Here is a 60948-nt window from a genome sequence, read left to right on the forward strand (position 1 = left end):
ATAGGGTTTAGGGTTTGGAAAGCCATAGGACAGCAATAATGGCTGTAAATGGGCTGAGTGGAGCTATTATTAGGGATAGGTCCGGTCCAAATATAGGGTTTAGGGTTTGGAAAGCCATAGGACAGCAATAATGGTTGTAAATGGGCTGAGTGGAGCTATTATTAGGGATAGGTCCTTATTAATGAAACCCTCATCATAGGCTAAGCTCCACCTTGAGTCCCAAAAGGAGCCTTAGGTTAACACATTCTTAGTAAAACCTACTTAAACCCAAGAATGGAGAAGGAAGAGAGTGTAGTAGGATGAAAGCTTACCTAGATGAGTGGAGCCCAAACCCCAGCTCCATCAGCCTTGAAGATCCACCTTCCACTCTCTTCTCCCTCCCTTTTTCTTCTTTTCTTCTATCCTTGCCCGGACAGCAAGAGGGGAGGAGGTAGGACAGCAAGGCCTCCTCTCTTACTTCCCCTTCCTTCTTCTTCCTTCCCCCTTCCTTCTTCCTTCCCCTCCCATTTCCTTTCCTTTCTTCTTCTTTTCTTCTTCCCTTCTTCCTTCCTCCACAGTTTGGCTTGGATGGGGAAGAAATGGGAATCCTTGAGCCAAACCCTCTTTTTATAAAATGAAAAGGGCCTTAGGGCTTGTTTGCCTAGGTCCTCTAAAGTTAGGAATCCTTTTAATTCAAGTTGGGCCTTAGGGTCAGTTTGGCTAAGGTTCCAAGCCCTTAAGTCCTACTAGTTAGGATATGTTTGGCTTAGCCTAAGGTCCTAAAATGTATTTTATTCTAAGGTTCATTTGGCAAAGTCCAAATAAAAGAGAACCATAATGTGTTTTAATCAAACCTTGGGGGCCCACTTTCATGGCTCAACAAACCAAGAGAAGGTAAGGGTGGGGGTCTATCATGTCTGAGGACTTAGCCACTGTGTCCGAAACATGGGGACGTGGGCCCCGCATAGGACAACAACTAAAAGGAAAGAAACAGCACGGACGGATCCATGAACGAAACCAGTCTTGTGAGTCCGTTCGTGACTCCGTTGTTGCTGTAAGGGCTAAAATACGAAGAAAGCTACTGGGCTTTGACCCACACTTCTAGGACTTCGAAGGGGATATGATACCAAAATTTAGGGTTCAAGGTTTACCCACAGTGTGGTCCAATCACCCATAAAATAAGGTGTGAATTCAATCCTTGTGTTCGAGCTTTCCCCCTTGACTATTACAGTCCAAGGTCACAGGTGTGGACGATTGGCAAGACCTGTTAGTAAAAGTTCAATTTGACCCGGGATATTAGGGTGTATTTTGGGTGCAGGTGTAACATTTCTCCAACCTTATAAGAAATTTTGTCCTCAAAATTTGATGTGTCTGGGGACTCCAACAAATGAAGACACTATAAATACCAACACTCCCTACTCAACCACTACTCGGACTATGTTAGGTGGGGGGGTCCAGTTAAAAGTGGGGCAGTGCCAACACAGTACACCACTGGTCAGGGACTCACAGTTTTTTTTTCTTCCTTACAGAATTGCATCACCACAGGGGGTGTGGCTTGAGGCGATCCTGGGCGCAATTGGGTCAAAGGATCTTCTAGATCTAGCCAGTGTTAAACTCTCATCACTTTGAGCAGCAAGGTCAAGCTTATACTATCCTTCACACAAGGTTCTTGTCCTGAATGCTTTCACTTCAGATCCTTCCATTAACTAACCCAACTTCAGAATGAATAGGAATATTGATGGAATCCCCTATTGTTCACTCCCTATACGGAGGGAACGCATTTGGTGACCCATTACTCCACTCATGCCTATCGTTGGAAAAGGTCCTGTCACATCTTTCAGATCCAGTTTTCAAAACCACATAAGCCTACAAACTAATCACCCGATAGAGGATAAGTTTATATCAACCTCCTTTCGAGAGCTAACATTCACTTCTTGGTCTCGGTCTAAGTTAACTCTCCTAAGCGATGGTCAAGGTCAGGCAAGCTTTGCTAATTAGCTCACCCAGGACCAACATCAAATTTACTAACTATTAACCAACAAATAGCCTGACCAAGGTCAAGGCTCAAGTAAACTAATGTAGTAAGATCAAGGCTAAGGTCATACCAGTAGTGAAGGGAACCCATCTAGTCAAGCTTTTAAGGATTAACAAAGGTACCTACTCGGTTTCAATTTCATTTATACATTAAGGCATAAATAAATCCAAAAGAATATAATCACATCCCTAAAGGATGCACCCGCCAAACAAGGCCAACCCATGAAGAAAGGTCAACATCAAGGTACATATTTAAAGGATCCCACCAAAAGATATTAAACATAGATGGGTTGGGTATGAGTACTGGTCATAACTCGGGTGTGGGTCCGATAAATTTCACAAAAATAGAGAAACCCGTGATTAGTTCTCCACTCATGTTTCGAGGATTTTGTTTAACATTAAGAGCCTTATTACTTTCGTGATGAAGGTTATTTGGAAGTTCTAAACACAATTTGGCATTCCATTCATGGATCTAGATAAGGATTTAAATGAATCGGGTCCAAAAATCAAGATAGGACTGCTACTGATTTGGGGAATTATATTAATCGGCTTTCACTTGCACAGTGTTACCACTAGTTACTTAACTCAGTTATTGAGTTATTTGGACCCTATACATTCTATTAAAGGTTTCTATACTGTATATGTTCTATCTTCTTTTACTCATGGACTAGGTGGGCTGCATAACACTCACTCTGTACTTGATTTGTTACTCTGCATCTCATACTCGAATTTGGGGAGAGATTCCCACCTTATTTTAAGTCTTTATTAATCCCATTTGGTTCAAGTGTAGGAATGGTATTCACAATTCTTGATTAATTTAAGTTCCTCTGTCTTCAAAGCTTACTATCTTTCAAGTAAAGCTCATGCTACCTACCTCATTACGTGCTCTAATTCCCTTTTTGCTTAAGATAGTTAGTTTAATATTATTTATCAAACCCCTCTTCATTTCGTCTAGAAGGCATGATATATCTCACTCCTATGTTTTATTCCATTCACATTGTCTTTTAAGGGAGAGGGACTCATCGGGGCTTAAGGATTTTCATTCTCAAGGTAAATTACTCCACTTTCTTATTAAATAGAAGTCACTATTTGGACTAATGACTATTATTCCCCACAAACTTGTTTTGTCCATGCAGGCTTTAAACATTATCACCTCCAGGTTAAATAAAGATCAAACGAAAGTGCATGAGCAGAGTACTACAACATGGGTGTAGACATGAAGATACAATCATACAATTATCGTACAAAGGTATGGCCATAAGGTCCCAAAAGATTGGGTTCAAATGCCCAAAAGAACATGGACATACTCACGGACAGAATCAATGTTGTGAGTCCGTTCGTGATTCCGTTGCAAAAATGGGCAGGACGGATTAACAGACGGATTATGTAACGTAAATCCGTTAGTGCGTCCATCCTCAGAGGGTTTAATTTGATAAAAATACCGAATCAAATGGAACTACGAATGGATCCTTAGTTGTGGTTCCGTTCGATGTTTCGTGCAGTTCTAGAAACAAAAATTTATAATTTTATGCTGGACGGATTTACGAACGGAATCACAATAGTGGATCCGTTCATGCGTCCGTTTGCCAAATTTTTATAAAAACACAGCCGCGAGTTTTTCAAACTCATTTTGGCTCTTTAGGGTGGACGGAACCACAGAGCAGGGGAGCTCCAAACATCATCCGTTCGTGCCTCCTTCACCTTCCCTTGGTGATCTTGAGACCTAAATCGCCAAGATTCGACCCCATTGCCACAAGGTAAAGGTTCTTCCTTCTCCTCTTCCTTCTAGATTTTCTCCATTAGACTCCTAGGGTTTTTGGTTGTTTCTTCCCTTCGTTCGAAAGACATTCATGGTGGTTTTAAATTTATTCTTGCTCTCACTAGCACTCTCTTAACCATATATATACCGAAATCATGCCACAATTCCGATTGATGCTAGGGTTTGGTTGAATCAATCCCCAACCGAATGATGCTACTATTTTCGGTTAACTATTGTGTGCTTATTTTTGTTTTGGATGTGTTAAAATTTCTTTCTAGGAAACATTTAAGATTCTTAGTCAAGTACACTAAGCCTAGTTGAATCATTCCAAAGGTATCTAGGCAATGGTTGGGATAAAACTCCTAAATTCTTACTGTTCTGGGAAAAATCTGAAAGCATGACTAATTTCATTGTATTCCCTGTCATTTCCATGAGTTAACTCATTAAAACTTCACTCAAGCACATTTGGTTGTTTATGTGACTTCTAGGGTAGGAAATTGAAGTACTCTTACCCCTGTATTGATTCTCCCCAGTTCAAATTTTGTTGATGGTTAAAATTTTCACTGCACTACACATGAGTGTGGTACTTTGCTTGGAAACATTTGATAACCAAGGGCATAGGCTTGTTTCTATAAAATCACCCCCTTTTAACCCATGCTCTAGGGAATTCATTTCCCCTAAAGACATTTGTACATCCTATTTGTTGGTTATGGCTTATTTAATTGCTGTGTTGTTTCTCTTGTTAAAAAATTCCTACATATATACATGTTTGCCTCAATACTGCTATATGTGTTTTGTCTAATTTATTTGAGCTTGGCTTAATCGTTGTTACACCTTTTATTGGCTTTTTGTGTGTAGGGATCAAGCAATGGCCCCACGAAGAAGGAATTCTCCAGCCGCTTTACCACCTCCACCCCCGACCTTTAATACCGAAAGGTTTATACCAGCGGAGGCCGAGGGCCTATACCATGAGCATTTCCATGACAGGAAAATCCTAGTGGAGCGGGATGCAGTAGTTGAAGAGTTGGTGGCCTTTAAGGTGGATATCAAGTTCAACCGCTTAAGGTGGACTAGCATGCTAAACAATCCCAAGTTCTACTACCCCACCATTGTCAGAGAATTTTACTCCAACCTGGTACTTATCCAAGAGGATGCGGACAGCCTCAAGTTAACTTCCTTTGTGAAGGGAGTGCCAATTGCTTTCAATGAGGTGGACTTGGGGATTCTCTTGAACATATCTTCAGAAGGGAACAGGGTGTACTATCCTCTAGGGAGTGATCCCAACAGGTGCCTGTCTCCAACTGATCGCCAGCTCCTGTATCAGACGCTCATAGATTATGTGTTTGATGACAACGATGACCTCTCCAGATTTGGTCCTTCTCAGCGAGTCCTAACATACATCGCCAAGATGAACTTGGCCCCAGCTAGAGGACACAACACTGAGCCCCCACTTATGGCAACATCACTAGCATACTCTCTCTACATATGTCATCATCCAACATATGGCACATGCAGTCTCCAATCCCCGCCGTAAGAACACTTTGCCCTACGAAAGGCTGCTCACCTGGGTTTTTCTCCACTATGGAATAGATCTCAACAATGAGACCCATGCTGCGAGCTTAGAGAGACCATTTGGGTTTAATGCATTGCAGAAGATGGGAATACCATATGATTCCTATAGTTTTGGGGAGCTTGTCGACTATGGAGGGGGTGGAAGAGCCCAAGGGAGCGAGGAGGATGATGTAGAGGTGGTGGGATCCAGGCAGCACACCACAAGTGCCACCAGTGAGAGGACGCAGGTGCGAATGCTATTCTTGTTGCCATTAGGCGACTAAATTTGAGGATGACAGAGGGATTCACTGACATCAAGGGGCAGTTCTCATATTGTAATCAACGCCTCAAGAGGATAGAAAAAGAGCTTAATGACATCAACACTTTCCTCTACTACGGCGGGGGCAAGAAGACATATGACCGAGATGGCATGGAGAGCTAGCCCAGTTACTTGTCTTGAAATCAAAAGTTGTTTAGTTTAGGATTCTCTGAACTTGGTGGAACTCTTTTATTTCTCTTTTCTCTATTTTTTTTTTTTTTATTCCAGATGAACTTTAATATGCTTTTGTGGTGGCTTTTATGTTTACATTTTGCTTAGAAAAGGTGTACCAACCTCCGAGGGAGGGCTTGAATGTATGAACAGTCGGGGATTAAACTCATTATATATATATATATATATATATATATATATATATATATCCTTTTATATGTATATATATATATATATATATATATGGATATTTCCTTTTAATGTGGATTCCCTTTGAATTGTTATGGTTATCATCCTTTGCGAAGTCCCTGCAATATTTCTCTAGGGATAAAACACTATAACCCGACAGCTGGCACCCGGACATGCATGTACTTCAAGTCCTAAATTTCATATTTGTCTGTTATTTTCTAGAGTTCTCAATTTGCACCCTAGCTAGTCTTCTCCCTGTGTCTACATACATTCATTTATGATCTTGAGACTTTTAATTAGAGCCTAATTGTGGGGAGTAAATTGTGAGTCTACGCCAGACTGTGGTTGGTGCAGAGCATCACACTCTGATATCATATTGTCACCCCCCCACCCCAATAAAAGATAAAGTACAAGAAAAGGGGTGACTAGGATGACAAGTGTCATCCCAAATCTACCAAGATCACAGATACAGTTTCCCAAATCACAGTCTATGACCAATATTAAAAACATAATGATATCAGAGTGCGCAACCAAACGGAATAATTCATTCCAAGATAGATCGAAGTCAGCGGAAGCATAAATCAATTTAAAAATCAAATAGTTACAAGGTGTTTGTTAACTAAAGATTATATATATTGTAGCTACAATTTTTCGTAACCATCAAGTGAATTCTTCAAGTTATGCACAGAGTTTGTACATAACTAAAGATAATTACAAAAGTAAAGGTTTAGATCATGCCCCAAGGGCACCGTCCTTGAATGTACATCAACATCCAAGTCCAAGCCACTAGCTCCACCCGATTCGCATCAAAAGGAGCACATCAAAAGATTTCCTGCATATTAACTAAAAGAGGTTGTGCAACGGGGTTAGCTCCACAAGCTAGTGAGAGAGCAAAGGGGAATGCACATACACACAATTTTAAACAGTTCATGATGCATGCACATGTTAGATTCATTTTTTCACCTAGCACACAAATCTAAGTCAAGTATATGCTACTATGACAACTCGAAAGACACAGTGGGTCACTTAACTTATCGTCACAATGAAACCTCAATTATCACAAGGGAGCCTACGTGGGTTGAAGCCACCAACACCACCCCGTGGCAGACCCTGATAGCCATTGCTACCCTTGACCTGACCTCTCTCCCCCACAGGCAACAGGTGCTCTAACTACCTAACACATAAACCCCTGTTGGTAAGAGTCATAGCATACGGGAACATAAATCCTAACCACAGATATACTACATGTGGGTCCTATTGTCCCGAGAGGTAATCCGGGTGCATCAACGTCACATTCCATCTAGTACCCAGGTACCAGCACGGCACGGCACATACAAAGGAGGATGACAGTCAATGAATTTCATATACATTTCTAGGGTTCCAGTACCGGTACACCCGACACCGTAACCCGACACAAAGATGAAACAATTTACATATACACCTTCAAATCAGTTCACAATTTAGATAAACAATGCAATTATGTGAAATGCTTATTAATCATATAATAACATGATAATGAATAATAATTAGCAAACCCAAACAATCACCCTGAACCCACTCACCATAATTTGGATATCGCCCGATGTGTTTGGCATGGATTACCTTGATATATACTCTCTTGTACGAGTTAGATGGCCTAAAGATGGGAGAGCAAGTGTTAGAAGATGTGCAGAGGGGTCCTATGCTGTGTCCCCAAGGTTAAAGTTGGATTTCACAAAAGATAGCACGGACGGACTCAAGGACGAAAGCAATAGGGTGAGTCCATTCCTGGCTCCGTCTAGGCCAAATGGTCAAAATAAGAGGGACGAATTCATAGATGAAACCTCTCTATGAATCAGTTTGTGAATCCGTTCGATCCCTAAGACATTCCCGAGAGGGAACGGAACCTCAGATGGAAGCAGCAGATGAATTCGTTCCTGGTTTCGCTCGTGCCAATCACCAAAATGCATTGGACGGATTTATGGATGGAACCACGACACTAGATCCGTTCGTGCATCCGTTAAGGTTCTTTCTAAGATTTTTAAGGATTTTCCTGTCCTTCTTGGAACCTGGAGGTCACATGGTTCCCAAGGTCAGAGAGGGAGTCACAGGCCTTCCTAGGGTCACTAGAACCTAGTCCCACCTCATGGGTCCAAGGTCACACAAGGATCCAACCCCTTTGATCCAAATATAGGGTTTAGGGTTTGGAAAGCCATAGGACAGCAACAATGGCTATAAATGGGCTGAGTGGAGCTATTATTAGGGATATGTCCTTATTAATCGAACCCCCATCATAGGCTAAGCTCCAACTTGAGTCCCAAAAGGAGCCTTAGGTTAACCAATTCTTAGTAAAACCTACTTAAACCCAAGAATGGAGAAGAAGGAGAGTGTAGTAGGATGAAAGCTTACCTAGATGAGTAGAGCCCAAACCCTAGCTCCATCCAGCTTTGAAGATCCATCTTCCACTCTCTTCTCCCTCCCTTTTCCTCTTTTTTTCTATCCTTGCCTGGACAGCAAGAAGGGAGGAAGTAGGGCAGTAAGGCCTCCTCTCTTGCTTCCCCTTTCCTTTTTCTTCCTCCCCCTCCCATTCCCTTTCCTTTCTTCTTCTTTTCTTCTTTTCTTCTTCCCTTCTTCCCTTCTCCGAGGTTTGGCTTGGATGGGGAAGAAATGGGAATCCTTAAGCCAAACCCTCTTTTTATAAAATGAAAAGAGCCTTAGGGCCTGTTTGCTTAAGTACTCTAAAGTTAGGAATCCTTTTTAATTCAAGATGGGCTTTAGGGCCAGTTTGACTAAGGTTCCAAGCCTTTAGGTCCAGCTAGTTAGGATATGTTTGGCTTAGCCTAAGGTCCTAAAATGTATTTTAGTGTAGGGCTCATTTGGCTAAGTTCAAATAAAAGAGAACCATTATGTGTTCTAATCAAACCTTGGGGGCCTACTTTCATGGCTCAACAAACCAAGAGAAGGTAAGGGTGGGGGTCTATCATGTCCGAGGACTTAGCCACTATGTTTGGAACATGGGGACGTGGGCCCCACACAGGATAACAACTAAAAGATAAGAAACAGCATGGACGGATCCACGAACGGAGCCAGTCTTATGAGTCCGTTCGTGACTCCATTGCTGTTGTAAGGGCTAAAAACACGAAGAAAGTTGTTGGGCTTTGACCCACACTTCCAGGACTTCGAAGGGGATATGTATACCAAAATTTAGGGTTCAAGGTTTACACATAGTGTAGTCCAATCACCTATAAAATAAGGTGTGAATATAATCCTTGTGTTCGAGCTTCCCCCCTTAACAGTTATAGTCCAAGGTCAAAGGTGTGGACCATTGGCATCGTGGCAACACCTGTCAATAAAAGTTCAATTTTACCTGGGATATTAGGGTGTATTTTGGGTGCGGGTGTAACAATAGACATTCAAATGGTTCTGTTCAACAATCAAGGAAGAGGGGTCAATGTTGATGAAAGGTAAGGTCAATGTCGACTTGAGGTCTTTCAGTGTCGGCTCCAGGTATGGATGTCAACAGGGCTTTTTAGGTTGATTTTGTATTGGGATGTTTGGGATGGGGCTTGCCTTTCCAGGGGTTATTTGGAATGTCCAAGGGCTCTGGTTTTGGCTCTATTGGGATTTGCGAGGTTTTTCCTCTGAGAGGTATAGGGGTGAATGATTTGTGTACGAAGTCAGGGAAGTGCACACTTGCGCTACATCTACAGATACATCGACTCTACATCTTGGAAGATGCTCATCGTCGACATAGGAAACCTCCTGAGAAAATGACAAAATGAGGTGTCTACAGTTCTCCAAGAATTGATGGCTTAAACAGCTATGGTTTCACTATCCTTGGGATCTCAAATAGCCTTTAGGGAGTGGACATGTACCCTTGTGACACGAGAGCCCCAAGACGATGTCTCGAAGATAAATCGACTAGAGCAAAAAGAACCTTTCACCTTGCAAGCCCCAGGCAATGGTTTACTTCCCAGGTACACATGTCCCAATCGTAGGGATGTGATACCGTACAACTTTACGGGTCTAAGGGCTTGGGATTCACTTGTTCTGATAAGAACCCTGAGAATCGTGTTTGTTGGCCATGTCCAACCAATTGAGAAGTTGCTTGAGGCCCAAGGCAAGGAGGCCTCCGCCAAACATCTTCTGTATAGACCACAAGCCACACCCGAACAACCGAAGGTCAAGTCACAAACAGAACTTGAACTGCCCTGAGCAGCCAAAGTCAGGGTGGAACCCATGTAGTAAAACTCAGCACCCAAAGCAATGTATCCTACTCCCCTGATCTCATTTGACACCGAGGGAGTGGGGGGCACCTGATACGGGTAAAATCTGGTTCCCAATAAAAGATCTTCACGTGTCCATGCCATGTGGACATGTCAGTTAAGTATCCAACAAGGCATGCACAAACCCATTACGCCCTGTGTTATGTAAGGACTCTACCTTATTTAAGTGGGTTCCACGATTCAACCGGACTTCCCTTGGCGGACTCTCTAATCTGATCCCTTACCATGATAGTCTCCTACTAGGATTCATCTTCCTTGCAGGGAGAGCCTACCATCAGAAGGCATAGGGCACCGACTCTCAACTGCCTACCTATAAATATACAGAGGAACATCAGGTAAAGGATTAAATACTCATCAACTCAATTTTACCATTACTATGTATCCCTTATCGTTGCTCTGTCTAACTTAAGCATTAGTGAGTCCCCCCCCCCAGGAGTCTCCTCCAGTGCTCTCTTATGCTTTTGTGTTTTGTGATTTGGCAGGAAATCGGGTCCATCTCATCCCGATTAGGATTTGGCTGCAACATCAAAAATTATTTCTCATCACCAATACACACCAGTCATCAGAACTCACATGTTCATACACCTCATTGTGCATCTATCATCCACTAATGACTCTTCCTTAGCAACATCGGTGATCACTTTGTGAATGTGTTGACAACAATGACAACAACAAAAATCATAGTCTCAATATCTAGGGTTTTTTTCAGATGCCTATTTGTCCAAATGCATCCCTCCAACTTTACAAATTGTAAACTCCCCCTACTTTCAAAACACTGTAACACTTTGGTCCAATCCATTAGTCTGGGATGTTAGAGGTTAGTTTTAGGGAATCTAATGATCAAAATACCCTTATGATAAAAACCAACCAAAATTAAAGAGTAAAGTGACCAAATTGCCCTCATCTTCCGTAAATAGTTTAGGTTTGAAACTGAAAATCGAAAAAAACCCTAAACGATTTCCAGACCTCTCTAAAATCCAATCTTCTTCAAAAATTAGATCTGTTGTTCAGGTACTGGTTTTGATAAAGATTTGGTACATTGCTTGTGTTAGTTTATCCTTCCCTACACCACACATCTTTTCTTTGCTTTGTTTCAAAGTTGTTTGTTCATCATCGAAATGTCTTCTTCGTCGCTGCAATTTCTGGCACATACAGTTCTTTATCTATCTCTCTCTTTCTCTCGCCCTGACCCTGGATGGCATCCCTCGAACCTCAATGGATTGAAAATGCGGTTTGCTTTTCATGAAAGGGCATTGCTTCCAAGGCAAGCTAAGAAAATCTAAAACCCTAAAAAGCTATGACTTCTCTCACTCCCACTGTCATGTTTTTGTTCTTTCCTTCTTGTAAATCCGAAGAGAATATCGTTACTTGCATCGATTTCCCAACCAACCAATATAGAAGTATCTTATCTTCTTGATCATGTCTTGCTGACTGTCTTATTCCAGGTATTACTTTGATTTTACTGCTTGGTTTGAGCTTTACTGGCATCTCAACCTGTGAATTACTTGAAGAAATTCTCTTTAATTGGGGATTTAAGACTAGTGCTTCAAGAATTTCTCAAACCTCATTCCAATTAATTGATGAATTGGAGCTCTAATGGCGTCAAGACAAGGGTTTAGATCAAAGAAATCGATTTCAAAACTACACAAAGCTCTTAATTCTCCTTCGTCTTCTACTACTTCATCTTTACTCTTTAATTTTGGTTTTACTGAGAAGGTTATGATTCTGGTATTGTTCAATTTTGTGCTTTTATTTTGATTGCTTTTTATGGATTTCAGAGTGGTCTGGAATTTTTTGATTTTCAGTTTCAAACCTAAGCTCCTTTGCTGAAGATGAGGGCAATTTGGTCACTTTACTCTTTAATTTTGGATGGTTTTTATCATAAGGGCATTTTGGTCATTAGATTCCCTGAAACTAACCTCTGACATCCCAGACTAACGGATTGGACCAAAGTGTTACAGTGTTTTGAAAATAGGGGGAGTTTACAATTTGTAAAGTTGTACTGTTGTAGGGGTGTATTTGGACAAATGGGCATTTGCAAAAAAAACCGCAATAGCTAAGAATACTCTTAAAATGTCTATGGAGATTCTTATTTATAAAGTTGTACTGTTGTAGGGGTGTATTTGGACAAATGGGCATTTGAAAAAAAACCCCAATATCTAAGAATACTCTTAAAATGTCTATGGAGATTCTTATTTATAAGATGTTTTTATTTTTTAGTAGAAAGCAAGGCTATTCATTCATATGCGATGATGCCAAACAAAGGAAAACAGAATGCAAAACACAGATAGTGAACATGATAAATGCGAGGTATGGATATACGGTATCCAAAACCAAGGAGTGGAAATTGACCCGGTCTCACATGCCATTGACAGGGTCATCCAGGCTAGGGGTTGGTTCACAACCACTTCCCTAGTAAACAGGCTGTAAACACAACTAAGTTTAAGCGCATGCACATACGTGCCGAGTAGAACAATGCCACACTTCCCACGGGTGTCGACATGCTGCCACAGCCTACTGAAACAGACTTGTCTGCTGGGCATAAGTCTGATGAATCGACGAGTGGAGCATCCACCAGAATCTCTGTCACAACCTACTTTCGAACAGATCTTCAAAGATCTGCTGGATCGGCGAGTGGAGCTTCGTCCAGCGACAAGGGAGGGTTGGTGTAGAATGAACGGCGCCTGGGGCTTCGGGGCCGACAATAACCTCGGTGCCGCTACCATCTCAGTTGGCATCACCTGCAAACACACACACACACACAAAGAAGCAAGAAAAACCCCCTGGTTTGGGAGCCCCTCGGGAGACCCAGCCGCTGCAGTCGCTAAGTGTATGCCGTATCCGTCATGGTCCCAAGGTGATTGACCAATGCCAGATTCCCACTGTCGACGCCATCTAGAAGGGGCATGGGGCATTCCCAACACAAGAAAACTTTTTGACTCGAGCCAACCGTCGGTAACAAGGGCATCGATGATGACATCTTACAAGGCTGCGGTGCAATGGTCGGCCCATATAACCAAGTTGGAGATGAGATCGAGGAGCTTAGAGGTACTGATGGTGAGGAGGTTGTAAACCGAGTCCTCATATACACCCAACACAGAGTTGGATCGACAGTGGAACTCGGCACCACCCATCATCCACAACACCTTCTGCACACTGCTTGAACACATTTGGTGTTGGAGAAAGCCGGGAAAGCAAGGCGAGATCTGAGATCAGAGATTAGAGATCAAAGGAGTGAGAGGTGAAAGGAAAGAAGAGGAAAGGGGCAAGTGAGAGGTGAGACCTGGCGAGTGAGAGAAGAAAGGAAAAAGAAAAAAAAGAAAAAGAAAGAAGCAAGTTCAAAGATCTGGGGATTGAGAGGAGAAAGGAAAGAGGAGGAAAGGGAGGAAATCATGCCACAAGGGCAGAGGAGGTCACGCCACTGCGGCAGAGAGTGTTCATGCCACAGGGGCGAAGGATAAGCTACATCTGGAGATGAGAAACATGCACCGTCCAACTAATAACCTGGTGCTAAGCCTCACTGGAGAAGAAGCTACGATTTTGGTACGTGGCAACTGAAGAAAACCCTAAGAGAAAGCGATAATTCTTGCTGGAAATGTTACTGGGTCAAAATCAGTGCCTTTCTCTCCTTATTTATAAGATGTTACCCACGCCCAAAGCAAACATGCCTCAATATTGGTAAGTATAGGTTATCATTATCTCGTGCAATCAATTTACACCCAGTTTTATACCAGAAAAAAAAAACGGCTTTTTAACAAATACTCCCCTGAAAATGCCTATTTGTCCAAATGTTCCCCTACAACTCTTCTAATTGTAAATACCCCCTTAATTTCAAAACATTGTAGCACTTTGGTCTAGTCTGTTAATTTGGGATGTTAGATGTTAGTTTTAAGGAATATAATGACCAAAATGCCCTTCTAATAAAAACCCACCAAAATTAAAGAATAAAATGACCAAATTGCCTCATCTTCCCCAAATGGCTTAGGGTTTGAAACTGAAAATCAAACCCTAAACCATTTGGGGAAGATGAACCCTAAAATCAAACCTCCAAAACTTCTTAGCACATAGCAGGCTACGGTTTAATGAGAGGAGTGGGGAATTCTACTAATAGAGAAGCAGCTCCTGTAACGAGCAGGTTGAAGAATTACATAAATGGGTCACCTTCTTCCTCAGGGCTAATGTCTCAAATCTCTGAAATTGGAAACGAAAGCATCGGAGCAAATAGCCCGGATGATGGGAGCTTGGGAAACAGCTGATGTTACATTCCGAGCTTCCCAATGGGTTATTGGGATGATTCTGCACTTGTTTCTATTGGGACTCGTTTCATACTCAATAATGGGTCAAACACGTCATCAGGTGAGGGTAGCGTAGGCTGACTTGGTCAAAGGGAAACGGTTGAGAGAAAACCGTTCAAGAGGGGGGTAATGCTCCCTATTTCCCAGCTGAGGGATAAGGCCCACCATGTCCACAACAGTATAGATGATGGGACATAATCAGGAAAACACCTTATCAGGAGGCTACATGGCAAGCAGAGGAGGTAGGGTACGAAGGCCACTAGAGGGAACGGCGGCTGCAACCGCCAAGCAGAATCCTTGTTGGGCCCATCTATAAAAGCCAAGGGAGCTGTCACACATAGGACACACACAACAACTCAACCCATTACTTTTTAGCATTTATCTTTCAACATTTACTTGTTAGTTCTTCATTTTGTTTTCTTTTGGAAGGTGTACGTTACAATCATCAGATTATTTATTGGGAGGAATCAAGAGTTCATCCACCTCGATAGAATGGTATGATCTGGTATCAGCTTATTTATTTCCCATTATTCAATCAGTTATTTAATTTCTTTGCTTGTCTTTTGCACAAATTTATGTTGATAATCTTGCACTTTGTTGTTCAAAATCCCATTGAGAGCAATACCTTTAAAGTCTAACCCAAAGGTCCTTAGAGTTACTCAGGCACGAGGGAACCCTAGATTCCCTAGTTGAAAGTTAAATAGGCAATCCCAGCCCGTTTGAGCCCACATCAAAGGTTTTGGCACACCTTACACCTATTCCATCCCTGCGCCATTTTGTGAGAGTGTTGGACATTTCTTCCACCAACACATTATGGCACGCCCGGTGGGACCCTTATATACTTAGGTATTATAATGGGACCGAAGAAAAAAGTAACAAAGACCCACAACAGGAAGGAAGTGGTCATCGAAGACGACATGGTGAATCCCTTGGCCGACATAGACGACCAGGAGACCGAGGGTTCTGATTCTCAGGACACCGGTAGTAGCAAGGAGTTATCGCATCAGTTCGTGGTTGCTATGCATAATGCTCTCAAACCTATGTTTGCAAACATGAGACACCTAGTGACTACTATTAGATCGGTCGCGGAGGATATTTGCCACCTGATCCACACGCGGAACCAGGCCGCTGAGAACCAGCAGGCTCGCTTCAACCGCTTCATTAGCAGTTAGGATACTCGTCTCGACCAACTCATCATGGTCCTGATGACCCAGAGATAGGTAGCCCTACCAGGGCCAGTCTAGCCTTTAGGATTTCTCCTCCCTGAGGCAGCGACTTCCCAAATTGTTGGACCCAATTTAGACACAGGTCAGACAGGCCGCGGTCAGTAAACTACGTTTGCCGGGAGCTCGAGCTAGGCTCTGGTGCCAGGTGACCAACAGACGACATATGGGAACCCACTGTACCAGACGGGAACTGGGACCCTCGCAAACACCATGTTCTTCTCTACCAATCCCGCAGCTATGGACAGGACACTGGCCGTACCAACCTACACAGCCCTGCTAGGGGCAAATCCAGCCTATCGGCCAACGGCCAATACGGTCCCTCTGGGAGCCATGGATCCCTTTGGGTCTATAAGGGCACCACAGGGCCCAGTATCAATAATGGTTTACCAGGGGAAAGCACCCGTCCGAACCCCATAGCAACAGGGGCAAACGCTACCCCTTTAGGTGGATACCGCAATCAGAACCTGGCCAGGACGCCTTTTCCTAACCCAGGCCAAAGGGGAGCAGGATATAGCTTCAGGCCGAAGGATGCTCCCAATCAGGCACTAGCTACATGGCGTACAACAGGCCCATAGGGGCCAGGATAAAGCTCAACCACCCCAAGGGAACAGGCTGATAGTTGACTATGAAGAGTTAACCCGGTTGATACAGAATAGCATAGACCCCGCTTACAGGGCGGTCGCATGGCCTGTTTACAGGAAAACCTACCTAGATTACCTGGACAACATCGTTCTCGGGAGAAACTGGAAGATACCAGAGTTTACTAAGTTTTCCAATAAAGACAATATGTCCACCATTGAACACATTGCCTGCTTTACTATTCAGTGTGGAAACCTAGGAGCAAATGATGCTATCAAACTTAGACTCTTCCCCAATTCACTCACTGGCTCAGCCTTCACGTGGTATTTCCACTTACTAGCCAACTCAGTCCAAAGTTGGTAGGAGATGGAGGAATTGTTTCACACATAATTCTATAGGACTGAACCGGAGACTACCATTGGGGATCTGACTTGAATGCGCCAGGAACCAAGAGAGGTGGTGGACAAATACGTCAACCGCTTTAAGTTAGCCAAGTATAAATGCTCGACCATCTTACATGAAAGTGAGTATGCAAAAATGGCGCTTGGAGGGTTACACTTGGAACTCAGGAAAAGGTTTGCTAGCTAGAACTTCACAGATCTCGGCCAATTGGTGGTCCAAATAGCACCTTACGAGGCGCTGCTGAGAGAGGACGATCAACGAAAAGCAGCCTCCATGGGAACTTATTGATGAGCACATTTATGTGTGAAATCTTAGGGCATAAAGCATACATTTTACCACATTGAACAGAGTTACTCGGTGCTTTCTTGTGCTTTTCAGGTTTTTGGGCTATTTATTGCTATTCTGGACTATCGGGAGTTGCATGTCCAAATTTATACGTAAAGCTGCCCAATGTTTTTGCATGGCTGTGTTCAGAGCTAAATTTTGAGCAAGATGAACGTGATGAAATTCAATTATGCATTCGTTTAGGCCTCCATGCAGTCGATTATTCTTTTCATCCCAAGAAAGGATAATGGGTCAGAAATGAGCTGTAATGCAAGCCCATAGCCATTCTGCCACTTCCCAAGGATATTTTTGGCATCAAAGGTAGTATTTCTAATCAATGGTGGAGATCTATTGCAAGTACAGGACCGTTTCGACAATTTTCCAGTCTTGAAGAGAGAAAAGAACTGCTACCCACATGGGGGGACCCACATATGTCAAACTTCCACAATTTTTGGGGTGCACCAGGGTTCCACAATTTTTAAAGGGTGCACCCTCCAAGTTTTTTCTAGAGGACAGCTTTGGTATTTAATTAATTGATTGAGTGGAAATCCTAGTCATCATCATCACTCTCTCTCTCCTCCAACTTTCGAAGGGCACTTTTGGAATTGTACTATGGATGGATTTCTTTTGAAAAAGATGCTCTCATCCATGGAAGGTTGAAAAGTCAAAGATGCCTTTATCTCATTGCTTGGAGAAGACACCTACAAAGAAAAGGAAGCACAAGTTTAGAATTAGAATGTTACTTTTTGAAAAATAGAAGGTTTATGTAGCTAGGATTCTTATCTCTCTTAGTTTCTATTTTTTCTAATTTTCTTGGGGATCAAGTCTTATTGTAAAGGAAGGAGAAGGGGATATTCTCCTATTTTTGAATTTCCTCTCCCTCTCTCTCTCCCCTCCACGTTTTTTTGAAGGAAAGAGGCCCCAAAACCGTGGAGCCCCTCTCCCTCTTCCCTTTTCTCTCTTCTCCTCTCCCCTTCTCCTTATAAATACCCATAGCCTTGGGCTTGTAAAATTGTTCAATTCATTAGTGAAATTTCTTCTTCTCTTCTTCTAGTTTTTGACTTTTTAAGTTCTAGTTTGATTTTATGATTTCAATTCCATGGTTGCAATGCTTTTGATTCATGCTTTAATTTTATGTCTTCAATATGATTGTAATAATTTAATTCTAGTTTAGTTTTAATGCTTTCTAGTCTAGGCTTCTAATTCGAGTGAGAAGATTTAGAAGACTTGGAAGAGAAAGCCATGCAAGGATTAATCAAGTGTTCAAGCTTCATCAAATTACATTCATGCAAGGCCTAGTTAATTCATGTACTTTCAACTTTGGTAGAAGGGAGTATCAATTTCTTATTTTTAGTTTTATGTTCTTCTTCTCAACCTCTTAATTCTTCTAGTTTCTAATTTCTTCTTCTTACTCTCTACATCTTTCTTCTTCTATTAGTTTTATTTGATTAGTCTTCTCCTCTCCATTAATCCTTCCATTCTATTAGGAATTTTCATTCTCATTCTCTATCTCTCTAATCTCTTCATGCTTTTAGGGTTTTATTTTTTTTAGTTACTATTATCATTATGTATTATGGTAGGGTTTTAATTTAATTATTTTTGTTTTAATTTCAGATTTGGTAGCGCAATTTCAAGTGTGAGAAGCAAGCAATTTCAATCCGGTTCAAGCCCCTTTGGATTTTACATCTCTAATCTCTTAGTCTCATTCGCCCTCTCTAATCTCTTTCTTTTGTTTTTTTATGTGGTTGTGGTGTGTGGCTGGGATTTATTCCTTCCAATCCGCGTTAGTATTGATAGGTTAGATGCTTATGTGTTAGGATGCCAATTCAATTCCTTAGATGTAATTTCGATAGATGCTTATGAGCTAGGACGTGTTAATTTAATTATCATTAGTTTAGTCCACCACTTTAATTAATTTGGTTCACTTTGCATTACCTTTTAAGTGAGTAAAATAGAGTGGTGTACATCTCCTTGAGTTCGACCCGTAGCTACGAATGATCCGTACGCTTGTGGTTATTATTTTGTGCAAACACTTATTACAAGGATGTCGCCGCCGGCAGTTACCCGCTTCTAGGAGTCGACGAACATAAACCAGTCGGCTTTGTGGATTGCGAGGTAGACGTAGTGAAAATAGCTGAAGGAAAACCCTACGTTTGCAAGGCTTTGACCAAACAGGCCGCGACTGATAGGCAACCCGAACAGGTAAGGGCGACCCCTCAATGGACTTTTGATGCCGGGGTTAAATATTCCTTCGATATATCGAAGGCCGAGCTTATTTTTGATCAATTTTTGCAATCTTGTTGGACTTAATGCAAGCGAGGTAGCGACAGATTCAAAAGAGGAGAAAGGCAACAAATTCGGCCTCAGTAACTGGGCCCTTCGTCTGACAGACAATGGATAGATACATACCATAGCTAGCCTTTTTCATAAAATCCAGGTCGTGATGCACCTCAAACCCTTTTGAATCTTAGGTCCCAGTGGATGCACCGTGAAACTCTGGGCTAATGGCTTTGAGGCCAGCCAGGGCACCCACGTCCAGGAGGGTGGGGCTCATAGGGCCACAGGAGAAAAGGAAGGTGTTGGTAGAATAGGACCAGAAGCGGAGAGCAGCTTGCAGCAAGGAATGGTCAGGAGGGACAGAGATGCTAGACATCTCCATAGCATCAAGAATCCCTAAAGCAGCCAGGCGGTCGCACTGGTCATCCACAACCCGGTTTACCCATGTCTCCTAATCAGGAAGATATGATGGCCAGAGACGGCTAAAGGGTTTTGTCTTGGCTTGGGAAAACAGAGAAGAACGACATCCCCATTGTGTTGAGGGAAGTTGGGAATGGGGACTGGTGTGAAAATCTGAGCCGGACTCAGTGCAAATAAAGGAGGATCAGGGTTAGGGATGAGTACCTCAAATTGAGAAGAGATTGGAAGCAGGGCTTGTTTTGCTTTCAGAATCCTCTCCAGCTCTTCTTCTTTCTAAGAAATGGCAGGAAAAGGGGGAAGATCCTCCATAGCGCAAACGGAAACAGAGATGGAGGAGTTGAAGAAGATGATGAATAGTAAAGGACGCTGGAGTCCTAGGTTTTGAACATTTAAAGGGAAACCCAAAGTGGAGGAAAGATGACGCCGGTTTGAATTTCAAAATTCAAATGAGAGAAATGATTGCTTCGCCAATTGAGAAGAAGGCCGATGGTTGAGGCAGCGGCCAGGGCGGAGCAAGGTGGAAACCCCAAGGTTGACACACTGGAGAAGGACGAGGGGGAGTTAACCAACGATCGCGTTGATCTGACATGGCTGAGAGGTTTTGGACTTTGTAGTCAGTGAGGTCTTGGGAAACTAAAGGCTGGCGTCAGGAGTTGCACAACCTCCTAAGGCAATTAGGCCACGTGGCCTCGCCTCAAGAGGTTGTGAGGGGCATTGTTGGGACTCGTTTCACGCTCAATAATGGGTCAGACACGTCATCAGTGAGGGTAGCGTAGGCTGACCAGGTCAAAGGGGAACGGTTGAGAGAAAATCGATCAGGAGGGGGGTAATGCTCCCTATTTCCCAGCTGAGGGATAAGGCCCACCACGTCCACAACAGTATAGATGATGGGACATGATCAGGAAAACACCTTAGCAGGAGGCTACGTGGTGAGCACAGGAGGTTGGGTACGAAGGCCACTAGAGGGAACGACGGCTGCAACTGCCAGGCAGAATCCTTGTTGGGCCCATCCATAAAAGCCAAGGGAGCTGTCGCTCATAGGACACACACAACAACTCAACACATTACTTTTTAGCATTTATGTTTCAGCATTTAATTGTTAGTTCTTCATTTTGTTTTCTTTTGGGAGGTTTACGTTACAGTCATCAGATTATCTATTGGGAGGAATCAGGAGTTCATCCACCTCGATAGAATGGTATGACCTGGTATCGGCTTGTTTATTTCCCACTATTCAATCAGTTATTTAATTTCTTTGCTTGTTTGTGCACAAATTTCTGTTGATAATCTTGCACTTTGATGTTCAAAATCTCATTGAGACTGATACCTTTAAAGTCTAACCCAAAGGTCCTTAGAGTTACTCAAGCATGAGGGAACCCTAGATTTCCTGTTGAAAGTCAGATAGGCAATCCCAGCCCGTTTGAGCTTGCGTCAAAGGTTCTGGCATACCCTGCACCTATTCCATCCCTGCGCCATTTTGTGAGAGTGTTGGACATTTCTTCCACCAACAGTTTCAGAGAATTTCTCTGGCCTGAAAAGATTTAGAGATAATAATGGAAAGATGCTTTCTAGTTTAAACCCATCGGAAACTCAGGTAGAACTATTAATGCTTTTTGTTTAATTAATCATGGATTGAGTCCTTTTTCATTTTTCTTTAACGTTTCCCTGATGCCATGTATTATTTCTCAGACTGGAGAAGCAGGGAACCGCCCTCCTGGTTTGACCCATCATTTTAGTTTGCCAAAGACTTCCACCGAGATTGTTGCCATGGAAAAGTTTTCTCAAGACTCTGTTCCTTGTAAGATTCTAGCCAAGCGGGGTTGTGCCACTCACCCACGGAGCATCGTAGAGAGGGTAAATTTTTAAAAGCTTTTAGTATATTTAATCTTGGTTTCAAATTCAATATATCAATGAGGATATTATATTGCTTGGTGGGTTTATTATCCACCATTGCAGGTGAGAAGAACTCGGACTAGTGAAAGAATGAGGAAATTGCAGGAGCTTGTCCCAACATGGAGAAGGTAAAACTTTTTTCAGACATCACCGCCCTCTAAAACAAATTATGCTTTTTATGTTGTTGAAGCTCAAAGCCTCAAAGACACATTTTCTTCTTGTTGAATACTGTATATCTACCTTTACTTTAGTAATATATGTTTTGTTTTTCCATAAAAAAAAACACAGCAGACATGTTAGACTTGGCTGTGGATTACATAAAAGAACTCCAAAAACAGGTCAAGGTAATGGGTGCAGTTGGTACCGACAAAACTCATCTTTGGCTACCATAGAATCGGGAATGAAAGCTTGTCGCCGAATTTCAGGTAAAGAAGAAACAGCAATAGACATAAGATCCAAGAGGGGATAAGCTTTTCTCTCCCTGCATAGAGCTTTCTTACCTTCGTGTGACTTACTCAGTCAAATGAACTCGAATATTTTTCTTCACTGATTCATCTTCCCTAAATGGTCTAGGGTTTGATTTTCAATTTTAAATCCTAAACCATTTGGGGAAGGTAAGGGCAATTTGATCATTTTATTTTTTAATTTTGGTTGATTTTTATTGAAAGGGTATTTTAGTCCTTAGATTCTCTAAAACTAACATCTAATATCCCAAATTAACGGACTAGGCCAAAGTACTGCAAGGTTTTGAAATTAAGGGAACATTTACAATTAAAAAAAGTTATAAGAGGCATTTAGACAAATGGGCATTTTCAGGGAACATTTGTTAAAGACCCAAAAACAAAAAGGTTTACGCCCAGCTCGAATATAAAATGAAACAAAAGATTCAGTGAGCCTAGGGCCGTAGGCCTTTTCCCTTATTTTTCAAGCAACAGTGCATGAAAGCAGAGCTCCCAGAAGGGAGGGTGTAGAGATGGCCAACGAACCTGAGAGGCAAATTCTGCCGGTGGAAGCTCCTCAGAAACTCGAAGATGGGGCAATTTCCTTCTCTACTGCTATGGAGATTATTAAGAAGCGAAAAATGTGGCAGCAACCAGGAAATTCCTCTTCAAGTGTAAGCAAACTCGTACCTGTAATTGAATGGATACCCGTATTGAATCAGCCTCATCCAAGGCCCATGGCTCCTTCATTGAAAAGCTTGAGCGATAACTGTTTAGTTGAGAACTGTGATAGAATTCAGTCATTAAAGGAGCTCTCAGAAATAACGAAGTTCAGAATCAGTCGGAACGTGTGCCATTCTCAAAAGATGAAGGCTGAATTTATGAAAATCCTTGTTGATGGGTCTCCAAAAGAGATACATGTAAAGGATTGTTCATTGATTACTGAAACAGAGCTCCGCAGTGTGCTTTTAGCGTGTAATCCAGAAAATCTGACGGTGAGTTCTCTTATTTTTAACTTCCTTTTTGTGTTCGAGTACTGCTTTACACAAGAACGATTAAATAATGTTCTAGGGTTTCTTTATGTGTAGTACTCCTACGCTGGAGCTGTAATAGAATGGGGTATCGGTTAGGTTTCACCTCAGTCTTGTAAAAAAACAGAATTACATCTGTGACAACTCTTTTAGGATGGTTGGTGTATCATGTTTGTTACACTTGGATATGGGATTTGTAACACAGTTCATGATGTAAAACCAGAGAATCGAAGAAGAGAAGAGAAGATGGGAGAGAAAGGCGAACAAATAGAAACAAATAGAACTAGGACTGAAATAAGACACTTAAATGGGAATATCGATTAGAATATTCCTATTCCAATCGAGGTATATTATTAACTAAGGAAGTATGCACATCCTGGATGAACTGTGGGTTTTGGGGGTGCATAAGTATGTGTCATAGTGTATTTTATTGCTCATTCCTCTTTTTCTTCTTCATCAACAATACATGATTTGGTGACCCTTCCTAGTTTCTTAGGCAAATGTATGGGTAAAGTTAATGAGTATATTTTATGTGGTGAATTTGGAGCAAGAAATTTGCTAAACTAGTGAAGTAGTACATTGACGGAATTAGTATTTTATCCATGTGTTATTAGTGAAGTTCATGAGTATATTTATCCAATGTAACACACTTTTGAGGGCATGAAAAGTAATAGTGAATGAAACTCATTCACTTGTAATCATGTTGTAGAAGAAAACCCAAAAAAGATATTATGGAGAAAGAGTTCAAAGAACTAATGGCTTGTTGTTTACATTTTTTTTTTATAATTGAGTTGAATGTTCATCTTCTTCTCTCCTATGAGTCTACCTTTCTGATTGAGCTGAATGTTGTCATGAAATCAGGTGCTGCAACTTGACATATGTGGGCGCTGTATGTCGAATGATATATTGCATGCTACATTAGCTCGATCGCCTAATAGTTTGGCTGCTTTAGCAGCCTTATCTTTGGTGGGTGCATACCGTCTTTCAGATGTTGGACTTAAAGCACTTGTTGCTTCAGCGCCTGCACTAAGATCTATAAATTTGGGACTATGTACTCTTCTCACCTCAGCTGATGTAAACATTCTGGCTGATTCTTTGGAATCATTGAAGGAATTATATATAGATAACTGCGAAAACGTAGATGCAATGATGGCTCTCCATGCATTGAAGAAGCTAGAACACTTGGAAGTGTTGTCTGTTTCATGTGTTCCAAATGTTTGTGATGATTTTGTCCGTGAGCTGGTTGCTGTACATGGTCCAAAAATGAAGAAACTTTCTTTTTCTGGTTGTAGGTAAGCGCATTGATTTGTTGTACTCATGTTTTGGGTAAGACATTGTGCACTTTGAACCATTGATATATGCTTCTAGGAAGGTCTCCTGACTGTGAATCCGAACCCACAACTCTCTAAATTGGAATATGGTGGATACGGAGTAGGGGTCAGCAGAATAATGATTCTCTCTCTCTTTGGGTGGTGGAGGTGCATTTGAGGATTTAACCATAAATATTGGAACACACAGTATTCTGGGACATATATAGATTAGACAATCCAAATGAAGGATCGGCTGATCCAGAGGAGGAAAGCCTGACCCACTGTGTATTTTAGATATTACAAGTCATACACTCAACGTGTTCTTGTATGCCATCCATTGTTGATCGGCTGATACCCTGTTGGTATATTCCCCAGGGTTCGCTTCCAATCAACTTGCATTCTGATAATGGTTATAAAAAGGGTGACTGAATAACCTTTCAACTGACATCTAGAGGATGCCAAAGGACAACTTTAGACCATTAGAAAATTGGTATATAGAAGAATGATGGAAATAATCCTTGCACTTAACTTTGAGTTCCAAATAAGTCTGAAAGCTTAGATTAGAAGAGTATCACAAAAATTGAAAACCTAAATCTAACACAGGGTAACTTTAATTGACTGTCATCAAATATGGAAGCAAATGAAATAAAAAATAAAAATTGCCAGAATGATCTTGCTGCAATAAAATAACTGAAAAAAGTGATAATAACCAAGCTAACGTGTTAAGTTTTCTATTCCACATTAGTGAAGGACTGCTACTGTCAATGTTGTAACATGCTGTATTTTGAGGAAGGAATTGGTGCATAGATTCATATCCATTAACTTCATAGAGGAGCTTACAAGTGTTCATTCATTTCACCAAATTCTTTTGTCAATTAATTCCTCTTATTAATTCTACTTGTCATTCATTGACACTGGATGTCTTTCATTGGATGCAGTGAACTTACTGATGCTTCATTAAAAGTCATTGCAGAGACTTGTTCCGGACTATGTTCTCTTGATGTTGGTAACTTGTATAACTTGACTGATTATGCAATAGAATACCTTGCCAATGGTTGTCGGACAATTCATACACTCGATGTATGTCACAATGCATTTAGGTTGGTTTTGCTTACTCATGCATCTAGTTTTTAAGCTCCAGCTTCCAGTTATTAGTGCAGTAGCACATTATGCTGTATTGATGTCATTCTCACATAGTTGTCAAGGCGGTGGAGGGGTGCCTAAGCGCTTAGGCGACAATGCACCTGCCTAGGTGTTGCTGTATTGATGTCATTCTCACATAGTTGTCAAGGCGGTGGAGGGCTGCCTAAGCGCTTAGGCGACAATGCGCCTGCCTAGGTGTTGTGTAGGCAACCAAGTATGACTTTTTTATTTCCCCTCTTTTCTAACATTATTTAGTATGTTACAATATGTACCTTATATCATCAAAAACTAGCATTAAGTCACATTAAGTCATCAAAAATCAACATTAAGTCACATCAAGTCATCAAAAATCAATATTAAGCAACATCAAGTCATCAAAAATCAAAATAGAACTAGAAGACAGCAGAACTGAAAAAGCAAGCTATTGGAAGTTTGAAACAATCAAAACATACAGTTAGTTTGTACTGTCCTTGGAATTAGTCATTGTCATAGTATACGTAGTCTCACATTTAGTTTATACTGTTCTTAGAAAATATGATCTTATCTAGAAGTAATTATATTGCTCTCGATTTAGAGAAATGTTCTTGTTCCCTAAGAAGTTTGACTTGTCAAATGATTTTATTTTACAATACAGATACACTACCTTGGACCGACCCAAACCCAGTTGGGTATCCAAACCAAGATGAACCGGTTCCCATCCATATTATGGTTCAATAGGATATTTAGAATTTATTTTATTGGGGAAAGATATGTAATCTTTTATTTTGGGGTAGCTATTAGACTAATAGGGAAATTTCGAATTTGAGTTTTATTGAGTTTCTATTTTATTTAGTCCAAGTTTTAGGAAGTAATTAGGAGTCTTTTATTTTTCTTTATATATGATAAAATTCCCCATCGTTGGAGATAGATTTGAAAAATGAATTGAGTTTATGGTTTGAGTAGCCTGAGGGCTGTGTGCTTGTGCACCATAGTTGTCATGGTGATTAGGCGATCCAAGGCGTTGGAGAGGGAAAAAATTCAAGGCGCGCCAAGTAGGCGTCTAAGGCGCCCACCTAGGCGACCAAGGCGCCCAAGTCGACCAAAGCGCTTGGACGCCTAGGTGTTGCCTTGACAACTATGGTGTGCACTCTTCTTCCCCTTCCCCTGTCTTCTAGTGCGATGTCTTCTCTCCTCTTGCAACTCTAATTCTTCTTTTGTTCTCTCTGTGAAGCCCACCATAGCAGATCACCACCTTGGTCTGCATTATTTGGTACCAGAGACGAAAGATCCCACCTCCTTCTTTATCAATCTCTCTTCTTCCCTGTAATCTTTTATCCGCATTGCTGTTCGACCCGTCACACCAGCATCCCATCTCCTTCCCATTAACCATAGAAAACCCCTGTGATTCCCATTAAAAAAAAAAACCTGCGTCACTCTCCATCTCCCATCACCTCTCCTTCGACTCCACTGAAACCCCAAACCCACCTTCCCTTTCCCTTCTATCTCACTGTAACAGCGAAAAAAAAAAAAAAAAGTTGAAACCCTCCTGCAAACCAATCGAACCACCCCTTCTTCTCATTTTGTTCCCAGAACCAACCCCACCGTCTTCCTTTTTCAAAAACCCCAACCCAACACCCCTTCTTGGTTCCGTCAAATTGGACGCTGCTCCTATCGGATCGTGGACTTCAGTTTGAAGTCCGAATTCTTGTTGGCCTTCTGTTTCGATTGCAAAGTTGACTCCCATCCCATCGTCTTCCTTAGCTTCCGCCATTTGCCTCACACTTTCCCCTCTAGTTCGAGTAACGGTAACACCCCCTCTCCCTCTTTTGTCCAATTGATTCCCTTCCTCCTAGTTTTATTTCTGACATACCCCCCTCCACGATCTTTTCTTTTGTCCCTTTTCTGTTTTTTTTCCTAAACAGCCCCCCAGTTTTTATTAATTCTGTTTTATCCTTTTTTTTTCACGCACTTCCCAATTTGCCTGTTACCTTATACGTGAGATTCCGCCCCCTTTTGTGTTAGTTGCCCTTCCCATAATTACAGTTTTGCCATTAGTGTTATAAACTTCTCATTATTTACTATTTTACCAATAATTCCTTGATTTGAGTATTCTCTTCTCCGCAAGCAATGGACTCCTTTGTGTTCAAATTTAGAGTGTGTTTGCCCAATGGAAAGCTTGCCATGTTGTTTATTGATGAAGGGCAAAGCCATATTTTTGTCTCACGATCTGTGGTAGAGATGTTATCTAAGAACGACTAGATCATTATTCACTCTGAGGATTATGTATTCGTCGAATTCTCCGTTTCTTATTATTGTGATGGAGCTCATTGTGAAGTGTTTGATTCTACTCAGCGTGTTATTAAATTGGGTCGTGAATGGCTGGAATAACAAAAAGGCATCATTGATCATGACGGAAACTTGTGCACTCTACATCCTTTTCACATGCCCCAGACATTTATTCTTCATGGGTTAGTTGATGATCTTTGTTCCAAGCCAAAAAAGGCAGCACCAGTGATACAGCCTCAACCAGAACAACAAATAGTGGCAACGGACAATGAGCAGATCGTGGATCACGTAACAACGGACTCCAATGCAGTGAAGGCCATTCCCCATCATGAGTTCCTTCTTCCTCATGATTTTCCTTACATGGATGCACTCCCAAAGCTTCATATTTTGGATTTTCTTCAAGTTGTAGACATGGAACCGATAGCCCCTGCTTGTGAGCTTTTAATTCTTCTGTTCTACAAAACTCGAGGTCGAGTTTTTCTCGACACCGAAGGAATTGATGCAGATACACTACCTTGGACCGACCCAAACCCAGTTGGGTGTCCAAACCAAGATGAACCGGTTCCCAACCATGTTATGGTTCAATAGGATATTTAGAATTTAATTTATTTATGGAAAGATATGTAATCTTTTATTTTGGGGTAGCTATTAAACTTATAAGGAAATTTCCAATTTGAGTTTTATTGAGTTTCTATTTTAGTTAGTCTAAGTTTTAGGAAGTAATTAGGAGTCTTTTATTTTTCTTTATATATGATAAAATTCCTCATCGTTGGAGATAGATTTGAAAAATGAATTGAGTAGCTTGAGGGCTGTGTGTGTGTGCACTCTTCTTCCCCCTTCCCCCCTTCTTCTAAAGCGATGTCTTCTCTCCCCCTGCAACTCTAATTCTTCTCTTGTTCTCTCTGTGAAGCCCACCATAGCAGATCACCACCTTGGTCTGCATTACTGATTGTGCAATAGAATACCTTGCCAATGGTTGTTGGACAATTCATATACTCGATGTATGTCACAATGCATTTAGGTTGGTTTTGCTTACTCATGCATCTAGTTATTAAGCTTCAGCTTCCAGTTATTAGTGCAGTAAGACATTATGCTGCATTGATGTCATTCTCACATAGTTGTCAAGGCGGTGGAAGGGTGCCTAAGCGCTTAGGCAACAAGGCGCCTGCCTAGGTGTTGCCTAGGCGATCAAGTATGATTTTTTTTTTATTTCCCCTCTTTTCTAATATTATTTAGTATGTTACAATATATATCTTATATCATAAAAAATCAACATTAAGCCACATTAAGTCATAAAAAATCAGCATTAAGTCACATCAAGTCATCAAAAATCACAATAGAACTAGAAGACAGCAGAACTGAAAAAGCAAGCTATTGGAAGTTTGAAACAATCAAAACATACAGTTGGTTTGAACTGTTCTTGGAATTAGTCATTGTCATAGTATACCTAGTCTCACATTTAGTTTATACTGTTCTTAGAAAATATGATCTTATCTATAAGTAATTAAATTGTTCTCGATTCAGAGAAATGTTCTTGTTCTCTAAGAAGTTTGACTGGTCAAATAATTTTATTTTACATGAGACTTTTTTGTATTAGGTAGAGCACCAAACTAGCTTTTCAAGATTACTTAAATCTGATTTATATTAAAGGAATTATGTCCTGGTCAAACCTTATTTGGTGTGCGCGAATGTTGTCAAAATTGCTCAGAATGAAAATATTTTTTTAGATATCAAAACAAAAGAATATTTTACCGCTCTTTTGGTTTTTAGCAATGTTTTACCATATTAAGATTTATGAAATTTTTAGATTTGAGAAAAACCCCAGCATTAGAAAGTTAAAAATTTTACCTACCCCCGAAAATCCAGTTTTTGTTCTTGAACTGGGAGGGGGGTTTGACTTTTTATCCTTTTGGAAATTGATTTTAACTATTTTTATTGGATTCAAATAGGGGAGTATTTGCTTATATATGAATAATATCTTAAGCATAGTTCAAAATTTCGCGAAATCTCGATCGAGATTTCGAGAATTTCACCCCTCGAAGCGAAATGACCCCTCGAATAAAAAAATACTAAATTTCGATCGAAATTCTCGAGATTTCGAGATATTTGAGACATTTTCAAAATCTCTGAGATTTGAAAATCTCGAGAAAATGCTTTATATAAAATACCATGTTTCGATAGTCTCGGTGAAATTTACGTGAGACTAAGAAACGAGCATTTTCCTCTTTTGCTTGGTTTTGAAGGTTTTGCTTATTTCTTCTTCAATCTTCCACTTGCCAGAATCCTTGTCGCATCTACGCCGGAATCACTTGGAGAACAAACTTAGCACATCGTGAAGCCTTTCCACTATTAGGTAAAACCATATTCTCAAAATTGATTTTTTTTAGGGAAATGCTTGATCAACATGTTTGTTTATGATGAAATAAATATATGTTAGACACCAGAAGCCGATCTACGACTTCACGGTGTCGAAATTTTTTTTTGGTATATATATTATTTATTTATTTTTCTACTTCAAAAATTGGATTTATTTACAACAAAAATCAAAAAATAATAGGGGTTATGTATATTGTATGGTGATGAATTAAATATATGTTAGACACCATTGGCCGATCTATGGCCTCATGGTGTCAAAAATATTTTTCTGCCAATAATTAATTATTTTAATTTTTGAAAATTATAAAAAATATTTAAAAAATTCAAAAAAATAGCAAAAAATAAGAAATAATGAGGTTTTTGTTTTAAAATTACTGAAAAATATAAAAGTAAATTGTACATACTTCTTATTTGCTGCCCATTTACATATCTTTTCGATTTTGTTGTGCTAGGCCAATATTTATTTGAAAAATATTTTTAAAAATTGTTTTTAAATATGAGAAAAATATGAGGGTTAGGGGAAAAATACTAAATAGTTATATACTTATATACTTGTGTTAGTGCTCTTAAATCTTAATTCTTAAACATTTAAAATTTTAAACTAAAAGAATTGATGTGCTTGATGATTAATGAATTGTCTTTTATTCATGCAGCGATAAACTAGTCGATTATGACGAACCGTGGTAAGCAGCGAGCCGGGAGGCAGCGGCCCAAACCCAGGAGGAGGGAGCACGCTGCGCGCTAGGGGTGACATTGCATGGTTGCATGGCACTCGATTGATGGGGATAAAAGAAAATCCCAATGCGACTATTGTGTACTGCAGTTTTGGGAGGTGGTGCCACTAGACTCAAACAACATCTAGGCGGGAATTCTCCTGAAGTGGTCGCATGTCATATGGTCCCTGTGGAGGTATCAAATGTCATTGATTACATGAAGGGAGGGAGTAAGAGGAAGGCTCGAGAGGAGAAGGCAAAAGTAGATCTTGAGGAAGCAGTGAGGGTGTGCGGCGGGAGGCCAATCAAGCCATCGTGATGATGATGATGATGACGTGATGATGTCTATGTTCGATGATATAGAGCGACAAGAGGCTAGGGATTGGAGACGAGCACGAGATGATGAGCGAGCCGAGTTATCATGAGGATCGGGAGAGAGTCGAGAGACATAGAGTAGGTGGTAGTGGAGGAGCTAGTACCTCTAGAGCTGGTGCTAGTGGTAGTGGAGGAGCGGTACAAGTGGAGGAGGTGGGTTGCCTAATCCCTTTAGGAGATCACGAGTACGAGGGCAGCTCCCCCTCGCCTCCACCACCACAAGATGACCCAGCACTTCACCAAGCACCTGGTGTTTATAGAAAGAAAGGCAACAAACAACCAAATATCGAGGGAGCATGGAAAAATCGAAGGGGATGGTGAAGGAATCTATAGCTAAGTGGATGTTATACCATACCATCCCGGCAAACCTGACCTGCAAGGCCCCTTTTATCGGACTATGATAGATTCCATTCTTGGTGGCCCAGGGTATAAGGGGCCCACCCATATGAGATTATGAATGTGTATTTGCCCCAACAAAGAGAGAGCTTGAAGACTACATCAATGAAATGAGGGGGTTGTGGGAGAACTATGGGGTGACCATAATGTGTGATGGTTGGATGGTCCCTCAAGAAAGTCCATCATCAACTTTATGGTGTATTGTGATGGGAGGGACAGTCTTTCTAAAAGTCATTGATGCATCGAGGAGAAAAAGGATGCAAAGTATATCTACAAATTCTTGAAGGAAGTGGTAGAAGATGTAGGAGTGGGAACGTTGTCCAAATTGTAACGGACAACGGAAGCAACTCTAGAGTGCCGGTGAGAGGTTGATGCAAAACAATAAGTACCGGTTGTTTTGGACTCCATGTGCTGCCCATTGTATAGACCTCATGTTGAAGGACATGGGAAAGATCAAATTGGTACAACATGTCGTGGAAAAGGCAAGGCAAATGACCAACTTTGTCTACAACCATGGGTTTGCACTAAACCTCTTGAGGGAGAAGTGTGGGGGTGACTTAGTGAGGCCGAGGCATAACTAGATTCGCCACCAACTACATTGCGCTCAAGAGTATAGAAACCGAAGTCGGATGAGATCAATGTTTGCTTAAGCTGGTTCAAGCTGGAATGGGTCCAATACCCATGGTGGTAGGGAAGCACAAGCTACAATTTCATCGAGATGACTTTTGGTCTAAGTTGCATAAAGTGGTACAACGGACCCGGTGGTCAAGGTTTTGCATATAGTTGATTCTTATCAAGGACCAACCATGCCACATCTATATCTTGCCATAGACTTGATGAATGAAGGTGTTTACAATGCAAATCCACGAGGTAGCAAACACTTTCTCAAAATTATCAAGGAGCTGGGAAAATCAACTTATGCATCCACTGCATAAAGGTGGTGAGTGTACGCTCTTTGTTTTTATGCAATTACATTTTTAAAGTTAATTTGAAGGATATATTACTAACTAGTGAATATGTAATGTCAATTTCAGCATATTATTTGAACCCCAAGTACCAATACGATCATAGGCTTGGGTTGAATAATAGTCTTATTGCCTTGATCAAAGAAGTAGTTGCCAAGTTGGGCGAATAGTAAATTACAGGCGATATGCAACAATGAGGTGAGTCTTATAAGTTATAATTCATTTGGAATTATTCAATTCAATACTAAATAGTAATGAGTCATTACTAATTTTAAATATTTTCCAAATGATTATAGTTGAAGACTTTTAGGGATGCATTGGGAAGTTTTGGAACCGGAGCTGCAGTAGGCGGACACGCGGTGATGCCGGTACTCATTAGTCATTACTTCATTAGTCATTACTCAATTCAATATCTTATTCTTTTGAAATGAAGGTGATATGTTTCTTTTGTATGTAATCTGGTGAATGGTGGGTGTTGTATGGGGTTAGCAAACAATTTAAGAAAAATAGCAATCAAGGTTCTCTCCCAAACATGTTAACATCTGGTTGTGAACGGAATTGGAGTACATTTTCTCTCATCCACTCCAAGAGGAGAAATAGATTGGGTTACGAACGTCTCTCTGACTTAGTGTATGTGCATTATAATTTGAGGTTGAAGATACAACACATACGCATGGGACAAGAGGGTATCAGGGAAAATATCGATCTCGCCGACATTTTCCAGGTGGAGTCTGATGATGAAGATCCTATTGTTGATTGGGTGAGGGATAGAGGTGAGCCAGTGTTAGATTAGCACTGGAGGTAGACGACCCCATGATAGCTGAACACATCTGGTGATGTGGATGACCGTAGGCTGCAGAGGGTGAGGTACATGCACGGGGACGCGTCACCCATACCGTTCGATCTTGGTGGTGTTGATGAGGAGGATGAAGATTGGTCTATGTCATCGGTGGAGATGGTGGTGGTGGAGATGGTGATGGTGGAGATGGTGGTGGTGGTCCTGGTGGAGATGGTGATGATGGAGGTGATGATGAAGGTAATGATGGACGTGATGATGATGGTGATGGTGGTCAAGCATATGAGGGAACTCGAGTCCCGTTTGTGATACAAGAGCAGCAAGAGGCAATCCGTGCCCCCACCGGCCCCACACCAGCCACACGGCCCACATCGTCCACCTCGACCTACTCGAGAAAGCAGCGTGGCCAGTCCCATCCTGGTGGTCGTGGTAGTGGTATTAGTAGGCAGGCTGAGCTTATGGACATTGATGCCCTATCTGGCTCTGTTGGTGGACTGAGTATTGGCGATAGAGACAGTAGATCGAGTGGGCATTTCCGTGCCCCATCTTTTCATGTAGACAGCAGTCCATCTCAGACAATCGAGCATGGTTCATCTCATTCACATCCATGTGGCGAAGGGCATTTCAGGCGTACCCTTGGGGGCGCGACCTATATCTTCTCCATCCATTCCCAGTTTTGAGTATGACTCCCACTCACAAGGATATAGTGGATCGTCTTTTGTGCATGACTTCTTTTCCTATACTGGCTACCCAACCAACCAGCCGCAGCCGTACAACCCGTACATGCTCCCAGAGCCGTCATATGACTCATATCATAGTGGATCAGTGGGTAGTACTTCTTCACAGTTTGGTGACCTATATCCTAGGATAGGTTACCTTCAGCATGTTGATGATGCAGTTTACATGGCCACTGTGGATGACTACACTCGCTTCTTCTCCCAGACTATGACGTGGCATGCATTTGTCCTACAGTCGGAGAGCAATACACGTCGGCTCCAGCGGACCATGAGTGGGGTTGATCCTGGACGGCGGAGTAGTTATTATTAGCAAATTTGTAAACATTTGAGATGAATGATGACTAGTTGACTACTTGGCTTGTAGCCTTGTAGGGGACAATTGGGGATATTGACATATTGTGATTTGGAATGTTTGATATCATCTTCTTAAATCTTAACTCTTAAGTTGTTATTTGTTAACTTGTTATTGACTTGATGTCTTATGTACTTAATATTATGATTTATGACTTAACTTATGAGTCATTATGTTTCCAACTTAGTTCCAAGTCAATTTACTTGTTTAATGTACAATGTGTATGTGTAAATGTGTAATTAACTAAGTTATACACTTATACATTAGGGTTCGACCGTACATTGCCAATCAATGGTGCACATCCAAAACACCATTTTGGGTGACTATTTTTGCAATTTGAACATTTAAATGTGTTTATATAGCCTAAAATAGGGTTTCCATGAAGTTTCAGGCCTTAACTTGGCCTAAAACCCACCGAAATGATCTATCGAAACATACCAGAAAAAATACAATATTTCGACCGAAATATCCGAAATTTCGAATATTTCGGATATTTCGGTCAGCTCGAAATACCGAAACGAAACGAGTTCTCGAACTATGATCTTAAGTAAATGAAATAACAAATATAAATCATGTACTTAAATGATATTTAGCATAAATAAGGGCCAAGGTGTTTGATACCACTAAGGCAACAACCGCCTAGACTCCAAACGCCTGGGCGACGCCTTGACAACTATGCATTCTCATGAATATTAACCTGGTATGTACTCCATAGGGTTGACTGTGTGGTAGAACTTCTTATTCTTCTATATTTTAGTAGAAATTGCAATTATGGAGGGTTCTTATAGAATTTACACACTCCCTTTTTCTTTTCTTTGTATATAAATGGGCAGATAATAATCATGGTGTTGGGGGATGACATAATCTCCATAGGGCTGTCTGGATATGTTATATCTAATCTTTCTTCCTTTTACCTTTCCTGTCCCCCACTTTGTTAGGCTTTCTATGCCTTTCTTCCCCCTCCTTTCTCTTTTCTTTTTCTCATTTGGTGGGCTCGATATGGTTCTTACTTTTGTATCAAGTAATAGGAAAACTGTCTTTAGTAGAAGAACAAGAAATAGGAAAGTTGTCTTTTTGGAGATTTCAAACTTTATTGGAATATCTTTGTTCCATACATTTTGATCCTTTAAAGAGGCCATCACGTGGTCCAATGGTATGAACTCAAGATGCCCACAAAAAGGCGCAGGTTCGAGTCTAAAGGTGGCCACTTCATGCAAAAGTGCAGAATGTTAGGACCAACTCTGGTCCCCCCCCCCCCCTCTCCTCTTGGGACCTTGCAAAAGCAGGACTTGCGCCGGATTTATGGCCCTAAAGGAGCAAAGAATATGGTTTTTTGGTTACAAAAGTTTCTTGTTATTCTTTGATTCTGCTGTCCTTTTCTATTGCTCATCTGTTTCAATGGGATTTGAAGACCTTTGTTTCTTTTCTCCCTTCAAATGCCTGGGGCATTTTATGCCATTCAGATGTTGGTGCGTTTTACTTTCTTGGTAGTGCCAGCTTGCTCCTCCAACCCCCCCCCCCCCCCAAAAAAATATATATATATCTATATATATATATATATTGCTTTGGTATACGTGGTTTGCTCCTTTGGATTGGGCAGATGGCCATCCTCATGGTTCCCTATCATCTATGATATGGTTGGAATTGCCAAATTAGCCCTCTACTGACTATACACTATACGCGAGAAAATCTGTTAGATAGTGGGCCATATGTTTGAGATAAGCCATGAAATTTACATGTGCTCCATCTATCAAACATTCAAATTGACAAGATAGTCCTCTACATGGCTTGAAAATTGTGGCCTGTGTAGAGAAGTTTCTATTTACGTGGTCATAAAAACACTTTACCTTTATTATTATTATTATTATTGTTCTTGTTCTCATTTTTCTCTTCAGTATACTAACTTTAGGGACTTCTGCAAATCCTAGTGATGAAGCAATTGCTGCATTCTTGGAAGCCTCTGGAAAATTCTTGAAAGTTCTTTGTCTGAATGATGTTAAGAAGGTACCACATTAACTTATAATTCTATTTTCTGAAGAACTTGTGGCTGGTCTGAATTCAAGGAAAGGAGCCATCGTCAAGGTGTGCTTAGTTTTGTGAAATCCCTAGGATAATGATTATGAAAAAGTGTGTGGGACATAGTGCTACTGAACTATTTTACAAACTTTCATATCTATTTCAATATTTTTTCCTCCTCCCCACACATCCCCCCCCCCCCCCCCAAAAAAAAAAAAAAAAGAGAATATTGAATTCTTGAATTTCTTTGTCATATTGGTTTTCTGTTTTGTTTTCATGGCCAAGTGTGCTTAAAGTTTAGGCTCTCATGTATTTTGCTCTTATACTCTGGAAAACTTTTAAAAAAATCCTACTTATGAAACATTATTTGATGTAGGGGGATCCTAGGGACTAGGTTTTCTACATTGGGTGGTGGACTGACATTGTAGGGAAATCAGTAAACAGTGGCAGCAATATATAATTAACATGAAAATTTCAGATAGGAATAGCAATCGGCAATAACAATTAGTTCAAGTTGTCTAGCATGACTTAGCAGGGATTTAATTAGGGAAATATGGGGATGGGGATCATGTTCAACACTAAACTAGGTAGGGTGCATATTCTTTCTTAATCCTTAGACTAATGCATTCGTTAACTAGGTCTGATATGCTGCTAAAATGATCACAGGCAACAGTTCTAACAATAGAAATAGACCTGAATGTTTAGATGGCAGGGACAACATTTAGTATAACTGAGAATAGATTAATGGTTCATTTCTGGACAATTACAACACTCACTAGCTACTGGAACATGGCAAAAGTCAGATATGAGTGTCATTTAATCGAGGGAACAGCAGCTATGATTAGTTGCTGAAACTGGCAGCAAGTAGTGGGATTCAGCGGTTTGCATTTACTGTAAGGGACAATGGTGCCACAGGTTATGGGGAATCTGGACAGCAAAGAGACAGATGGGATAGGGAGAAGGAGAATTAAGAGAAAGGTAATGAAGCCACTTACCTTGTGGTGCTGAGTGTAGAAAGAGAGAAGAAGAAGAAGATGATCTCCTACAAGAAAGTTAGAAAACAAGGGGGAAGGGAGCTGCCGAAATTAGAGAAGAGAGGGAGAGAAAGAATCGTGGGACATAGGGAGGGAGCTTTACTTCTTTAATTCTGAAAATTCATCCCCTTCCAAAGAGGTAGTCCACGGCTTACATAGGAGAAAAAAGAAATTCAAAATTCAAAATTAAACAAACTAAGAGTTGGTTTCCTTAAAACTAGGTTGATTTAGCAAAAGAAAAGCTAACAAATAACTAATGGGCCCCACTCTAACTAATTAAATAGGAGGAGAAAGAGACACATGTCCCACTTGCTAATTAAAAGGAAACAAATGGGTGCCACAAGCTAACAAAAAGGAAACAACCAAAAATATGACTTCTGAGATGGGTCCCACAAGCTGGCTGACGCAGATAGGGAGCTTTCTACTGAGCCCCACGAAATCAATAAAGCTGGAATGGGCTCTCCACGATGGCTGGACTGTTGGAATTGGCCTGGAATGGCCTGTATGCTGGTCCATGCTGGTTCTAACAGAACCAAAGGCTGAGTTGGGCTGGTCCCCTGCGACGGCGCCGCTGGTATATCTGAAATGGCCGGTTGGATGGGCTGATGTCCTCATCAACTCTCCCCGGGTTTGAAAAATTCACCTCCGGTGAATGAAAACTGAGATAATGCTCCAGTAAATCCAGATTGAGTTGCTGCAATTCCTCCATAGATATCCATTTGCTATCAATCTCAGGTCGTCCTCGCCATCTCACCAAAAATTCTCGTGATCCTCCCTCAAGTGTGGACACAAGTTTCTCATCAAGGATTTCTTCAACTTCTTCAGCTCTCTTGTCGAACTTAGGCACCGGTGGAGTTGGTACAATGGTATCATCAAGATCAAATGGAAATTCTGCAGGGTCATCAGGATACAAAGAAACGGCAGTAGGAGCAGCATGGTAGGGAACAAGATCCTCTACATTGAAAATATTGCTAATATTCATGTTAGCTGGCAAATCAAGAACATAAGCATTTGCACCCACTCGCTTCAGAACTATGAAAGGACCTGCACCATGAGCATGTAATTTGCTCGCTTTACTTTAGCAAAATGCTGTGGTTTGATCTGAACCATCACCATATCACCTTCTTGAAACTCCTACAGTCGTCTATGCACATATGTCCAGGACTTATACTGGTCATTGCTTAGTGCTATTCGTCGTCTGAAATTTGCATGTAAATCATGTATATGTTGCACAAAAGACTTTGCTGACGGGGAGACTCTAGAGCTGAACACAACAGGGACAAGGTCTATAGGGGCTCTGGGAAGGTAACCTAAACATATCTCAAAAGGTGATAGGCCAGTGGTCCAGTTTTTAGAACTATTATAAGCAAACTCAGCGTAGCTAAGGATACGGTCCCGACTCCCAACTGGTAAGGTACTCACCTATGAGACAACGTAACAAGTTTCCTAGACTCCTATTGATAACTTTAGTCTGACCATTAGTTTGACAGTGGAAAGCAGTTGAGAAACGAAGCTTAGTACCCACAAGGTTCTAAAACTCGGATCTTGGAGGCATCTCGGCCCCTCTAAAATCCGAGGCGAGTCAAGATCTCGCCGAGGTCTTGGCGAGTTGATGCTTTTTTTTTCCTACTCGAAACCCCATCTCAGTGGGTTTTAAATACAATGGCATTATCAGATTTTGCAAAAACAAAGTCTAAATAGGACTTTTACATTGGACCCTAAGTTGATAGGCGACGACGTACTAAAATACCCTACTCTACACATTAATGACATAATTTAGTAATAGAAAGCTAGCAAAACATTCAATTAATAGTAAAACAACTTAATAAGCATTAGAAATGTTAAAGTGATACATCAAATTGTTTTAGTTTAACAATGTTACAACTATCATCACATAAAATGAGATAGAATCACGTATTCATTCCCCACTTGTTCCACATAGTTTTCCCATGACATATTGTTGCTGCACTGTTGCATATAGTGCTCCACAGCATTCATATAATAGTTGTTATCCACATATACCAAGGCCCCTATCCTAGGGTATAGCTATTGCCATGTGGCGTGAGACGGTTCCCATGAAGTGTGAGATCCACTGCTACTGTCATATTGAGGCATGTATGGGACTGGGAATATGGGCCCAATACCAGACCCAGTGCTTTGATTGTCAAACTCATGTGTTGACTGGCCAAACTGACCATAAGCACTACATTCAGAATCAATGCTCTCCTAGCCATAATCATAGTCATGATGAGGCTGAGATGAATGCCACGACTGATGCTCACTACCAGTATCCATACTCATGCTTCCGAAACTTGCTAGCATGGTATTCATACTCGTGTCATCATGCTGAGGTTAGTTGTGTTTGCGACCCGTCCTCTTGTATGTTTTAGTGTGGCCACCATGGTCTTGATCTTGTGTGGCATGTGTAAATTGAGACCACCATCACCACCACCAGGGTCATCACCATCACCATCACCATCATCATCATCATCATCATCATCATCAGGAGCAGTTCCTGTTGCAGCCTCAAAAGGTCTCAGTGACTTTGAATGTGCACGCCCCTCTTGCGACATATAGTCCTCAATATCTGTACCGGCTACAGACGCAATGGTGGAGTCAGGTCTACCTCTAGGCTCATCCATAGCTAGTACACCACGATCCCTCACCCATTGGAATAGGGGATCCTCATCATCATCAGAGTCCTCTTGGAATATGTTGGCTAGTTCGATAGGATCTTTGTCGATGGTGTCAATTCCTTCACGTATGTGCCTCATCCTTAGTCTCATATTGTAATGCACATACACCAGCTGCTTCAGTCGTTGACTACCCAATCTGTTCCGCCTCTTTGAGTGTATCAATGCGAATGTACTCCAGTTGCACTCGCACCCAGAGGATGAACAAGTTTGTGAGAGCACTTTCACTGCTATCTTCCTCAAGTTGGGTGAACTTGTACCATAAAGTACCTACCAGTCGGCTGCATTATAAATATAGAATATTAAAAATATGTACATTCTAAATGGATAAAATTATAATTCATAAATGTAAAGCCATACCACCTACCAGGGTCTGACTTTTGTCTACCCTCCACTATAGATTTTCGACTAAAACTTGTTGAGGCTTCTCTGAAGAATTTGATCTATTTTCATTTGAAATTTTAGAGGCATTAGTATTTGCTAGTTAGTAATTACATTCCTTTACTTCCTACCAAAGTACTAAAGTCCCATACTCTCACCTCGTCATTGCAGTCAGCTTGTGTCTTGGCATTGGGCTCCAACTTCTCAATAACAGTTTAAACTGCTACTAACAATTCTGTGTCTAACCCAAGATCATACGAGTACTGGTACTTTGGATTCAAATGTGTTAGTGACTTAATGCTTTTGAGTTTTGAATATGTAAATGTAAAAACTCATATAAAGTGTAAAATATGTTGAAGTGTTGAACTCACCAGCTTTATGCAATGGATGACTCAAGTGCTTCTCCCACCGCTCATCAATGATGTTAATGTATGACCTAACACTTTGAGGTATCGCAGCTCTGACCATTTCCTTCATCTTCTTCGGGGCAGCATATATGTGGGACAAGGTAAGCTTCTTCTCCATATCAACCATCCTTAGTACTGCCACCACTGGCTCTAATATGGCAACAACTTTATGCAAGTCCTTCCAGAATTGGTCACTTGCAATGGTCTATTGTGCTGCCCTCCCTTCTTCTGAATTAGAACCATGCCAACTAAACCAATGTTCACTTGCAAACATAGACCTCAGACCTATCACCTTCATCTGAAAGCTCTTCAATGCAATGTAATTGGTGGCAAATCGAGTGACACCAGGCCTCACTAAACCCCCCTTGCATTTTTCCTTCATCATGGCTAAAGCATAACCATGGTTATATATAAAGTTGGTCACTTGCCTTACCCTATTGACCACACTTGCCACCAAAGTTTTTTTCCCCATGTCCTTCAGCATTAAATCAATGGAATGTGTTGCACATAGAGTCAAATAGAGGCGGATCCTCTTACTCTTCTTGTTCATCAACTTCTCTCCAGCCTTTTTATAGTTAGAACTGTTATCCGTCACAATTTGAATCTTCCTCCACCACTTGCTTCAGTCGCTTATACAAGTATGATGCATCTTTTACATGCTTCGATGCATCGACAGACTTTAAGAATACTGTATTCTCATTACAACTCACCATGAAATTGATAATAGACTGTCTAGTAGGTCCAATCCAACCATCAACCATAAGGGTAACCCATACGTCTCCCACCTTGGCTTCAGACTCTCAATGTACCCTTTCAGCTCCTCTATCTGTTGAGGCAAATATACATTATATAACTCATATGGTGAAGGCCCCTCCCATCCTGGACAAGTCATCCACGTCAAGGAATGCATTATAGTATGTTCCTTATGCTACATTAGCTGGAATGTCATTGTATAATATGAATTTGCTTAAGGCTTTCTGTGCTCCCTCTTGTTTACCACCAAACACTTGCAGGATGGTTGGCTGGTAGGCATCCTGTTGCCTAAAGGTAGATGGATCCTGCTAAAAAATGAGATCTAGGGAATGTGCTCGTGGTTGGGCTGGGGGCCGTGGGATTTGTCTTATGTTAGTGCTTCTCCTCCTCTCAACTTCTTGCACTGGTGCAGCTGAGCCAAATCCACCAGCTCCTCTTGCTTGCTCATATCTTCTCACATTCTCATAATGCAAACTTTGTCTACTCTCTACCAAAGTCTACTGGTAAATTCTCCATTCAGCGTCTGATTCGAACTCACCAGATGTAGGTCTATATTCAGTATCATCTCCTCCACGGATTTCTACACCGGGCCTCTCTAGAACTCCCTCATCAAAAGCTATTTGTTGTTTTTCCCTCTCAGCTTTATTTGTTCGTACTCCTCTCAAGTTTTGTGCCATAGCTAGTTTCAGTTGGCTCGGAACATTTCGGCATGAGGCAACGTCCTTACCTGTACCAGACAAATGTTGCTTTAACCTAGTTGCTCCTCCAAAATTTAGAATCTTTCCACAATAGTTACACTTCGAATTCTTTTATCCTCGAAAATCGGGACTCCATGTAGCCATGCTATATCCCCCATTGTGTAAGAAATGTCTTATTTTTTACATTGTTACATAAAAAAGCATGTATTACTAACTATTACAGACTTAAAGTAATGTATTAAAAACTTAAAGTATTGTATTCATAACTATTAAACATAATGTCAAGCTACTAGAACAATCAAATAGCTATCTCTTATTTATTCTCTAACCCTAGTATTTTTTCTTAATTAAAAATAATTTTTATAATTTTTATTAAAAATAATTATACCTTAAAGTATAAAATATTATAACATAATGATGTATTTGACACCATTTAAAGTTGGACATTATGTACATATGTTGTGCATAATTTTTCAACAAAAACAAGTATTTTTCCTTAATTTTATATATTTTTTAAACATTTTTATTAATTCTAAAAAATAAAATATTTTTTTAATGGGTGAAAAAATAAAATGACTCCATGATGCTGTAGAGCATCCAAAGTTGTCCAACATATGTGAAAATCACATCCAAACAATAAGTATTCATCCTATTTTTTTCAATTTCTTTTTTCAAAAAATTCATTTGCAAAAAATATAATAAAAAATTAATAACAAAAATAAAAATTCAGACTCCATCAAGTGATAGATCGGTCAAAGTTGTGTAACATAACTTAAAATGACATCAATCTACAAGGATTCAACAAATTTTTTTGAAAAAAATAGCTTACCTTTCAAAAATCCTTCAAATACTTGATGAATCTTGCAAAAGTGGAGTTGAATCTTTAGTTTGGCAGTTGAATCACCCTTGAAAGATTGCAATCCATCAAAAAAATCAAGTGAAAGAGAGGTTTTGGGAGAAGAAGACTACAAGAGAGGTATTTTGAGGTTTCTGGATAGAACTCGTCGAGATATGCGAGTTCTGTCAAGTTATGTGGATAAAATAGAGGTAGGTGGGTTAAAAAAATGGGTTGAAACCGAAACCGTATCCGAGATCCGATATCCCCCGGAGATCTCGGTGAGATTGTATTTTTTTCTCTCAACCTCTATCTTGTCTCGAGATTTTGGAATACCGAGAAACTCGGCGAGATCTTGAACTATGAGTACCCATCATCCACCATAGTGTCCTCCAAAAATGACTAGTGAACTTGACATCCCTATCAGACACTATGGTACTAGGCAACCCATGGTACTTGACCACTTCATTGAAGAAGAGTTTGGTGATCACTAATGCATCAGAAGTTTTGGAACATGGAATAAAATGCACCATCTTCGAGAAGCGGTCTACTACCACAAATACTGAATCATGCCCTCTAGAGGTTCTTGGGAGTCCAAGCACAAAATCCATGCTCAGATCTTGCACGGGGCATGGGGAACAGGAAGGGGTGTGTACAAGCTAGTATTTTGCTTCTATTGCTTAGTAGTTTGACAGGTCCTACACTGACTCACTATGGTTGCCACATCCCTCTTGAGACTAGGCCAGTGAAATTGGTCCTCAACAAGGGCAATGGTCTTGTCTCGACCAAAATGATAGGTAATACCCCCAGCATGCCATTCCGATACTAAGAAATCTCGGAGTGATGTCTTGGGACTGCACAACTTGTTCCCTTTGAAGAGGAAACCATCTCTCAAAAGATAATTTGATCGACCAAGAGAGGGATTCTTGCCCAAGGCTGCGAACAGCTCACCAAAATCAGGGCAAGAGGCATACTGATGTCTAACTTGCTCAAACCCTATGACTTCTACACTCATGATCTGGAGTAATACACGGGTCTGACTCTTAGAATTGGTGCGACTGAGGAACATATTTACCCGACTCAACGCATCTGCAACTGTGTTCTCAATACCAGGTCGATGTTTGATCACAAAAGTGAACGCTTGGAGGAATTCGACCCATATAGCGTGTCTCTGATTCAGCTTCTTTTGGGCACTCAAGTATTTCAGAGCCTGATGATCAGAGAAGAGAACGAACTCTTGCAGTATAAGATAATGTCGCCAATAGCGCAAGGCCTAGACAACCACATAGAATTCCTTATCATACGTGGAATATCGTTGCCTTGCTTCATTAAGTTTCTCACTAAAGTAAGCAACAGGGTGACCTTCCTGTCCTAAGACACCACCTACTCCAACGCTAGATGCGTCATAGCTGACTTCAAAGACCTTAGAGAAATCTGGGAGACGGAGAACTGGGGCGTTCGTCATCAATTTCTTAATTTCAATGAAGGCCTTTGCAGCACTTTTAGTCCATTGAACTCCTTATTTTTCATGCAATTCGTGATAGGAGACATAATGGAACTAAATTGGTAAATGAACCTCATATAGAACGTAGCTAGACCAGGGAAACTGCACACCTCATGGATATTGTTCGGTTTTGGCCATTCAAAGATTGCTTTCACCTTCTCAGGATCAGTAGATACTCCATGGACCGATACAACAAACCCTAGGAAAACAACCTGATCACTCATAAAGGTACATTTGTTAAGGTTAACATAAAGTTTTTCTTTTTGAGCCACCTGAAAGACCTGTCGTAAGTGATCAAGATGGGAAGACGGGTTTTTATTGTAGATGAGAATATCATCAAAGTAAACCACTAGGAAATTGCCAATGAATGGTCATAGCACTTGATTCATTATTCTCTTGACGGTAACTAGGTGCATTGATCAAACCAAAAGGCATGACCAACTACTCGAATAGGCCATCCTTTGTCTTGAAGGTTGTCTTCCATTCATCCCTGGGTCTAATCCGGACTTGGTGATACCCACTTTTGAGATCAATCTTTGAAAAGATTAATGAGCCAGCCATCATATCCAACATGTCATCAAGCCTAGGTATAGGAAACCTATACTTGGCAGTGATCTTGTTGATGGCTTGACTATCCACACACATACGCCAAGTATCATCTTTCTTTGGCGTCAGGAGTGCAAGTATCGCACAAGGACTAAGATTCTCCCTAATGAATCCCTTCTGAAGTAGCTCATCTACTTGACGCTTGAGCTCAGCGTGTTCCTTGGGATTCATGTGATAGTGGGGTAAATTTGGCAAGGAAGAACCAAAAACTAAATAAATTGCGTGTTGGACGTCACGCATCGGTAGTAACTCATCAGGTAGTTCCTCGGGAAACACTTGCTCAAATTCTCTCAACAAGGGTTGTACGTCTCTAGGGGCCTCATTAAATCTGCATGATACATCAGTATTACTCTGTATGGAAACTATAGCGTAAACAATTCCCGACTCTTTACACTTACCCTCAAATTGTCGTTGATTCAAAATGTTGAGCGTTTTGGTGGGAGTTTGTTTGAAAGTACTACCCTTGTATTCCGGGACCTTAACCTCTTTGGGAGCACTAGGACTCAATCTAATTTTCTTCCGTTTAAATTCAAAGACACAGGTGTTAGACCATCCATAATTGGTGACATCTCTATCATATAACCACGGTCTACCAAGGATAATGTGTGCCACATCCATCTCAAGAACATCACACCACATTCTATCCCGATAGCCTGCGAAATGTAAAGAGGCTAGACATCTTAGGGTAATAGGTATAGTAGATTGGTCTACCCAGGCAACCTTGTAAGGCTTTGGATGCGCCTCTGGTTTAAGTCCCTTTCGGGCAACAGCATTTTGGAAAACTACATTCATGCAGCTTCCACTGTTGATGGCAACGCGGCAATTCTTACCCTGATGGCAAGTGTAAGTGATAAAGATGTTGGTCCGTCGCCAATCGTCGTTGTTCTTGGGTTGTGAGACCATGCATCGTATAACTCTAAGTCTATGCCCATCGATCACGTCAACCTCTTCATCAGATATGTTCTCATCTGGTTGGTGATCCTCGTACTCTTGGTTCTGGGTGTCATCCGGGTCATAGTCCTCGTGGTCTTGACCTCCAACAAAAAGATTTATGTTGGGACATTCCCTAGCAACGTGTCCAAATCCTTGGCATTTGAAGCACTGGAGTTAACCACTTTTAATGGGAGCTGCTCCCAAGACGCTTTTACCCTTATTGTTGTCAATTTGACGTTGTGGATTAACAAGGGGTCTTTGGAAATTGGGTGCATTTGGGAGGGGCCTTCGGAAGCTGGGCTCCCCAGCCTGGAAGCTCTTCTTTTGAGGGAAAGTCCTCGTTGATTCAATTTCAAGAGCTATCCGAAAGGCTTGAGGGACATCTCGCACCAAGTGAGATGCCATCTGTAACCGGATGGCGGAATTGAGTCCAGTAAGGAATTTGGAGAGTGTTTGCTCAACATCCTCACGAGTACGGCTCTTAATTTTCAGGTCATTGAATTGCTCATGTACTTAGTTACAGACCACTTCCCTTGTTTCAGGGTGTTCATTTCATTTAACAGTTGTAGCCTATAGGTGATAGGCAAGAACTCCCTCTTGAGCCTGTCTTGCATCTCGACCCAAGTGGTCACTGGTTCAAGTCCTAGACTATTCTCTTGGTACTCTAATTCTATCCAGAAGTCTTGAGCAGCTCCGGTAAGCTTGATTTTAGTGAACCTGAAGCGAACTTCCTCAGACATCTCATAGAAATCAAATTACCGGTCCATTTGCTTAATCCAATCTAATAGGACTTTAGCATCAATCTGACCGTCGTTGGAAGGTGTCTCTACCTTGACCATCCTCCTAACATCAAAACCCCTATTGTAATGATCAAAGCCATCATCATCCCCGTATGGTAAGGATACCTCGGGCCATGTTGTCCACGTGGCCCACGACCTTTACCTCTAGCCTGATTACGTCCATTGCCTAGGAAATTGTCCCCTATTCTATCATGACCATCAGAATGGTTGTCGTAATCTTCCAAATCAGGTTGGGGAATCTCATTCCTAGGTCCATTGCCTTGGACATTACGGCCTTGCTACCCATCCATAGCTTCAAGCCTTGTGATGGTTTGAATATTCCGTTCAATGGCTTGGATGTTAGCAGCTTGTGCTGCCCGTGCATTGGTAGCTCTTACCAACTCTTGGAAAGCTTGGATTGCTTCCCTAGACTCCTCATGTTGTTGGAGTAACTGAGTCCATTGATCAAGTGAAATTGAGCTGTTAGGAGGGTCCGTCATGTTTTGATGTAGTCTACCACAGCGGGTGGACATGCAAAGGGGTACCTAAAGACACTTAGACTCACAACCAGCAGCAACTAGACACCTAAACCTCTCTCTGATGCCAACATTGATGTAGGGAGATCCTAGGGACTAGGTTTCCTACATTGGGTGGTGGACTGACATTGTAGAGAAATCAGTAAACAGTGGTAGCAATACATAATTAACATGAAAATTCAGCTTAGAATTGCAATCGGCAATAACAATTAGCCCCAGTTGTCTAGCATGACTTAGCAGGGATTTAATTAGGGAAATATGGGGATGGGGATCATGTTCAGCACTAAACATGGTAGGGTGCATATTCTTTCATAATCCTTAGACTAATGCATGCGTTAACTAGGTCTGATATGCAGCTAAAATGATCACAGGCAACAGTTCTAACAACAGAAATAGACCTGAATGTTTAGATGGCTGGGACAGCATTTAGTATAACTGAGAATAAATTAATGGTTCATTTCTGGACAATTACAGCACTCACTAGCTACTGGAACATGGCAAAAGTCAGATATGAGCGTCATTTAATTGAGGGAACAACAGCTATGATTAGTTGCTGAAACTGGCGGCAAGTAGAGTTAATTGAAACAGGGGGGGTTTCAGCCATTTGCATTTACTGTAAGGGACAATGGTGCCACAGGTTATGGGGAATCTGGACAGCCAAGAGACAGATGGGATAGGGGAGAAGGAGAATTAAGAGAAAGGTGATGAAGCCACTTACCTTGTGGTGCCAAGTGTAGAAAGAGAGAAGAAGAAGAAGATGATCTCCTGCAAGAAACAAGTTAGAAAACAAGGGGAGAGGGAGCTGCCGAAATTAGAGAAGAGAGGGACAAAGAATCGTGAGACATAGGGAGGGAGCTTTACTTCTTTAATTCTGAAAATTCATCCCCTTCCAAAGAGAGAGTCCACGGCTTACATAGGAGAAAAAAGAAATTCAAAATTTAAAATTAAACCAACTCTTTCCTTAAAACTAGGTTGACTTGCAAAAGAAAAACTAACAATTAACTAATGGGCCCCACACTAACTAATTAAATAAAAGGAGGAAGAGACACATGTCCCACTTGCTAATTAAAAGGAAACAAATAACCATCAAAGAAACAAATGGGTCCCACAATCTAACAAAAAGGAAACAACCAAAAATATGACGGCTGAGATGGGTCCCACAAGCTGGCTAATGCAGATAGGGAGCTTTCTACTAAGCCCCACGAAATCAATAAAGCTGGAATAGGCTCTCCACGATGGCTGGGCTGCTGGAATGGGCCTGGAATAGCCTGTATGCTGGTCCATGCTGGTTCTAACAGAACCAAAGGCTGAGTTGGGCTGGTCCCCTGCGACGACTCCGCTGGTATATCTGAAATGGCCGGTTGGATGGGCTGATGTCCTCATCATTATTGCTCCTGAAATTTCAAGAGCCTAAGCTAATAATTTATCGCAGTTACTGTGAATATGGTATCAAACATTAAGGTGATGCAAACTCTTCTGTCTGTCATTCTTTCCTGAGTGACATTGTGCGATTGTATCTTCGGTTAGTCTACTTCTGATTTCTAAATGGTTACTTGATGAATCTACAAGCTATGATGGGGTTAAAGGTGGGCTTGTTTTGTGTGTGGACTTTTACAGGTTGGTCACCACACAGCTATTTCACTTGCCAAATGTTCAAGAATACACATACTGGACCTGTCCTTCTGCCGTGAGTTGACCGATGAAGCATTGGGATTGATCGTTGATAACTGCTCAAATCTGCAATTGCTAAAACTTTTTGGATGTACCCAGGTAATTGTTCTTATGTCACAAACATTAGTTTGAATGTGAACCGTAACTTCTATTAAATATTTGGGAGAGGGTTCTCTGAGCAAGCAGGGTACACTACACCTTCTTGAATCATTATTTCTCTTTCTTTAAAAAAATTAATATAATACTGCATGTGAGGAGGCGCAGTGTACGCATTAGGCTCAGAGAGCCTTTTCCCTAAAAATTTTAGAGAAACATTCTGGTTGTGAGGCCTAGGGAAGTTGCACTTGTTGATGTCATATGCACAGAAATTGATCATTGTTCTATGTGATCTAAATGATAAAGCTACTATTTAGGGGTTCATTGCTGAAAAAGTAAATTGGCCTAGCTATCCTAAATGGGCTTGGAGGTATGTGGGTTTGTCCAAAATGCAATGAAAAAAATATTCTCCCAAACTAATAATGCTCTTCTGAATTTTTTAATATTTTGTGGTACATTTCATCCTGTGGGCTGCCGGATATTTTCTTGATTGCTTATTACATGTCATCTGTAGTCTACATGAAGTCTTTGTCATAAAACGTAGAATGCCTTTCTTAATAACTTAACAAATTCATCCGGATTTAGTAAATATCTGCACTTATTTAGAAAAGATATTTCTACTGTTACATAAAGAAGAAAAGACTGTAGAAGAGAACATGAGGAAGGATATTGTATCTTTTAGTCTGTTCAATCAACAGACTGTCACACTGTACACTTAGTTCTCATTGGTGGGGAATAAAGTAATAAATAAAAGAAGAGAACAAAACTTCACATGAGGAAGGATATTGTATCTTTTAGTCTTACAAAAGTTGTTTTTTTACATCCTGCAAGGTGTGTATGTTTACTGACTCATAGGTTCTGACCATCATATTGGTGCCCCCGTGATGTAGATTCATCACCCAAATGAGCTTATTTTGTTAGGAGTTGGGCCTTTGATCGCATGGGTTTTCTATGTGATAGGCCACTGTTATGGGCCTAAAATATGGGTAATTAGGTTGCGTACGGGATTAGATGTTTTAGTCCTATACTTAGTTTTATTTTCATGTTTTTAATGTTTTAAATTGAACCGGTCCAAAGCTGGTTTGAACCAGTGGTTCAATTTAAGTGATTTTAGTAGTTTTTCTTTTAATTGATTAGTTGGGTTGGATTAGGATTCTATTTTGAGTCTATTTCAGTTTCCTAGTCAGTTTAATTTACCTAATAGGTTAAAGATTGGGTTAGGCCTTTCCTTTTTAGTGTAAGAGTCTAATTTTGAGTATTTTATATAAGGTAATAAGGGGCCAAATTATTGAACACGAATTTGATTAATAAAAGAATTTTTGCTTGCTGCCTTGCTCTATTGAGTGTTGCCTTTTGAGTCATATCAAGGTGAAGGGACTGGTGGATCTCCAGTTAACCCTTTGCATCTTGTAGATCGGGAGGACCTGCTTTGTCTTCAAGCTGCTGCCATTGAAGACCTGCAACTCCAAGTAAAGTATGTAATATCATCAACCATTCCCGCTTCTTTTCCTAATCCTCTAAACCCACCACCATCGATCCCCATTGTCAATATCAATCCTTACTACCTTCCTCATCCTTCATTAATACCATAGATCCATTAGAACCTAAAACCTGCAACTATTCTTCTTCCCTTCTAGGTCACATGCAAGGTGATTTTCACGAGAATTCTGCCCAGCCAAATCTAACCGTTAGAACCTGCTAAAATTTTGATCGAATCTTCCTCAAACCCTAAGAGAGACTCGATCCAAATTTCAGTACAATCCACCTATCCGATTGTAAATTATACTTTTACCCCTCTCTCCTATCTTTACTAGGAAACCTCCATAACTCCAGATTTAACCATCTGATTTAGTTGTAACTTTCAGCATATATTCCCCTCCACGCTACCCACACTCGACCTAAATATTAAGCCCATTCAACCATTTGATTCCTACCCTAGATTCCATCATCTTTCCACCTTTCAAAACCTTAACCTTAGTTGCTGCCCAAATCCATCTAACCTATTTCTACCCATCCAAAACCCATAAAACCTAGTTCATTAGACTCCCCTACACCTGCCTAGCTTTACCAGATAAGACACATTCCCATTATCCTAATCCTAACCCTAAAATTGACCTAAAACCTGAATTCTGCCCCCATTGAACCAGCAGCTTAACAGATCCTGGTTAGTTGGCTCCTACTAGATCTCCTACCTATCTAGGACTACATTACCCCGCCATATGTTCTCTTGGACAGACCATACTCAAATGAATCCTGTCAGTATTATGTTTCCTGAGGTTTATAACAAATCCAGGGGGAAGCCCTGTTGATTGGAGGTCTGTCTTGATTGCTTATAGTTTTGTTTATATCATATATTGAAAGCTACTTGTTATGCCCCCTCCCCTTCCCTAAAAGTACATTTATTACTTTTGTTTTCCTGTTGCTCAGATTTTTGACATATTTGTTTAATGACCTTCACTGCATTTCCTTACATTCAGGAACTGTCAAATAGTATCCTGTAAGCTGTATTGTTGTAATACATAAATATGAAAAAAAAATGTGAATTGCAATGTATGAGGTAGTAGGGCATAATGTTTCATTTTCATTTTCTTCCTCTTTGCAGATCACGAATGTGTTTAAAGATGGCCACTCGAATCCCCATGTGGAAATCGTTGGTTTGGAGTTGACTCCAATGTTAAAACATCTTGGCCATTATGATCTTTTGCAAGAACCTTTGGAAGAAGCATCTGGAGACTGATCTTTGGTTTCTTCAACTACACTTCGAATTTCAAATGTTTCAGCTGCTTAATATGACTGACTACTTTGCATCAATTGATACTGGAAAATACAAAAACTGCCTTATAGATATGCTCACCCCATCATGTGAAACATCTTCTCTTCATTTTACCCGAAATGTAATCGCAAAGCATTGCCTTCATTTTGCATCTTAATGTGTTTCCTGTTTCTGTATTTGGAGATTCATTTCTTAAAATTCTGGCATTCTCCTTACCTGATTGGCCATTACAATTTCATTCCCTTTGTTGGATTTCATTGGATCTATTTACAGCAGGACTTCATTTAATTTCTTGTTTTTCCCTGGCCAAATCCTTTTGTAATTTCGCAGATTCATGCATGATATTAAATCTTTCTATGGTCTGTGGTTAGCCGATGGAATTTTATACTTTCCCTTGCTACCTAGTACCTACGTTAGAGAAGGCGCTGTCAGATAATAAGTTATGGGAAGTGCAGAAAAGTTTATTAAAATTTTACAAATATAATCAAGTAAAATAAAATGAGAAAAGTAGTGGCTCCATTTGTTTTGATATAAAATGGTCAAGTAAAAAAGAGGAATGTAAATTTTTATAGGGAAAAGTTCTGAGCCCGGGGGTTTCCTTAACAAAAGAGGGGGAGGTTTGTAGGAGAACTCGCTCTCTTTTTTCTCTAGTATGGTGCCTCGCTCGTTTATTCATTTAGAACTAAGAAAGACAACAGGCCTTGTTTATGATGGTTAATATCATAAACAAACAAAGATTTTAAACTCAGAATCAGGGGGTTGAATTTGCAAGGATTGATTTCGATCTGATCCTGGTGGAATCGATCCCAAAAACCCTCGAATGTAGAGTCAGCCCCTAATATCTGAAACCCAATTATCTAGTCCCAAAAACTCTAGAACTTGCTGCTTTGGAACGTCTGGAATTGGGATCGTTTAGAGTCGATTTCGATCCAAATTGATTGACTCGATGGATCTGATACCAATATTTAAAATCATGTAACAAATCTATTTAACGTATTGCAAAGCCATTATATACCTGCATTGATAGATATGGGTGGGGTTTCTTAATTTTACAAGCTAATTATTTTTTTTGGAAATGGTTTACAAGGTAATTGGGATGGATAGCCACAAGATGCTTTTAGATATTTTTTTACATTTTTCCCAGCATTTTTTTTTTTGGGGGTTGGGTGGGGTGGGGGTGGCTACTTTACCTTTTTTTGAAAGAAACTAAAGATAACATTTACTTTTTTTTCACGGTCAAATCTTACCGAGGGTGCATTGGTCACTAAGGCGGCAGCCCAAGAGGGTGGTCATAGGAATTAAAGGATATCTAACATTTGATGGGGAGGGAGAGTCGAAGAAGCGACCTCATCCATGGACTTAGGACAATACTCTACTGCACTAACAATCATCACCACGTCAAGAGATGCTTCTCAAGATAACAGTAACGGATCTTCATCTCCTCCAATTCCTTGTTTGGTCTAGTTTTCCAGTTCCTCTAACACGGGGGGCTGGAATGATCACCCTACCTTTGCCCAAACATTGCCCAGTTGGGATCCACCCCCTCCTATTAGAGGAACTGGGGCACTAGCCGCGCAGGGACTGGAGGAGATAATTTTCCAACATTAACTAAGAAGGAAAACTACAAAGTCATAAGCATCATCATACTTCTCATACTCCCATCTACCTAACCTAGCCCTATTAGGCAGATATTTAACACCTTGCAGAAGATTATTATTACAGTCCTTAAATGTTAAGTTTGACAAATTCACAAAGAATCATCTACAATGTTTTAAAATAACCCACATTGTTCATTACACACAAGGGAGCACCTATTTCAGACGGTTGGGTTTTGGTGTGGTTAAAGAATTATAAAAGGGATTTGTACATCACACCAATAGCAGTGTAGAGGATGATATCATCCACCTCGGCCCACATGGATTAGAATAGGATAGTGTGTCTGGCCCTATGTCTCTTTATGTGAAAGGACGTATGATGGAATATGCAATCCAATAGGGGTGATTTGATTTAGATTTTTTTTTTTTTTTTGATAACTGATTTGATTTAAATTGAATGAGCAAAAAGTGGACCTAAAAGTTGGGACATTGACATGGTTATCTAAATTTGATTATATGCTTAAAAAATTATTTTGATATGGTTTTGATATGAGACATTGAGATACTTGAAAGATTGTGATTGATATGAATATATTCTAAGTCTTATATGTTTCATTATAAATTTATGGGAAAAAGTTCTCTATCTGGCCTACGTCAGCACTCCCATGAGTCTATCTCTCTCCTCCCCATGTGAAAAGATATCTCTGCCCCCTTATTTTAAGGAGGAGAGAGATAGACACATGGGAGTGCTGGCGTAGGCCATACTCCCGTACAGAAAACTACTTCCCTAAATTTTTATCTTGAGAATCAACTGTTTGTCATCATCAAAAAGAGGGAGATTGTTGGAGAATTGCCCATTCAAGAATCTCATATTCTCGAATTGTTTTCAACTAAGTTTTGATGATAACAAACACTTGTATATATTTTAAGGGAAAAAGATCTTTGTCCGGGAGTGTGGCTTACACAGCACTCCCATGAGTCTATCTCTCTTCTCCCCATGTGAAAAGACACTTTTGCCACCGTGTTTTAAGGAGGAGAGAGAGAGACTCATGGGAGATGCTGATGTAGGCCACACTCCCGTACAAAAAACTGCTTTCCATATTTAAAATATATGCAAACCTTTGTAGTTACTCATAATCAAGATTTTATACTATTCAAGTAGCAAGACTTGAAGAAAAATCAAGACTCATGGTTTGTGAAGGCTGGACAAGTTAAGCCAAGGAAAAGCTTCGAGACAAGATAAAAGATTGAAGTCAAGAGGCAAAAGACAAGATAGAAGACCGAAGTCAAGACATACTCGAATCCTGAAGACTTTCAAAGATGCTAGTGTGCACCTGGGTTGTTTTAGAACACTCGCACACACTTGCATTGCATTTTTGCATATTCATATGACATTGACCTAAATAGACCCTAGGTGATGCCAAGGATCCTTGAAAAGATAAAAAGATATGTCAAAAGACCATTGGTGTAAAAACCCCAAAAGACTTGACCAAAACTGATAAAACATGGCAGTTTTTTTACACCAACCTGTTTGACCGGTTAGAAGCAGTGTGCACTAGTTTCTACTGGCCGAACAGAGGTTGGCAACCGATCTGACCGGTTGGCCCAACCGACTAGAGAATGTCTAGTCGGTATCAAGCCAATTGGTCAAGCTGATTGTTCAACGACTATTTTTTCAAACAACTCTTTCAACCGGTCCAATCGGTTCACGAACTGGTCAACCAGTAAACCCAAAATAAGACTCTTTTTCTATCATTTGAAATTCAAATTTCTCATACTTTTTTGTTATAAATGGGACACTAAAGGACAAACCTTACACAACTTTTGACGCATTAAATACTCATCATTTGAGAACTTTTGTTGAAGCATTTTTGTCCTTTATTTATGCGTTTGAGTTGAACATCATTATTATAAGATTTAGATTTCAAGTAAATTCAATTATTGAAGGTTTTCTTCACGGTGCTTTTAATCTTGTCATCAAAGTAGTGTTGAGATAGCTTTCATTTTGGGCACGTATTCATTGTTATCATTTTACACACACAGTATTCTCCGAAATGGGTACTATCCTTCATGTGATTTTGGGTCCATCGAAGGCCACTAAGATTCTCGGTCCAGTTCTTGTTTATTCATTCCTCAGATCTGATGGTCATGTCATCCTCTCAACACTTGGATCCAACTTTAGATTTTCCTCCACCTATGTCGGTCAAGGCCCCGGTCGGGCCTATCACTTCTTATTTTCAAATACTGTCTTTCATCTCGTTTTTTTTTTTAAAATATCCTTAACACAAACCGAAAAAGATTTTTGATTTCAAAACTGTTTCTTTCTTTAGTTATCGGTGAATGGTTGAGATCATTCTTAATCTTCGACCCAAATCAATTGATTTACATCAAATTTGGCTCTACGTGATTTGTATTTGATTTAGTTTAAATTCAAGTTGAACCATTTAATTCTAGTCTTTTCCATGTGTTTAATGTATGATTTCATTACCACTTGCATACAGATATATACCTGTAAACATCACATTTTGACACCTTGGAAGTGTGTCTTGGCAATGATGGTCAAAGTCGTAATTCGTGAGATGACTGAATGACAAGAATTATCAAATTACCCCTACCCCACTTTTTGTAACCGAACTGTCCCAAATAGAGCCTAAATCCCTAACATAACCGTATTTAACCATTTTAAGTCCCCATTTGAAGTTTCACCCAAATCCAACACCTTTGTGAAAATGACCATTTTGCTCCTAACACAGTTCTCGGTATCTGGACCAATCAATTTAGTCCGAAACACTTTGGATGACTTCATTTGATCATATTAAGCTTTCACGTAAAGTTTTGGCCAAATCGGATAACTTTTATAAAAATGACCATTTTACCCCTGACATGGTTCTTGGTATCCGAGCCACCCGATGTGACATGAAACCATTTGGATAACTTTATTCGGTCATATTGTGCTTACACTTAAATTTTCATGTAATTCCGATATCATTTGGACCTTGATCGACGTGAAACACCATTTAAGTGCTTTTCTAGGTATCCGTGCTACTTTTTGAAAATATTTGGCTATATCAGCCATACGGATGGAAAGTACGTGTTGCAATCTTCGCGTCGATAGGTGATGCGTCAAAATCGGTCATTCGGATCAAAAGATATTGATGTTTGAATGTGGATCCTTCAAATGGAATCTTTGTTTTTATTAAAAAAAAAAAAAAAAAGTAAAATAAAAAATATAAAAAATAAAACTAAAAAAAAAAGAAGAAAAACCAGCCACCACCCCAACATGGGCATGGGCCCATGCGCACATGGGTGTGCCAAAGTCAAGCCTGCACCGGCCATGACTCAGCCACCGGCCTACGCCCAACTGCCCTGCAGGCCTAGCCCAGACGCACAAGTCGCGCCTACTGTGCGCACAAGTTGTGCGTGTCAGCGTGCCTTTGTTCCCTGCCATCAATGCCCCAGGGTTCATTTAGTCTTTTCATCGAACGGATTTTTACCTATAAATAGGAGGCCATTTGGAGGGTTTAGATACGGAGAAAAATTAATGAAAAATTACCTTCATGTAGTCCTTGATCTCCTCTTTCAATACATGGTTTTCTCATCCATAGATTATCCTTCATTATTCATATAAAATTTCGTAAATATCCCTTTTTCACCACTCTTGTCATTCGGAACAACCACACTTGGAGCGGCTTTTGGAGGTTTCCGGTGACTATTTGCGGTCAAAAAAGATTACTCAAGCTGAGCCCAGGCACTTCCACGCCTCAAGGGTATTTTTCCATATTTTTTTACTTATTTTTAGGTATTTGTCTTGATTTCCTTTACAAAAAAGGTCTTTTTTCAGTCATAAAAATGTTAAAAATAACTTACGAGTGATAAAATTCTGAAATTTTCAGGGATGATGTTTACCACTACGTTTGATATTCATTAATTTTCTCAAGCTCTCAATCACGATTTTTGTGACATTTTTGCCCCTGTAAATGATTTCGGATTATGTACAATCTGAACATGTGGGTGGGTATTTTAACAAAATTATTATGACCATGTTAAAGACCATGTTTTGATTAGTGGGAATGGGCTCTGGTTTGACCCAATTCGGATCTGTGATGGGGATTTTGTATTTTTCTTTGTTTTCCCTTCTTTTTAGCATTTCAGCAAATGTTAAAAATAGTATAAATGCATAAAAATTCACAAAAAAATTATGGGATGCATATTTCATCATGCTTGATTTTATGGAATCATTATCCACTATCATGCATGTTTGATCGTTTTTATATGTGTTCCCCACCCCATTTAGGGATATAAATGTCATTTTTCTAATTATAATGAATAATCCTGGAAAAATAAGAAAAAAATGTTTTTATGCATGACATGCCGTTTTAGAATGCTTTAGGATGTTTTCATATACATACGTGACCATCATGCTTGATAAATATGCATAAAAAGTCATTTTCGCCCTCCAAAGGCATTTTGGGAGTTTACCTAATGCAAGCCCAGACTATAGTTTTGGAAATATTATTTGGTGTGTTCAGTCATTTTAGGATGTTTAACATCACTTTCGATGCCTACAATGATTCTAAGTGTTTGTTTGACACTTTTACCATTTTGCCCTTAGGGGCATTTTGGTCATTTTGCGACCAAACCTTGTTTGAGACCCCGGAAAGGCTTCTGCTACTCTTGCCGCATGATTTAACGTTAATAAACATGTTTTAAGCTTAAGTCAGCATTTTCATGAATTATCATGCATTTTCTATATGTTTGCCATAACAGGGGCATTTTGGTAATTTTATCACCCCACATTTCCTTAGCATTTCATGCGATCTTGATGATCCAAATGCATGATGTAATGTTACTTAATCATGTTTTGCTTATTTACAGCAGTTAAATATGATTTCATGCCTTTGTACATATTTTGGCCCTTTAGTGGCATTTTCGTAATTTTGGCTATTTTGGCCTATGAACTGTTTTGCTTATCAATGATTGTCCTTTCTCCATGATATAATTAAACTTGATTTTCTTTTTTACAGTCAACCATGTTTTTGACCATAGAGTTATGCTTTCTGATTTAGGTAAAATCTATTAATTAGCTTAACTAGGATGCATAATGTACATAATCATCTAGCCTAGTGATAATAATTAGGATTATAACATTAATTTTAATTAGCCTAATTAGGTTCATAAATTTCAATCAAGTTAATCAAAAATCTTCAAAAAAATTAGTTTAATTAGGTGTATAATATGTATAACACAACAGTACACAAGAGAGTTTGGTCTAGGAAGACCAGCCGCCGACCAGGCGATTGCTGGGTGCCTAACACCTTCCCAGCCCGTAACTTGACACTTACCCAGAGATATGGGACAGACCATCCATTGAGTCATTGGAGTTAAGTTAGCGCCCCTTTTGCAAAGGAAGGGCACCATTCATGGATCCTAGACCCTAAATCTAGGTGGCGACTCCTATTTTCCCATTTTCTTTATTTCGCTCGGGTGCACCGCTAGCGACCCTCCATCCACTGCACCTACAATACCTGTCATGTCCATATTCATGCATATTTTCCTTTTTTCATTTCACACATGAAATAGGTTAGAAAAATGTAGAAACTTGGTTTAGGTTTTTTCACATGTACCTAGGTTGCCTAGTTTTAGGTTCAAGTGACTTAGATTTAAATTCAGTCAATAGGATGTATGCATTGTTAGGTCCAAATAGAAAGAGACCGACCTTAGGGTCTGGCCAGTCAGGTGCCTAACACCTTCCCAACTTGTAAATTGACACTTACCTAGAGATCTGAAAGCAGATCTGGTACTTTATCCATCATGAGAGTCATTAGCTTCTCCCTTCTGAAAAGAAGAGAATCTTTTTGGGTCCTAAGCCCTACACCTAGGTGGCGACTCCCTTCATTTGATTAGATATACCTTCTGTGACATGAGGGTGGTATATCCGGTGTATCCCCGAGAGTACCTGGGATTTCTTTTCCCACGTATCTTTACAGATACACTTGCAATGAGGCGTACCAAACGGCAATCGGACGACGAACCTAAATCTCGATTCATGAACTATTAGGTGAGTGAGTGTGGATTTGAGTTAATTGGGGAGTGTTTATACATTTTAATATGCTATGTATGCCATACTTCATGCACATCTTCATATTTGCGTGATTATAACTATGATTGCAAATTTATGTGAATGTTGGCTATGTTATATGCTATGCGATCGTGTTTGGTAATGTGTGGTTTTGGATACAGTAGTTGGGGTATGCCGACACCGGGATCTTGTGGTTGTGGATATTATCATCATGTATTGAAATATAGTCTGTCATGTGCCGTGTCGTGATGATACTCGGGTATTAGATGGTATGAGACGACGATGCACCCGAAATACTTCTCAACACGATAGATTCATATAGCATACTTATGGCTAGGGTTATGTTTATCCCCTTGCTACGACCCTTATCAACAAGGGTTTAGGTGTTGGGTAACCATTGCCCTGCGTGCTTGAAGAAGTTACGAGACCGGGTCAGGGATTATCAGTGGTTATCGGGGTCTGCCACTGGGTGGTATGCAGCTTCGACCAGCGCGGACTCCAAAGCAACAATTGAGGTTACATTGCGACGATAACCGGAAGTGATCTGGGAAGTCTCCCGAATTGTTGTAGTAGTATTGACCTAGTAACTTAGACTGTTTGTTAAGTGGCTAATAATGTTAATTAATACATGCATCATGGACTATGTGTTATTGCTTGCTTGTTTTCTATCTCCTCACTGGGCTTAGTGGAGCTTACCCCCTCTTGTCTACACCTTTTAGATGTGATTGCAGATGGCAACTATGTGGCCAGCTTAGAAGTTTATTCTTTGGAATATGACTCCATTGGTGCTTAGGACTCGGAGCCGGTGACTGAGGATCACGGTGACGACTGTCCATGTGATGACTGTGCCTTCGGGGCACCTTGAATTGAGGAATTATCCTCTTTTGATTTCTTTTTGGGGTTTTACCCTTTTTGTATAAACATTGTCGTTATATTTATAAGGGATAGGTTTTTATACACGATCGTGTATGGTACATGGT

General features: G+C 40.5%; 2 protein-coding genes and 2 long non-coding RNA genes across 4 annotated transcripts; 3 read left to right on the forward strand and 1 right to left on the reverse strand.

Moving 5' to 3' along the window:
* Positions 1-14426: 14426 nt before the first annotated feature.
* Positions 14427-21848, forward strand: LOC122660040 (transcription factor bHLH130-like). Its single transcript, XM_043855214.1, has 4 exons — positions 14427-14572; positions 21299-21381; positions 21477-21641; positions 21744-21848. Exons 1-4 carry the CDS (start codon positions 14545-14547, stop codon positions 21810-21812), a joined length of 345 nt encoding a protein of 114 aa, XP_043711149.1. The 5' UTR covers positions 14427-14544; the 3' UTR covers positions 21813-21848.
* Positions 21849-22653: 805 nt separating this feature from the next.
* Positions 22654-52258, forward strand: LOC122659545 (dynein regulatory complex subunit 6-like). The gene is made up of 6 exons (XM_043854648.1): positions 22654-23115; positions 24013-24443; positions 25400-25561; positions 36508-36583; positions 49372-49524; positions 52124-52258. The coding sequence occupies exons 1-6, from the start codon at positions 22654-22656 to the stop codon at positions 52256-52258; spliced, it is 1419 nt and encodes a 472-aa protein (XP_043710583.1).
* On the reverse strand, positions 39102-43880 carry LOC122657610. Its single transcript, XR_006332329.1, has 4 exons — positions 43767-43880; positions 42520-42521; positions 40701-40706; positions 39102-39142 (listed from the first exon to the last, which is right to left on the reverse strand). It is a non-coding gene; the product is annotated as an uncharacterized LOC122657610 (long non-coding RNA).
* Positions 39105-43956, forward strand: LOC122657611. Its single transcript, XR_006332330.1, has 2 exons — positions 39105-39146; positions 43764-43956. It is a non-coding gene; the product is annotated as an uncharacterized LOC122657611 (long non-coding RNA).
* Positions 52259-60948: the final 8690 nt, after the last annotated feature.

The sequence above is a fragment of the Telopea speciosissima genome, chromosome 4, assembly GCF_018873765.1.
Source record: "Telopea speciosissima isolate NSW1024214 ecotype Mountain lineage chromosome 4, Tspe_v1, whole genome shotgun sequence".
In the NCBI taxonomy this organism is placed as follows: domain Eukaryota; kingdom Viridiplantae; phylum Streptophyta; class Magnoliopsida; order Proteales; family Proteaceae; genus Telopea; species Telopea speciosissima.

Bases quoted from the DNA above. Each gene is read 5' to 3' on its own strand.
- LOC122660040 (XM_043855214.1), top strand. From the start codon at position 14,545: ATGGGTTATTGGGATGATTCTGCACTTG. The intron at 14,573-21,298 runs TTTCTATTGGGA...TTCCACCAACAG, and splicing joins TTGGGATGATTCTGCACTTG to TTTCAGAGAATTTCTCTGGC. The intron at 21,382-21,476 runs GTAGAACTATTA...ATTATTTCTCAG, and splicing joins TAAACCCATCGGAAACTCAG to ACTGGAGAAGCAGGGAACCG.
- LOC122659545 (XM_043854648.1), top strand. From the start codon at position 22,654: ATGGCCAACGAACCTGAGAGGCAAATTCTGCCGGTGGAAGCTCCTCAG. The intron at 23,116-24,012 runs GTGAGTTCTCTT...TCATGAAATCAG, and splicing joins GTAATCCAGAAAATCTGACG to GTGCTGCAACTTGACATATG. The intron at 25,562-36,507 runs GTTGGTTTTGCT...TGCAAATCCTAG, and splicing joins GTATGTCACAATGCATTTAG to TGATGAAGCAATTGCTGCAT.